At 41.2% G+C, this 72,089-nt stretch overlaps 2 protein-coding genes and 2 long non-coding RNA genes across 24 annotated transcripts; 1 reads left to right on the top strand and 3 right to left on the bottom strand.

The window, feature by feature from the left end:
* Positions 1 to 31,795: 31,795 nt before the first annotated feature.
* On the top strand, positions 31,796 to 33,576 carry LOC110777044 (U-box domain-containing protein 21). The gene has a single exon (XM_021981648.2). It carries the CDS (start codon positions 31,966 to 31,968, stop codon positions 33,334 to 33,336), a length of 1,371 nt encoding a protein of 456 aa, XP_021837340.1. The 5' UTR covers positions 31,796 to 31,965; the 3' UTR covers positions 33,337 to 33,576.
* A 780-nt stretch (positions 33,577 to 34,356) lies between these two features.
* On the bottom strand, positions 34,357 to 46,871 carry LOC110777043 (pentatricopeptide repeat-containing protein At1g66345, mitochondrial). Of its 21 annotated transcripts, none has more exons than XM_021981644.2 (7): positions 46,702 to 46,871; positions 44,910 to 45,034; positions 42,677 to 44,707; positions 40,861 to 40,986; positions 38,786 to 39,010; positions 36,659 to 36,751; positions 35,710 to 36,100 (listed from the first exon to the last, which is right to left on the bottom strand). In XM_021981644.2, the coding sequence occupies exon 3, from the start codon at positions 44,690 to 44,692 to the stop codon at positions 43,007 to 43,009; it is 1,686 nt and encodes a 561-aa protein (XP_021837336.1). In that variant the 5' UTR covers positions 44,693 to 44,707; positions 44,910 to 45,034; positions 46,702 to 46,871; the 3' UTR covers positions 35,710 to 36,100; positions 36,659 to 36,751; positions 38,786 to 39,010; positions 40,861 to 40,986; positions 42,677 to 43,006. The 21 variants fall into 21 exon arrangements, with proteins under 21 accessions (XP_056686786.1, XP_056686790.1, XP_056686783.1 ...); XM_056830815.1 differs by having other exon boundaries at positions 36,659 to 36,800; positions 38,786 to 38,882; positions 38,957 to 39,010; positions 42,677 to 45,034; positions 46,702 to 46,870; XM_056830817.1 differs by having other exon boundaries at positions 36,659 to 36,762; positions 38,786 to 38,882; positions 38,957 to 39,010; positions 42,677 to 45,034; positions 46,702 to 46,870.
* Positions 46,872 to 49,475: 2,604 nt separating this feature from the next.
* LOC110777045 (uncharacterized) lies at positions 49,476 to 52,507 on the bottom strand. Its single transcript, XR_002530315.2, has 2 exons — positions 51,870 to 52,507; positions 49,476 to 50,325 (listed from the first exon to the last, which is right to left on the bottom strand). It is a non-coding gene; the product is annotated as an uncharacterized lncRNA (long non-coding RNA).
* A 322-nt stretch (positions 52,508 to 52,829) lies between these two features.
* LOC130464344 (uncharacterized) lies at positions 52,830 to 56,937 on the bottom strand. The gene is made up of 3 exons (XR_008924722.1): positions 56,652 to 56,937; positions 56,160 to 56,262; positions 52,830 to 53,157 (listed from the first exon to the last, which is right to left on the bottom strand). It is a non-coding gene; the product is annotated as an uncharacterized lncRNA (long non-coding RNA).
* Between the last annotated feature and the right edge of the window lie 15,152 nt (positions 56,938 to 72,089).

The following is a 72,089-nucleotide window of genomic DNA, read 5'->3' as shown; positions in this document are numbered from 1 at the left end:
CCTATACCTGAAAAGGGGCCTAGGTAGTAGGTATTCCAAGTGGTATGAATAAGCACAATAGGCCCAAAAAGCCCACTATTGCCAAAAGGGGCCAGGGAATTGTAAGGAGAAATGACACATGTCCTCCTCCCATACCCTAGCCAATCATGTAAAGGGAATATTAGGTTGTTCCCACAAAAACCTAGTACTATAAATAGTCCCACTTCCCTAGAAAAAGGGGTCACAATCAATACATTCAAGGGCAATTGCTGCTCTGCCTTCTCTCTACTTTCTCTCTCTATAAAAATACAATCTTGTGAAATCTTTAGAAGTTACCGGAAAACCTCCAAGGTATCTCACCGGAAAAACCCCACAACATTTGGCGCCGTCTGTGGGGGGTAACATGGAAGATCAACGACAGGACAACGATACTGGGCGGCCTACGCGAGTAGAGCGGCCACCCCTCGAAAGAGAAATGCCGACTGAACATCATACGCCGGCCACGAGAATCACTGGAGATGCCGCGCGTATATTTGCGGCCGGGCACACCCCTCGTCACGCTGCCGAGGTAGAGGTGTTCAGCGAGGAGGACGACCAGGCCAATCGCACCCCTCCTGGAGGACACCTGGATCCTCGGGCGGATACAGTAATAGAGGAGAACCCTGATATGCCTGTCTCTGTGGGTGCTCTTCGGGCTATTTTGGCTGAGTTCCAAGCTGATATGGGAAAGACAGTTAATGCTGAGGTACAGAAGAGTATGCTGATCTGCACCACTGCTGTGGCTGCAAATCATGAGGGGCCGGCAAGCAATAGGCCAACACTTTCTTTGCGCCCCCCAAACGACTGGACCAGGCAGACAGGCGAGGACCTGAGGAGGCAGCCGCCAGCAAGTCAGCCGAATCAGGCAATGTCTTACCTACCACGCCGACTGCCACGGCGGCTGATTGAAGAAACGTCCCGAGGATGTGAGCAGCCACGCGCAGAGCAATTGCCTGACTCTGAGTCTGAACTTTCTGACACTGGGTTAACCCCCGTCATGCCGGATAGACCTCTCCCTCATCCAACTTATACGCATCTGAGCCAGGCGCGCCCATGGGTCACCCGTCCAACCCGTCAAAGTCGCGGACGCGAGTCTTCCCAGCGGGTACCCTACGCAAGGCGTCAAGATCCTGTGTATCACATTCAGGAGGGGGTGTCCAACATGGCCCTAGGACACACCACCCCTTTTGCAGACTCCATCATGAGAGCCCCGAGGGAACCCAAAGTCAAGCCGCCCAACATTGATGCTTACGATGGGACCACAGATCCAGACATGCACCTCTTGGTTTACCGGCATCACATGTATGTCCAAGGAACAACTGACTCAACCTGCTGTAAGTATTTTCCGGGCACACTCAAAGGAGTAGCATCTAAGTGGTTCGAGAGACTTCCAGCCGGAACTATTCGCTCTTTTTCGGAGCTCGAGCTATTGTTCTCTACTCGGTTCATGGCTCACAAGGAAGAAAAGAAGACGAGCATGCATCTGAGTAGGATTCAGCAAGGGAAAGACGAGTCTCTGAGGAGCTATGTGAAGAGATTCAATCTAGAGGCAGGGCAAATTCCGGATTTGCCAGATGGTGTTGCATTCGATAACTTCATTCGAGGACTTAAAAAGGGCTCTTTCAAGTTTGATCTGGTAAAGAAAAGCGTCCGAACAATGCCAGAAGTGCTGGATGAGGCCGAGGCCTTCATCCATGCAACAGAGATTTGCAGCGTCCCGAAAGATCCCAGAGGAAGTGATACCGCCGAGCCGGCGGCAAAAAAGGAGACATTCGAAAAGAAGAGCTGGCCTAACGGGACGTGGGCTATTGCAAAAGAGTCAGACAGGGCTCCCGGGGCGGCAGGCCAGAAACGGTCCATAACTTATGATCGGGAGCGATTTGAGTATAACACAGACATGTACACAATTCTGATGGACGTCGGGTCCAAATATGACATTGATCGTCCATTTCCCATGAAGTCGCCACCAGAAAGTAGGGACCCCAAACTGTACTGTCATTTTCACAGTGACATTGGGCATGACACTAAAGAATGTAAGAGCTTGAAAAGGGCATTGGACGGCCTAGCCGCCAAGGGATTCTTAAAGAGTTATATCAGCAGGAACACGGGAGGTTCTAGCAAACCCTTCTACAAGAAAAACAAATCCCCTCCCTCGGAGGAAGATGGGAATCGTACCGACCCAGAGTGCGTAGCAGTCATCTCCGGAGGATTGGCCGCCGGCGGGCCGACCATGAGGGGCCAGAAGGATTATGCCAAGCGATTGGGGCAAGTGATGCTGTCCGGCAAGGCAACAGTTGACCCGTTTCCAAAAGTTGAAATCGGCGAGGCCGACCGTGGGAAAATCTCCACCCCGCATGACGATCCTTTGGTAATTGAGTTAAAAGTTGCTAATCTGAGGGTTAGGCGTATTTTGGTTGATACAGGAAGTTCGTCGGACATAATTTGTCTAGAGTGCTTGAATCAGCTGCAACATGATTCCTCAAAGATTGAGAAAATCCACTATCCCATTATAGGCTTCGGAGGTAGTATCATCCACCCAGTCGGCATAATTGCCCTTCCTCTGAGGATGGGAAATAAAAAGGAATCTCGATAAATGGACGTCCGTTTTCTCATAGTGAAAGACCTGACGGCATATAACATCATCTTGGGGCGTCCCACCTTGAATAGGGCAAAGGCTGTCATTGTGACTCATCTGATGCTTCTTAAGTTCATTTGTGACGATGGGAGTGTCAGCACTATACATGGTGACCAGCAACAAGCTAGAGATTGCTACCTAACCACCTTGAGTCCAGAAGCATGGGGGACGGGTGAAGAGAAAGGGACATCGGGAAACAAACGAAAATGTGGCGACACACAACCCAAGATCGTCAAAGAAACATTAACTATCTCAGCAGGGCACATGGAAGAGAGACGCCCAGAGCCTGTTGGGGCTCATTTCAATGTGGTATTAAACACAGATAAACCTGACAGAGTAGTGCCCATCGGGATTTCTCCTGACGACCCGCTGGCGGCAGAGTTGGTCCACCTTTTGAGAGAATTTGAAGATATCTTGCTGTGGACGAAATGCCGGGTATTGATCCTGCTGTGGCCGTCCATAAGCTGAATGTGGACCCAAACTTCAAACCGGTTCGTCAGAAGAAAAGGAACCATGGGGAAGATAGAAATCAGGCGGCAGCCGCGTAAATACAAAAGTTGATGGAGGCAGGGTTCGTCAGGCCTAGTCAGTACTCCGACTGGGTTGCTAACGTGGTCCTCGTCAAAAAACCTAATGGTACCTGGAGAATGTGTGTTGACTACACCAACCTCAATAAGGCATGTCCCAAGGACAGTTTCCCATTGCCCAAGATTGACCGGCTCGTCGACTCTACAGCAGGGCATGCTATGATGAGCTTTATGGATGCATACTCAGGGTTTCATCAGATTCCGTTGTGGCCTGACGACCAGGAAAAAACGTCATTTGTTACTGAACAAGGCCTTTACTGATACAAAGTGATGCCGTTTGGGTTAAAGAATGCACCGGCCACCTTTCAGCGTCTTATTAACACTGTGTTCATTAAGCAGATCGGCAGAAATATTGGAGCTTATATTGATGATATGATCGTAAAAAGTAAGCTGAGGGCGGCGCACATAACTGATCTCAGGGAGACATTTGAGACTATTCGAGCTTACAACATGAGGTTGAACCCTAAGAAGTGTGTGTTCGGGGTGACGGCAGGCAAATTCTTAGGTTTCTTGATTGATGAAAGAGGAATTGAAGCCAACCCAGACAAAATCCAGGCAGTAATTGATATGAGCTCACCAAAGACAGTGAAGAAGGTTTTGTCCTCAGGAAAATGGAATCCACAGGACGAGCAAACGAACAGGGTAAGCTGACGCCCACTTGGGAGGGACCTTATGAGATCTATGATGAGGTTAGAGATGGAACCTACCGCATTCAAGACATGCAGGGCCGGCCTATTTTGCGCACTTGGAATGCCGACAATCTCAAGAAGTATTTCTTCTAAATATGTGCTAAGCTTTGTCTTAGGTACCACGATCCATTGCCCAAGGGGCGGCCTCTAATGGTCATAGTAGGGTAGTAATTACTTTTGTAACCGGCTAAATTTGCCTTGCAAAGTTATAAATAATACTACTCTATTTGTCTCGTAATATTTATTGCTCGCACAATGAATATAAAAATGTACACTCCAATGCATAACCAAAGCCTAATTGTATGACGGCCTGAGAAGTGGCCCAGATTAGCAAAAACTCTCAGCAAAACTAATTGTTTGAAGCCTAAGAAGAGGCCCAGATTAGCACCAAGTTGTAGGCTGATCACCTATCCAACTCCCTTCCCAGTATAGCAAGCCGCTGGCCAACCAGTACCGCATAGTAAGTGCCAGCGGCACAAATAAACTTAAATCATAAGTTATTTGTTCAAAAGCTCAGCGGCATGAACAACTTTGAAACATAGGTTGTTTGCTCAATAGCTCAGCGGCACAAATAACCTTAAATCATAGGTTGTTCGTTCAAAAGCTCAGCGGCATGAACAACTTTGAAACATAGGTTGTTTGCTCAAAAGCTCAGCGGCACGAATAACTTTGAAACAAAGGTTGTTTGCTCAAAAGTGCGGCGGCACGAACATTTGGCCGTCCAGTCCATTTAACGAGCATGTCTAGCGGCAATCATACCTATTGATTGACTTACGTCAATCAATATCGGTATAGACACGCTCGCCAAAGAAAACGACGACCACAGTGGTGCCTAGCGCATGCTCAGTTGCCTGCGGCACCAATAACTTTGAAACAAAGGTTGTTTGCGCAAAAGTTCGGCGGCACGAACGTTTGGCCGTCCAGCCCATTTGACGAGCATGTCTAGCGGCAATCATACCTATTGATTGACTTGCGTCAATCAATATCTTTATAGACACGCTCGCCAAAGAAAGAGACGACCACAGTAGTGCCTAGTGCATGCTCAGTTGCCTGCGGCACCAATAACTTTGAAACAAAGGTTGTTTGCTCAAAAGTTCGGCGGCACGCACGTTTGGCCGTGCAGTCCATTTAACGAGCATGTCTAGCGGCAATCATACCTATTGATTGACTTGCGTCAATCAACATCGTTATAGACACGCTCGCCAAAGAAAGAGACGACCACAGTAGTGCCTAGCGCATGCTCAGTTGCCTGCGGCACCAACGTGCTTAGTGTATACTCAGTTGCACCTTGGCTACCATACCTATTGATTAAGCCTATTGATTAAGGAATAATCAAATTACGAAGAGCAAATAAATGCGAGATAAAAGAAGCAACAAAAATAACCTATTTACTTATAAAACAACGCCCGTAGAAAGGCGTGTAAAAGTAGCCCAGAATTCAAAAACAAAAAAGAAAGAAATTGTTGTGTGCTCAACAGGCACAATGGTACAGACGCCAGCAGCGACAAAACTTAACAAAATAATTGTTTTTTGCCCTTAGGCATGGGAACACTTGAATAAAATTTTGAAGAACTTGGAAGGAAGCAAATCAGGGAGCAGCCGTATCGTCCTCATCATCAGAAGGTACAAACTCAGGGGGCGGCTGACCGAGACGCTCAGCAGCCAACACAGCGGCACTGTGTTCTAATCGCCGCTGGAACCACGCAAGATCATACTCTGGCATGTGGCTCTCCCAGGCGTGCTTAACAGCGTCCTTGGCCGCTTGCTCCCCCTGATCATAGGATTCCAGAAGACGCTCACGCAAGGTGCGAACTTGCGACCTGGCCGTCTCCAGCTCCCCCCGAAGATGCTCGGCTTCCTCAGCCGCCTCTTTGACCTGAGGGTACTCCCGCAACTGGTCCTTAAGCGTCTGTATTTCCGCCGCCGCTGTCTTGGCCTCCTCGACCATTGTCACCATGTCTTTGTCCTGCGCCAAGATCTTCTTAAGCAGCTCGGCCTTGTCAGACCTCAATGAAGCTACCTCCTTTGCTTGAAGGTCTATGGTCGTCTGCATCTGCAGGCGGACCTCTTCAATGGATTTGAACGCATAGTCGCCATGGTGGGTGGTCTCAGCCACCTGAGCTTTGAGCTCCTCAGCAGTGCGCGTCTTCCAACTCTTGCAGAATTCCATGCGGCAAAACAACTGCAAAAGGAGCTACATGTTAGTAAATGACTTGAAAAGAAAAAACAAGTACAAGAAAAGAAAAACAAGTACAAGCAAAGTGGGAAATAGACTCACGTCGAGTAGGGTGGCCTGGATTGCACCAAACTGGGCGTCAGTCTTGCGGCCAGGAAGAGAAGCAACATACTCTGCGGGGACGGCCTTAAATACCTTACGGCATATAGCCACCCTATCCTTTGACGAAAAGTGAGGAGTAGCGGGTACGTTCTCGTCCTCTGCAGCAGCTGCATCCTTCCCTTTGTCTTTAGCTATAGGAAAAACAACGGCCTTAGGATGACGCGGAGAGTAAGAAGAACTGCCAGAGGAGGCTCGATACGTCTGAGCGACGTTCGAATAATACTTACCGCCCGATGACCTAGCTCGGCGGGCCACCTCCGCAGGAATCTGGGAACGGACGTCGGCCGGAATTCCCGAAAGAGGGTCCTCCAACTCGTCAGGATGCCCACCAGACTTTGATTTGGACACGAAGTCCACAACCAGAGACGGCTTGTCCACGCCAATCTCATCGTCATCAAGGCGACCCCCCTCAGCAACCTTTGACTCGCCCTTCTTCACCAGACAGCGAGGTATATGTTTGGGCTTTTTGAAGGTACTCGGAGTCTCCGAGCCTGCTGGCACGGCCCTTTTCTTCAATTGGGACAGAGTCGTCCCCTTTTTCTTCCCTGACGCCTTAGCCGCGTCCTTAGCTTGCTAAAAAGAAAAAGAACGTAAAGGACAGTCAGATATTGGGCCTCGTGATGAATTACAAGTCATTCACTGAATAGTGGCTCGTCATCAAAAAGGACGCCCGTCTCAAAAATGACGAGGTGTACCTTATCAATCACAAGTCACTCACTGAATAGTGGCTCGTCATCAATCACAAGTCACTCACAAGATAGTGGCTCGTCATTCAAAAGGACGCCCATCTCAAAAATGACGAGGCGTACCTTATCAATCACAAGTCACTCACAAGATAGTGGCTCGTCATTCAAAAGGACGCCCGTCTCAAAAATGACGAGGCGTACCTTATCAATCACAAGTCACTCACAAGATAGTGGCTCGTCATTAAAAAGGACACCCGTCTCAAAAATGACGAGGCGTACCCTTTCAATCACAAGTCACTCACAAGATAGTGGCTCGTCATTCAAAAGGACGCCCGTCTCAAAAATGACGAGGCGTACCTTATCAATCACAAGTCACTCACAAGATAGTGGCTCGTCATTAAAAAGGACGCCGGTCCCGAAAACGACGAGGCGTACCTTATCAATCACAAGTCACTCACTGAATAGTGGCTCGTCATTAAAAAGGACGCCCGTCTCGAAAATGACGAGGCGTACCTTATCAAGTGCAAGTCACTCACAGAATAGTGGCTCGTCATTAAAAAGGACGCCCGTCTCAAAAATGACGAGGCGTACCCTATCAATCACGAGTCACTTGCAAAAAAAAATGGCTCGTCACCAAAGGGACGCCCGTGTTAAAAGGTGACGAGGCGCACCTTGGCAACCACAAGAAAAACACTAACTTAGGGGCCCGCCATTAAAAAGTGACGAGGCCTACCTTAGCAAACACGGGTCACATGCCAAGATAACGGCTCGTCACTAAAGAAGACGCCCACTGTAGACACTGGACGGGAAAAGCTTAACTTGCAAAGACAACAACCTAAGAGAATACTCACCTTCTCCTCCAACTCGGCCTTGGCCTTCTGCATCTTGGCCTCATAGATGTCGGCCATCCAATCGGTCATGTCGCCCTTCCCAATATCCGCCGCCGATAACTTGCTCATCCCTTCCTCTGTGAACAAAAGAAATCCAAAGTTAGAAAAAATGAATAGACCAACGCGGGACGGCACATAATTTGGCATACAACCTCGAGTCATAGAATATCCTAAGCCTACGGCCGCTAGAAAGGCCTCATTCCGAAACTGACTAATGTGCGGCAACCACTCGGCCGGCACATGGAAAGTCTTGTCAGCGGTTAAGTGGTAAGTGTTGGCCTTGAACAGGACCATTATTTGATCCCACTCCTCGGCAGTAAGGGGTGGGAGGGGCTCGTCACGGTCCATATAGTTGGCGTTGCAATTCCAGCGGCTCGTCCTCTCGTACATCTCCTGGTCGTCCGTGTAAAACACGACCCATCTTTTCCTCCACATATGCCATTTGCTGAGCTTGCCGACCACTGTCTGGTATGTACCACGGCTGCTCAGATTGAACCACCCTTTGGCGGCACTAGGGGAACGAGAGAGGGAGACCAGATGCAGAAAAGCGTTGAAAGACGGTTCCACGTCGTTCAGCGCACATTTGGCAATATAGCCAAAGATATCAGCCCACGAGTTGGGGGTCTGCTGGGCCACCCCAATCTTAAAACCATCTAACACTTCCACAACGAAGGGGTGTGGAGGGAATCTCATGCCGAGCTTGATAGATGCGGCATACACTGGGAATCCTCCCTTGGCAAGCAGGCTGACGGTCGAGTCCAGACCGGCCGGCACACGCATTTGGTACCCCTCCCCCACGCAGAGGTCGTCCCTCATCTGGGCCCCATGCTGACAGCCACCGCATCCAGCCTATGTTTGGGTGAATCTCCGACGGAAGCAGTTGGGCCTCCTCCCGTCCTCTGGGCCTAATAGGCTGGGGAGCAGCCTCTTGCTCCTCGGCGGCCGATGGCGATGGAGCGACGCTCGACTCCCCCACTGCCTGGCTCGCTGTACCCCCTGACGAGCTTGCCGTTTGCTCCTCCACCTCGACATATTCATCGATCTCTTGAAAGAGTTCGGCATATTCTTCGTCGGCTGCCGGGGCGGTGGAAGAATACCTCTCCCTAGGGGGTGTGAATGTTTCCTCCCGCAAGCGCAAGCACGTAGGATCTGTCGTTTGCTTGGTTCTAGCCATGCCTTCTGCATAGTGAACGAAGCACGGCTTAGGAGTGACCAACAATGAGGAAAAAGACGCGATTGGACGCCCGCCCCGACAAAAGACGAACGGCGGAAAATTCTCAATTAAAACCTTCAAACCCTTACCTAGTACTAGGAGGCCGGCCGCTAACAAAGGGAAAAAATGACGAGGGGATAACAAAAACAAGGAAGAAAGGCGAAAACTAACCTTGAAAGATCTGTGAAGTACTTGGTGAAGAACAGGTTGAGTTTGGTGAAGAACAGGTTGAGTTTGGTAAAGAACAGGTTGAGTCTCGCGGTGGCCGGAAATCGCCTGCTGGTGGTGGGAGTTCGCCGGAAATCGCCTGTGAATAGCTCTGTGAAAACGAAATGTAATAAATGAATTTTACCCCCCTCTATATATAGGGAGGGGCAAAATGGAGAAAGGTGACACGTGTCACCACCTCAACACCTGTCCCAAAGACGAAGATGCAAATCAAAGGTCAAGAAGCGATACCCGGAAAGTGCTTCCAAAAATGCCCTTCTTGAGGGGCAAATGTTGTGGGCAAAATTACCATGCCTTCGTGTACCAATGAGGATGCGACACATGGCACGTATTACGCCCCCTAAGCAGAAACCATACGAAGACTAGACCACAGCATGGGTATCAATCTACGTATCTACAATGTATATGTATTTGTATTTAAGAATGTATAAATGTATGTAATGTACCTATACCTGAAATGGGGCCTAGGTAGTAGGTATTCCAAGTGGTATGAATAAGCACAATAGGCCCAAAAAGCCCACTATTGCCAAAAGGGGCCAGGGAATTGTAAGGAGAAAGGACACATGTCCTCCTCCCATACCCTAGCCAATCATGTAAAGGGAATATTAGGTCGTTCCCACAAAAACCTAGTACTATAAATAGTCCCACTTCCCTAGAAAAAGGGGTCACAATCAATACATTCAAGAGAAATTGCTGCTCTGCCTTCTCTCTACTTTCTCTCTCTATAAAAATACAATCTTGTGAAATCCTTAGAAGTTACCGGAAAACCTCCAAGGTATCTCACCGGAAAAACCCCACAACATATTCCACGTGGAAAAAAATGGACGTATCTCCTTGTTTAAATATAGGGAAGTATAGTTTATACTTTGAAGTACTTTCCCAAGTGGTTTGCTCTAGAAGGGGGCATCCCCACACATGCTGCCGCCGTCTGGCAGGTTCGTGCGTGGTGTGGTGGGGCGGTCGTTGGAAATGGTTCCTTGATTCTTGTTTCCGTTTTGATTGCAAAATTAAACTTCTGATTTTCAGTTACAAAAGTTTTGAATTATGGAATTGATTTCTGATTTCGGTAAAAATGATGCTGCCTTCATGAACCGGTTTTTTTTGGTAGCTCATTTGAACACACCGAAAATATTCTCACTCTCCTTCTCCTCTCTGTTTTCCAAATCATATTATTCTGAGCATATTATGAGTTCCTAAGTTCGTTTTATTTGAGTGCACATTAAAACGAATTGCTGTGTAAAATCTTAGGGGACAACGCCTATTTTAATTGCACCGTTGTCGTGACGAATTTTGCTTCTAAGATAGTGTTGTCTAACACGTCACAACTTTTCACATAAATCAAATATTCGGCCCACATTTACACAACCTTTTCGGATTTTACAGTATCATTTCCTACAATTCTAGTTAATAAAATATTATAATATAGTCTTTCCCTTAAAAAAATATTATAATATAGAATTATACGAAGTATTAAATCTAAGCAATAAAGAGGGAGTAAGTTGTCTCCAGATATGCGTACGTAGGTGTAATTCACAATTTATTTTATAAGGTAAGATAAATGACTTTATTGAACTAATATTTCGCATAGGTAATTCCATTCAGCTTTATAAGGCAGTTCCTTTTGAAGAGAGGGGGTTATAAGAAAAATTCTCTCTCTAAAGAACTCATAGTGGGGTTTTATCCCATAACTATGGGTTATGAGGCCAAACCTTTCACATTTTCACAAAAGTTTGATAGCCAAGGTCTCGGGTTCAACCTTGAGAATGTAAAAACCTCATCTGGGAGGGATGCTGCTCATCGAGGTACCCATGTACATTCGCGCGGGAGATTAGTCCACTCGCCGAAGGCGGTGGAAACTCCTCGTAGTAGAACCCGACAAAACAAAAGTTTGATAAACCCTGTCAAACTTGTATATGGTCAAACTTTTCTCCGATATAGGCTCAATTTGGCTCCATCAAAGCTATTGTAATACACTTCATAGTTTCATATACCACAAACAATGTTCGACGAGGTAGAACCATCTCTATCTGGGTGACAACGACAAGTTAAAATTGGTAACTTGTAATATATAAACAATATTACTCCGTACTTTGTACGAAAGCGTTATTCGAGAACTCAAAATCGGTTGTACCATATGCATGAGCAGGATAAACCATACGAAGTATCACATTTCTGATTTTGGTTTGTTGTTGATAAAACTGTAACCCTTATTAATATGTTGGTAAGATTCCGTCTATATATCTTATCCAGAAAACTACACAAAAATTGAATCTCAATGACTCAAAACGCTCACTAGAAAATTGTAAAATCCAACTAGCTAATTAAGTATGGATATAAGGCACAACCAAGTACATCTATTACATTATGGTAAAATAAACACCATGAATGACATATGTCATTTCCTGATGTAAAATTTTCCGCCAAATCATTTCCTAAAATAACATATCTATTTTATTTTATTTTATTTTCTCTCATTTTGTACAAACTGTTTATAAATGAAGCGGAAAGACTCACTTCTAGCACCAAAGCAGAAGGTTCCGTTATAGAATATATTAATATTAGACAATTTTGGTAATATTTTAGTCAAATATTCATACAAATAATAGAAAATATAATTAATTAATATTTTGGTCAAATTAACATATTAATTAAACATATCGAAAATTTTGGTCAAATTATCATATTAAATATATAAAATATATTAGATGATTAAATTAGTACGATCAAGATTTATTAATTACGCGTTAGCTTTAAGGGATAAATATTTTATGAAAAAAATGGTCAAATAATAATTTTTGAATATCCGTACATATATGGGACCTAATCTAGTTACATCACTAAAGAGAAGTTAAGATAAATTGTGATTCAGGATAAGTTCTGAAGAATCTTGAGAGAATTAGGAATTCAGAGAGAGAGAATCGAAGAAAGTTTTGTTTATTAACTCAATTTCTTGAATCAGAAGCAAGCCCAATAGTAGCTTATATACAAAGCTTGTAACAACCTTCTAACAAACTTTAACTAATTTGTAACTAACTTGCTAGAAATAAAAATAAAGATAAATAAATATACTACTTCCTATACTCCCCCTTCAAGCTGGACTTTAGATACAAGTCCAAGCTTGGCAGACAATAGATGATGTCTAGAAGAAGCTAAGGGTTTAGTAAGAAGATCTGCAAGCTGCAAGGAACCAGGAACATGAGAGGTTTCAATGAAACCAGCCTCCACTTGCTCACGAACATAGTGCATGTCTCTTTTAAGATGTTTGGTCTTCTTATGGAACATGGGATTTTGAGCAAGATGTTCTGCAGAAGTATTGTCACAAAATAATTTAACAGGCAATGGAATGTGAACCTGAAGATCTTCAAGTAATCCTTGAATCCAAACAAGCTCACTAGCAGTAGCAGACATGCTTCTGTATTCTGCTTCAGCCGATGATTTACTAACAGTGCGTTGCTTTTTGGTTTTCCATGAGACTAAATTGTTGCCAAGAAATACAGCATAAGAGTTGAGAGACCTGCTGCTAAATTGGCAAGAACTCCAATCAGCATCACTGTATGCACAAAGTTGTGTATCAGAATCAGATGAATACCACAATCCCTTATCTAATGTGCCTTTTAAGTACTTTAGAACATGGAGAGCAGCTCTGAGATGAGGCACTTTAGGAGAGTGAACAAATTGACTGAGATGCTGAACACTGTAAGACAAGTCAGGCCTTGTGATTCCCAGATAAAGTAATCGACCCACAAGCCTTCTATAAATTTCTGGTTCATCAAGCAAATCACCATCATCAATGGATAGTTTTAATCCACAAGAAAGAGGGGCAGGTGCAGTGGAACAATTTTCCATACCAGCATCAATCAATATATCCTGAATGTATTTTCTCTGAGAGAGAAAGATACCTTTATCAGTTCTATGAACTTCAATACCAAGGAAGTAAGCTAGGTGACCAAGATCTTTGATTGTAAAAGCTACATCCAAAGAAAATTTCACTTCTTCTATTTGGGTTTTGGAAGTGCCAGTGATTAGTATATCATCAACATATACTAAGATTACAAGAAACTCTCCATTATGAGTTCTTGTAAACAAAGAATAATCCTGTTTGGACTGCAGAAAGTTCAAAGACTTAAGAAATTTGTTCAATTCTTTGTTCCATTGTCTAGAAGCTTGCCTTAAGCCATAGAGTGACCTTTTCAATTTGCAAACTTCACCAGGTTTAGCCTTATGATAGCCAGGTGGTGGTTTCATGTAAACCTCCTCATCAATATAGCCATGCAAGAAAGCATTATTAACATCCAGTTGATACAATTGCCATCCTCTGACAGCAGCAAGGGCAATAACAATTCTCACAGTAGCTAACTTATCTACAGGAGAAAAAGTTTGAGTAAAATCCCTACCTTCAACTTGCTGATAACCAATAGCAACCAACCTAGCTTTATGTCTGTCTATGGAGTAATCAGGATTAAGTTTTGTCCTGTAAACCCACTTGGATCCAATGGCCTTTTTATCTTTGGGTAACTGAGTTAGTTCCCAAGTATCATTGCATTCCAAAGCTTGAATCTCTTTGTCCATAGCAAGCAGCCAATTAGTATCATGTTTAGCTTGGTTGTAATGTTTAGGATCATTGGGAGATTGAAAAACAGAAAAAGCTAAGGAATCCAAGGTGTCAGAACAACTGAAAACCATATCAGTTATCCAACTATCATCATCATCAACATGAGCAGAACAATCATTCACAGTGAATGAAAGAGATTCAGTAGAAGAAGGAGATACATGTCTTTGAGGGATATATCCTCCAACAAAATCCTGAAGCACAGTAGATGGTTTAATGATTCTGGTACTTTGTCTAACAACATTGTGAGGAACAATTTGGTGATTGTCAGAAGTGGTAGGAATATGTAATTGAGTATCAATAATGGGTGAAAGAGACTGATTAGCAGAGTTAGGGACATGAGTAAAAATGGGAGTAGAATCATGAGGAGAATGATTACTGTGTAAATTATTGTGAGAAGCATTTTGTGGAGAAGTATTTGTAGATAGAATAGGAGAATGAGACAAGTTAGGTTGAGATGAAGATTGTGTTTCAGAAGAAAATTCAAAGAAATCATTTGGAGGAGAAGTAACAGGTTTAGTACCAAACTGTACTGTCTGAATGGGAGCAGGAATTATGGAATTAGGTGATTGAGAAGATTTGTATGGAAACACAGTTTCAAAAAATATCACATCTCTGGAGACAAACACAGTGTGAATGTCCATATCATACAGCTTGAATGCCTTGTAACCAGCAGGATAACCCAGAAACACACATCTCCTAGTTCTGGAATCAAATTTATCCCTCTTGAGCAGAGTGTTATGAGCAAAACACAAAGAACCAAACACCCTTAGGGTATCATAAACAGGAACACTCTGAAACATAACCTCAAATGGAGATTTCCACCCTAACACCTTTGCTGGAATTTTGTTTATCAGATGAGTAGCAGTAAGAATGCACTCTCCCCAGAACTTCTTTGGCAATCCAGCATGAAACCTCAAAGCTCTGGCAATTTCAAGAAGACTCCTGTGTTTTCTCTCAACCCTACCATTCTGTTGAGGAACATATGGAACACTCTTTTCATGTAATATGCCTTTGCTTGCAAATAGAGCTTGGCATGATTCTTTCACCACTCCAGTGCCATTATCAGATCTAATTCTTTTGATTTTCTTGTCAAATTGTGTGTCAACCATAGATATAAACTCTGCAACTACCTTTTCCACTTGCATTTTGTTATGGAGCAGAAAAGTCCATGTTACTCTACTATGATCATCTAAGACAGTCAGAAAATATGTTGCACCATCCAGATTTCTAACTCTATAGGGTCCCCATAGATCCAAATGAATCAATTCGAAACAAGCAGAAGCTTTACTGTCACTAATGTTGAAAGGAAATCTATGATGCTTAGAACTACAACAAACAACACAATTGTATTCTGTAACACCTTTACAATAAGCAGCAATAACAAACTTCATTTTTGACAAAGAAGGATGCCCTAATCTGGCATGCAAAAGATCTAGTTTATTTCTGTTATCAACTTTAGACTGAAACAAACTAGTGGCAGTTTTATTTGGCAAAACACTTGTGTGCATATCAGTAACAACATCCTCTACTACATTAGCTGCTGCATTACCACCATAAGCAACACCTTTAACATCTGTGATTTTGGTAAAATAGTATAAACCTTGTTTCCTTGTGCCAGCACCAAGCAATGCTGAATTAGAAGGGTCCTGGAAACAATACCCATCACCAGTAAATATAACCTGAACACCAGTTTGTTCAATCAATCTACCAACAGACAACAAATTGTGTTTGAAACCTTTGACCAATAACACTTTGCACAGCATCAGTTTATCAGTTAAAATAACATCACCTATAGTATCAACATTCATTTGAGAACCATCAGGCAAACCAACCTTAATCACCTTCTGAAGTGTTCTCTTGTTTATCAGAATACTCTCATCATATGTCATATGATCACAAGCACCAGAATCCACAATCCACAAGCAATCATTTAGCACATTGTTCACAGTAGAGTTAAAAGAATGAGAGATGATACCTGCATAATTTGCAAAAGAACTGGATGTTCCAGCCACATCCTCACCATGTGATTGCTTGGTTTTCATTGCTTTCATGACTTCTTGGCAAATTGCACTCAGAAATTCACTGTTCATAGCTCCAGAACCAGATAAGTTCTCATCAAGTGGACTGTCTCCAACATCAGAAGCAGAGTTCACATTAGCTGCCATTCTGCTTCCATCAGATTGATATTGTGACCCCTTAGAAGCCTTGATAGTATTATACCAATCAGGATATCCTATGAGCTTGAAACACTGATCCACAGTATGCCCTTTCCCTTTGCAATGAGTACAAACCTTGAACATTTTCTCTTTCTTGATTTCTTTCCAGTCTTTCTTACCAATGATGTACTTCTGTGATTGTCCACCTCTGTATGATTGAGCAACCATAGCACTGCTATTCATAGCATTGACTTCAGCATTGCCATTGTTGACTTCTTTCTGCTTTTCAATATGCTGAGTAATGGCAAACACCCTATTTATGCTTGGCAGAGGATCCATAGCCAACACATTTGTCACAGTGCCTTCAAATCCTCCATTTAATCCTAGCAAAAATTTCATCATCTTATCTTCTTCCTCAAACTCAGCCATCTTTTTCAAAATTTGACAACTACAGCTACTCAATGCTCCACACACACATGTAGGAAAAGCTCTCAAACTTTGCATCTCATCCCATAGTTTCTTCAGTTTACCATAATAGGTAACAATTGTCATGTTCTCCTGATTTAAGCTATCAATTTCCTTTTTCAGCTGATAGATCAGAGGACCATTAGACTGTCCAAATCTTTCATTCAATTCCTTCCACAATTCCACAGCATTATTAATATAACCAAAATCATCAGCTAATTCATTGCTCATAGAACTCAGAATCCAGCTTACTACCATAAAATCAGCACGTTTCCACTTATGATAGTCTTTGTGATTCACATCAGGTTTCAGTATTCCACCATTTACAAATCCTTCTTTGTTCTTAGCAACTAACGCTCTCATAACATTTCTCTTCCATCGCATAAAATTCATGCCATTAAAAACTACAGAAACCAGAGAAGCAGTTGGACTATCTGAATTTGCTATGAAATAAGGATCAAGATTACCTCCATTTTCACCATTGTTCAGATGAGAATCATTGTTAGTTTCAGATCCATCAGTCGCCATTGCATCAATCAACTCAAACAAACTCAATCAAAATCACATAATCGAGCAAGAAGTTTCGCAATCAGCAAGAAACTTCGCAGCAAATCAAGTGATATGAACTGCTGTGATGCACAAATTTCAGATCAAAAATCGAAAACCTAAATCTCAAAAACGAGATTTCAGCTCTGATACCATGAAGAATCTTGAGAGAATTAGGAATTCAGAGAGAGAGAATCGAAGAAAGTTGTGTTTATTAACTCAATTTCTTGAATCAGAAGCAAGCCCAATAGTAGCTTATATACAAAGCTTGTAACAACCTTCTAACAAACTTTAACTACTTTGTAACTAACTTGCTAGAAATAAAAATAAAGATAAAATAAATATACTACTTCCTATAACCTTAACTAGTTGGACATATAATATACGTTATACTATAGCCCTATATAATAATACGTAGTATACAAGATTTTAAGTGAAACGAGTCTTAATAGCTCTTTTACACAAACTCAACTCTAACACGACAAATAACAACATACATTCTCTTTCCAATTCATTTGTTCATACGGTGTATCATACACGGAGTATGTACGAGTCAAACTGTCTAGTCAATTAAAGTCGTTAACATGATGTTAGGTGTAATTTGTAATATTTTTTCTAATAGATTTATAAAATTCAATAACTTCAAGAGAAATATTTTCAATTTAGACGGGTAAAGTGGGTAAAGCTAGGGATGCATGCTCATATATACACACTTCATGATGTAGACGAGACTTTTGATATAGCAATCCAATTCCATGCACCACATATTGAATCATTGATATGATGAGGGATGCATGCTCATATATACACACTTCATGATGTAGACGAGACTTTTGATATAGCAATCCAATTCCATGCACCACATATTGAATCATTGATATGATGAGGGACAGAGGATAATTTTTTTATTGAATGAAATAGAGAGTGATACTCTAATTTTTGGGTGGAAAGAGTGATATAATTACATATTAGTGTACCAAAATCATAAAAGAAAGTGTAGTATACATGTAAGCATTAAATTGAGACACGTGAAAAAAAGTGTGACTACTAAATAAGGATGGTCTGACATATAATTAAGTACGAGTCAGGTTCGAAAGCGAAAACTATCTGAGCTCGGTACGACCCGATAGTGATGAAAATGGGTCGGATCGGGTCGGCCAAATTTAGAACTCCATATTCGACCCACCTATATTCAGACTCGGGGTTTTATAGAAACAAATTTAGACTCGGATTGTATTATCAGATTTGTATTGGATTATTTTGCATCCGGTTGGATATTAATTTGGAATCGGATTATTTTAGCACTTAAATAAAATAAAATATTAAGAGTTTTAACATATTATAATGTAATTTTAATGTTTTTTTGATGAGGTGGCAGTTGTTGTGGGGTTTTTCCGGTGAGATACTTTGGAGGTTTTTCGGTAACTTCTAAAGATTTCACAAGATTGTATTTTTATAGAGAGAGAAAGTAGAGAGAAGGCAGAGCAACAATTGCCCTTGAATGTATTGATTGTGACCCCTTTTTCTAGGGAAGTGGGACTATTTATAATACTAGGTTTTTGTGGGAATGACCTAATATTCCCTTTATATGATTGGCTAGGGTATGGGAGGAGGACATGTGTCCTTTCTCCTTACAATTCTCTGGCCCCCTTTGGCAATAGTGGGCTGCTTGGGCCTATTGTGCTTATTCATGCTACTTGGGATACCTACTACTTAGGCCCCTTTTCAGGTATAGGTACACTACATACATTTATACACTCTTAAATACAAATACATATACATTGTAGATACGTAGACTGGTACCCATGCTGTGGAGTAGTCTTCGTATGGTTTCTGCTTAGGGGCGTAATACGTGCCACGTATCGCATCCTCATTGGTACACGAAGGCGTGGTAATTTTGCCCACAACATTTGCCCCTCAAGAAGGGCATTTCTGGAAACACTTTCCGGATATCGCTTCTTGACCTTTGATTTGCATCTTCGTCTCTGGGACAGGTGTTGAGGTGGTGACATGTGTCACCTTTCTCCATTTTGCCCCTCCCTATATATAGAGGGGGGTAAAATTCATTTATTACATTTCATTTTCACAGAGCTGTACACAGGCGATTTTCGGCGAACTCCCACCACCAGGAGGGGATTTTCGGGGAACCGCAAAACTCAACCTGTTCTTCACCAAACTCAACCTGTTCTTCACCAAATTCAACTTGTTCTTCCCCAAGTTCAACTTGTTCTTCACCAAGTACTTCACAGATCTGTCAAGGTTAGTTTTCGCCTTTCTTTCTTGTTTTTGTTATCCCCTTGTCATTTTTCCTTTTGTTAGAGGCCGACCTCCTAGTACTAGGTAAGGGTTTGAAGGTTTTAATTGAGATTTTTCCGCCGTTCGTCTTTTGTCGGGGCGGGCGTCCAATCGCGTCTTTTTCCTCATTGTTGGTCACTCCTAAGCCGTGCTTCGTTCACTATGCAGAAGGCATGGCTAGAACCAAGCAAACGGCAGATCCTACGTGCTTGCGCTTGCGGGAGGAAACATTCACACCCCCTAGGGAGAGGTATTCTTCCACCGCCCCGGCAGCCGACGAAGAATATGCCGAACTCTTTCAAGAGATCGACGAATATGTCGAAGTGGGGGAGCAAGCGGCAAGCTCGTCAGGGGGTACAGCGAGCCAGGCAGTGGGGGAGTCAAGCGTCGCTCCATTGTCATCGGTCGCCGAGGAGCAAGAGGCTGCTCCCCAGCCTATTAGGCCCAGAGGACGGGAGGAGGCCCAATTGCTTCCGTCGGAGATTCACCCAGACATAGGCTGGATGCGGTGGCTAGACAGGCACGGGGCCAAGATGAGGGATGACCTCTGCGTGGGGGAAGGGTACCAGATGCGCGTGCCGGCCGGTCTGGACTCGACCGTCAGCCTGCTTGCCGAGGGAGAATTCTCCGTGTATGCCGCATCCATCAAGTTCGGCATGAGATTCCCTCCACACCCCTTCGTTGTGGAAGTGTTAGATGGTTTTAACATTAGGGTGGCCCAGCTGACCCCCAACTCGTGGGCTGATATCTTTGGCTATATTGCCAAATGTGCGCTGAACGACGTGGAGCCGTCTTTCAACGCTTTTCTGCATCTGGTCTCCCTCTCTCGTTCCCCCAGTGCCGCCAAAGGGTGGTTTAATCTGAGCAGCCGTGGTACCTACCAGACAGTGGTCGGCAAGCTCAGCAAATGGCATATGTGGAGGAAAAGGTGGGTCATGTTTTACACGGACGACCATGAGATGTATGAGAGGATGAGCCGCTGGAACTGCAACGCCAACTATATGGACCGTGACGAGCCCCTTCCACCCCTTACTGCCGAGGAGTGGGATCAGATAATGATCCTGTTCAAGGCCAACACTTACCACTTAACAGTGGACAAGACTTTCCATGTGCCGGCCGAGTGGTTGCCGCACATTAGCCAGTTTCGGAACGAGGCCTTTCTAGCGGCCGTAGGCTTAGGATATTCTATGACTCGAGGTTGTATGCCAATTTATGTGCCGTTCCGCGTTGGTCTATTCATTTTTTTCTAACTTTGGATTTCTTTTGTTCACAGAGGAAGGGATGAGCAAGTTATCGGCGGCGGATATCGGGAAGGGCGACATGACCGATTGGATGGCCGACATCTATGAGGCCAAGATGCAGAAGGCCAAGGCCGAGTTGGAGGAGAAGGTGAGTATTCTCTTAGGTTGTTGTCTTTGCAAGTTAAGCTTTTCCCGTCCAGTGTCTACAGTGGGCGTCTTTTTAGTGACGAGTCGTTATCCTGACATGTGACCCGTGTTTGCTAAGGTAGGCCTCGTCACTTTTTAATGACGGGCCCCTAAGTTAGTGTTTTTCCTGCGGTTCCCAAGGTGCGCCTCGTCACTTTTTAAGACGGGCATCCCTTTGGTGACGAACCATTTTTTTTATTTTTTTTATTTTTTTTTATTTTTTTACAAGTGACTCGTGATTGATAGGGTACGCCTCGTCATTTTTGAGACGAGCGTCCTTTTAAATGACGAGCCACTATTCAGTGAGTGACTTGTGATTGATAAGGTACGCCTCGTCATTTTTGAGACGGGCGTCCTTTTAAATGACGAGCCACTATTCAGTGAGTGACTTGTGATTGATAAGGTACGCCTCGTCATTTTTGAGACGGGCGTCCTTTTAAAAGACGAGCCACTATTCAGTGAGTGACTTGTGATTGATAAGGTACGCCTCGTCATTTTTGAGACGGGCGTCCTTTTAAATGACGAGCCACTATCTTGTGAGTGACTTGTGATTGATGACGAGGCCCAATATCTGACTGTCCTTTACGTTCTTTTTAGCAAGCTAAGGACGCGGCTAAGGCGTCAGGGAAGAAGAAGGGGACAACTCTGTCCCAGCTGAAGAAGAGAGCCGTGCCAGCTGGCTCGGAGACTCCGAGTACCTTCAAAAAGCCCAAACCTTTACCCCGCCGTCTTGTGAAGAAGGACGAGTCGAAGGTTGCTGAGGGGGGTTGCCCCGATGACGAAGAGATTGGCGTGGACAAGCCGTCTCTGGTTGTGGACTTGGTGTCCAAATCGAAGTCTGGTGGGCATCCTGACGAGCTGGAGGACCCTCTTTCTGGAATTCCGGCCGACGTCCGTTCCCAGATACCTGCGGAGGTGGCCCGCCGAGCTAGGTCATCGGGCGGTAAGTATTATTCAAACGTCGTTCAGACGTATCGAGCCTCCTCTGGCAGTTCTTCTTACTCTCCGCGTCATCCTAAGGCCGTTGTTTTTCCTATAGCCAAAGACAAAGGGAAGGATGCAGCTGCTGCAGAGGACGAGAACGTACCCGCTACTCCCCACTATTCGTCAAAGGATAGGGTGGCTATATGCCGTAAGGTTTTTAAGGCCGTCCCCGCAGAGTATGTTGCTTCTCTTCCTGGCCGCAAGACTGACGCCCAGTTTGGTGCGATCCAGGCCACTCTTCTCGACGTGAGTCTATTTCCAACTTGCTTGTACTTTTTTTCCTTTTCTTGTACTTGTTTTTTCTTTTCAAGTCATTTACTAACATGTAGCTCATTTTGCAGTTGTTCTGCCGCATGGAATTCTGCAAGAGTTGGAAGACCCGCACTGCTGAGGAGCTCAAAGCTCAGGTGGCTGAGTCCACCCACCATGGCGACTATGCGTTCAAATCCATTGAAGAGGTCCGCCTGCAGATGCAGACGACCATAGACCTTCAAGCAAAGGAGGTAGCTTCATTGAGGTCTGACAAGGCCGAGTTGCTTAAGAAGATCTTGGCGAAGGACAAAGACATGGGGACAATGGTCGAGGAGGCCAAGACAGCGGCGGCGGAAATACGGACGCTTCAGGACCAGTTGCGGGAGTATCCTCAGGTCAAAGAGGCGGCTGAGGAAGCCGAGCATCTTCGGGGGGAGCTGGAGACGGCCAGGTCGCAAGTTCGCACCTTGCGTGAGCGTCTTCTGGAATCCTATGATCAGGGGGAGCAGGCGGCCAAGGACGCTGTTAAGCCCGCCAGGGAGAGCCACATGCCAGAGTATGATCTTGCGTGGTTCCAGCGGCGATTGGAACACAGTGCCGCTGTGTTAGCTGCTGAGCGTCTCGGTCAGCCGCCCCCTGAGTTTGTACCCTCTGATGATGAGGACGATGCGGCTGCTCCCTGATTTGCTTCCTTCCAAGTTCTTCAAAATTTTATTCAAGTGTTCCCATGCCTAAGGGCAAAAAACAATTATTTTGTTCAGTTTCGGCGCTGCTGGCGTCTGTACCATTGTGCCTGCTGAGCACACAACAATTTCTTTCTTTTTGCTTTTGAATTCTGGGCTACTTTTACACGCCTTTCTACGGGCGTTGTTTTATAAGTAAATAAGTTATTTTTGTTGCTTCTTTTATCTCGCATTTATTTGCTCTTCGTAATTTGATTATTCCTTAATCAATAGGCTTAATCAATAGGTATGGTAGCCAAGGTGCAACTGAGTATACACTAAGCACGTTGGTGCCGCAGGCAACTGAGCATGCGCTAGGCACTACTGTGGTCGTCTCTTTCTTTGGCGAGCGTGTCTATACCGATGTTGATTGACGCAAGTCAATCAATAGGTATGATTGCCGCTAAAAATGCTCGTCAAATGGACTGGACGGCCAAATGTTCGTGCCGCCGCACTTTTGAGCAAACAACCTTTGTCTCAAAGTTATTGGTGCCGCAGGCAACTGAGCATGCGCTAGGTACTACTGTGGTCGTCTCTTTCTTTGGCGAGCGTGTTTATACCGACATTGATTGACGCAAGTCAATCAATAGGTATGATTGCCGCTAGACAGGCTCGTCAAATGGACTGGACGGCCAAATGTTCGTGCCGCCGCACTTTTGAGCAAACAACCTTGTTTCAAAGTTATTCGTGCCGCTGAGCTTTTGAGCAAACAACCTTTGTCTCAAAGTTATTGGTGCCGCAGGCAACTGAGCATGCGCTAGGTACTACTGTGGTCGTCTCTTTCTTTGGCGAGCGTGTTTATACCGACATTGATTGACGCAAGTCAATCAATAGGTATGATTGCCGCTAGACATGCTCGTCAAATGGACTGGACGGCCAAATGTTCGTGCCGCCGCACTTTTGAGCAAACAACCTTGTTTCAAAGTTATTCGTGCCGCTGAGCTTTTGAGCAAACAACCTTTGTCTCAAAGTTATTGGTGCCGCAGGCAACTGAGCATGCGCTAGGTACTACTGTGGTCGTCTCTTTCTTTGGCGAGCGTGTTTATACCGACATTGATTGACACAAGTCAATCAATAGGTATGATTGCCGCTAGACATGCTCGTCAAATGGACTGGACGGCCAAATGTTCGTGTCGCCGCACTTTTGAGCAAACAACCTTTGTCTCAAAGTTATTCGTGCCGCTGAGCTTTTGAGCAAACAACCTATGTTTCAAAGTTGTTCATGCCGCTAAGCTTTTGAACGAACAACCTATGATTTAAGGTTATTTGTGCCGCTGAGCTTTTGAGCAAACAACCTATGTTTCAAAGTTGTTCATGCCACTGAGCTTTTGAACAAATAACTTATGATTTAAGTTTATTTGTGCCGCTGGCACTTACTATGCCGTACTGGTTGGCCAGCGGCTTGTTATACTGGGAAGGGAGTTGGATAGGTGATCAGCCTACAACTTGGTGCTAATCTGGGCCACTTCTTAGGCTTCAAACAATTAGTCTTGCTGAGAGTTTTTGCTAATCTGGGCCACTTCTCAGGCCGTCATACAATTAGGCTTTGGTTATGCATTGGAGTGTACATTTTTATATTCATTGTGCGAGCAATAAATATTACGAGACAAATAGAGTAGTATTATTTATAACTTTACAAGGGAAATTTAGCCGGTTACAAAAGTAATTACTACCCTACTATGACCATTAGAGGCTGCCCCTTGGGCAATGGATCGTGGTACGTAAGACAAAGCTTAACACATATTTAGAAGAAATACTTCTTGAGATTGTCGGCATTCCAAGTGCGCAAAATAGGTCGGCCCTGCATGTCTTGGATTCGGTAGGTTCCATCTCTAACCTCATCATAGATCTCATAAGGTCCCTCCCAAGTGGGCGTCAGCTTACCCTGTTCATTTGCTCGTCCTGTGGACTCCATTTTCCTGAGGACAAAATCTCCTGCTTTGAGCACTCTATTAGAGACTCTCTTGTTGTATTCTCTTGCCATTCTTATCTTGTACAGCTGTTGTCTGAGCGCTGCATTTCCTCTAACCTCGGGCAGGAAGTCCAAGGCTGCTTTCATTGTCTCCCAGTTAGCATTTTCGTCATACAGCATGACTCTCAACGTTGGTTCACACATTTCTATGGGTAGGACAGCCTCGGCGCCATAGGCTAGCAAGAAGGGTGTTTCACCTGTTGAATTCTTAGCCGTGGTGCGGATGGACCATAAGACATTTGGCAGCTCATCAGCCCATAGACCTTTGGCTTCGTCAAGCTTCTTTTTCATTCCTTTGGAGATAATTTTGTTGAACGCCTCAACCTGACCATTGGCTTGGGGACGTCCGACTGATGCAAAACAAGTGTGTATGCCGTGATCTGCCAGCCACTCTTTCAGCTTAGGCGTCTCAAACTGGGGCCCATTATCGAAGACGATAGCCTGTGGAATCCCAAAGCGAGTCATGATGTTCTTCCAAATGAATGCTCTCACATCAGTAGTTTTTATATTTTTGAGCGCTTCTGCCTCCACCCATTTGGTGAAGTAATCTACAGCAACGATGACATAACGCCTTCCTCCTGGTGCGGCCGTAAATGGGCCTAGAAGATCCATCCCCCATTTAGCAAATGGAATTGGGCTTGTAATGGGCGTCAGAACTCGTGCCGGTCGGTGTATTAGGTGAGAAAAACGCTGGCATTTGTCACACTTCTTGACCAGTGAAATTGCGTCCTCCTTAAGAGTCGGCCAGTAATAGCCGGTTCGAAATGCCTTTTCAGCCAAAGCCCTTCCACCAATATGCGAGCTGCACAACCCCTAATGAAGGTCTTCTAGAATTTCCTGCCCCTTCTCAGGTGTTACACATCTTAACAAAGGACGGGAGTAGGCCTTTTTATAGAGGGGTGCCGTTCCACATTTCAAACCAAGAGCATTTCTTCTGAAGTTTTGCCGCTTCCCTTGAGTCTTCGGGCAAGACTCCATTCATTTTGAAGTTTACTATGTCATCCATCCATGTGGACGTCCTGTCAAGAGTTTCCACCTCCATTTGCTCAACACTTTTGTGCTCTTTTACCTCCCAAAACACGTGCCGAGGGGTATCACAAGACGCGGAACTTGCCAATTTTGACAGGGCATCGGCTTTGTTATTTTCCGAGCGAGGGACTTGCCTTACTTCAAAACTTTTCAGTGGCTCTACTTCCTGATGGACGGCCTGCATGTATTTGACCATAGTCGGATCCCTAGCTTCGTAGGTCCCATTAACTTGGCTCACAATCAGTTGGGAGTCAGATAGTGCTACAATCTCCTCGGCGCCTGCCGCCTTACACATTTTAATGCCACAAAGCAGGGCTTCATATTCGGCTTCATTATTTGACGCCTGGAAGTTAAATCGCATAGCATACTCAAAAGTATCTCCTTCTGGGGAGTGACAGATTATCCCAGCTCCACATCTATTCTGTGTGGATGAGCCATCTACATACACTGTCCACACCGTGTTTGTATTCTTGGCAAAGTCAGGCCTCGTCATTTCAACAATAAAATCGGCACATGCCTGCCCCTTGACAGCTTTCCTCGGCTCATAGGTGATATCAAAGGCGTTCAGCTCTATTGCCCAATTCAGCATTCGTCCTGACGCCTCCAGCTTTGTGAAGGGAAGTTTGAGCGGTTGATCTGTGTAGACCACTATTTTGTGAGCTAAGAAATAAGGACGGAGTTTTTTGCTGGCCATGAACAGAGCTAAGCCAAACTTTTCCACTGTAGGGTATCTAACTTCAGCATTTTGGAGAACATGACTGACAAAGTATACCGGCATCTGTATTCCCTCCCTCTCTGTCAGTAGAACGGCACTCAACGAGTGCTCGGACACGGCAAGATACATGTACAAAGTCTCTCCTAACAAGGGACTAACAAGACGAGGCAAGGTATGCAAGTGCTCCTTTAATCTGACCAATGCCGCCTCGGCCTCGTCCGACCATTCAAACTTGGCCTTCTTTCTGACAGACCTAAAAAAGTAGTGGCACTTGTCTCCAGCCCTGGAAAGGAATCTGCCCAGGGCGGCCAAGCAACCTGTGAGCCGCTGGACCTCCTTCACTGTCTTTGGTGAGCTCATATCAATTACTGCCTGGATTTTGTCTGGGTTGGCTTCGATTCCTCTTTCATCAATCAAGAAACCTAAGAATTTGCCTGCCGTCACCCTGAACACACACTTCTTAGGATTCAACCTCATGTTGTAAGCTCGAATAGTCTCAAATGTCTCCCTGAGATCAGTTATGTGCGCCGCCCTCAGCTTACTTTTTACGATCATATCATCAATATAAGCTTCAATATTTCTGCCGAGCTGCTTAATGAACATAGTGTTAATAAGACGCTGAAAGGTGGCCGGTGCATTCTTTAACCCAAACGGCATCACTTTGTAGCAGTAAAGGCCTTGTTCAGTAACAAATGACGTTTTTTCCTGGTCGTCAGGCCACAACGGAATCAGATGAAACCCTGAGTATGCATCCATAAAGCTCATCATAGCATGCCCTGCTGTAGAGTCGACGAGCCGGTCAATCTTGGGCAATGGGAAACTGTCCTTTGGACATGCCTTATTGAGGTTGGTGTAGTCAACACACATTCTCCAGGTACCATTAGGTTTTTTGACGAGGACCACGTTAGCAACCCAGTCGGGGTACTGACTAGGCCTGACGAACCCTGCCTCCATCAACTTTTGTATTTCCGCGGCTGCCGCCTGATTTCTATCTTCCCCATGGTTCCTTTTCTTCTGACGAACCGGTTTGAAGTTTGGGTCCACATTCAGCTTATGGACGGCCACAGCAGGGTCAATACCCGGCATTTCGTCCACTGTGAAAGCAAAGATATCTTCAAATTCTCTCAAAAGGTGGACCAACTCTGTCGCCAGCGGGTCGTCAGGAGAAATCCCGATGGGCACTACTCTGTCAGGTTTATCTGTGTTTAATACCACATTGAAATGGGCCCCAACAGGCTCTGGGCGTCTCTCTTCCATGTGCCCTGCTGAGATAGTTAATGTTTCTTTGACGATCTTGGGTTGTGTGTCGCCACATTTTCGTTTGTTTCCCGATGTCCCTTTCTCTTCACCCGTCCCCCATGCTTCTGGACTCAAGGTGGTTAGGTAGCAATCTCTAGCTTGTTGCTGGTCACCATGTATAGTGCTGACACTCCCATCGTCGCAAATGAACTTAAGAAGCATCAGATGAGTCACAATGACAGCCTTTGCCCTATTCAAGGTGGGACGCCCCAAGATGATGTTATATGCCGTCAGGTCTTTCACTATGAGAAAACGGACGTCCATTTGTCGAGACTCCTTTTTATTTCCCATCCTCGGAGGAAGGGCAATTATGCCGACTGGGTGGATGATACTACCTCCGAAGCCTATAATGGGATAGTGAATTTTCTCAATCTTTGAGGAATCATGTTGCAGCCGATTCAAGCACTCTAGACTAATTATGTCCGACGAACTTCCTGTATCAACCAAAATACGCCTAACCCTCAGGTTAGCAACTTTTAACTCAATTACCAAAGGATCATCATGCGGGGTGGAGATTTTCCCACGGTCGGCCTCGCCGATTTCAACTTTTGGAAACGGGTCAATTGTGGCCTTGCCGGACAACATCACTTGCCCCAATCGCTTGGCATAATCCTTCTGGCCCCTCATGGTCGGCCCGCCGGCGGCCAATCCTCCGGAGATGACTGCTACGCACTCTGGGTCGGTACGATTCCCATCTTCCTCCGAGGGAGGGGATTTGTTTTTCTTGTAGAAGGGTTTGCTAGAACCTCCCGTGTTCCTGCTGATATAACTCTTTAAGAATCCCTTGGTGGCTAGGCCGTCCAATGCCCTTTTCAAGCTCTTACATTCATTGGTGTCATGCCCAATGTCACTGTGAAAGTGACAGTACAGTTTGGGGTCCCTACTTTCTGGTGGCGACTTTATGGGAAATGGATGATCAATGTCATATTTGGACCCGACGTCCATCAGAATTGTGTACATGTCTGCGTTATACTCAAATCGCTCCCGATCATAAGTTCTGGACCGTTTCTGACCTGCCGCTCCGGGGGCCCTGTCTGACTCTTTTGCAATAGCCCACGTCCCGTTAGGCCGGTTCTTCTTTTCGAATTTCTCCTTTTTTGCCGTCGGCTCGGCGGTATCACTTCCTCTGGGATCTTTCGGGACGCTGCAAATCTCTGTTGCATGAATGAAGGCCTCGGCCTCATCCAGCACTTCTGGCATTGTTCGGACGCTTTTCTTTACCAGATCAAACTTGAAAGAGCCCTTTTTAAGCCCTCGAATGAAATTATCGAATGCAACACCATCTGGCAAATTCGGAATTTGCCCTGCCTCTAGATTGAATCTCTTCACATAGCTCCTCAGAGACTCGTCTTTCCCTTGCTGAATCCTACTCAGATGCATGCTCGTCTTCTTTTCTTCCTTGTGAGCCATGAACCGAGTAGAGAACAATAGCTCGAGCTCCAAAAAAGAGCGAGTAGTTCCGGTTGGAAGTCTCTCGAACCACTTAGATGCTACTCCTTTGAGTGTGCCCAGAAAATACTTACACCAGGTTGAGTCAGTTGTTCCTTGGACATACATGTGATGCCGGTAAACCAAGAGGTGCATGTCTGGATCTGTGGTCCCATCGTAAGCATCAATGTTGGGCGGCTTGACTTTGGGTTCCCTCGGGGCTCTCATGATGGAGTCTGCAAAAGGGGTGGTGTGCCCTAGGGCCATGTTGGACACCCCCTCCTGAATGTGATACACAGGATCTTGACGCCTTGAGTAGGGTACCCGCTGGGAAGACTCGCGTCCGCGAGTTTGACGGGTTGGACGGGTGACCCCTGGGCGCGCCTGGCTCAGATGCGTATAAGTTGGATGAGGGAGAGGTCTATCCGGCATGACGGGGGTTGACCCAGTGTCAGAAAGTTCAGACTCAGAGTCAGGCAACTGCTCTGCGCGTGGCTGCTCACGTCCTCGGGACGTCTCTCCAATCAGCCGCCGTGGCAGTCGACGTGGTAGGTAAGACAATGCCTGATTGGGCTGACTTGCTGGCGGCTGCCTCCTCAGGTCCTCGCCTGTCTGCCTGGTCCAGACGTTTGGGGGCGCAAAGAAAGTGTTGGCCTATTGCTTGCCGGCCCCTCATGATTTGCAGCCACAGCAGTGGTGTAGATCAGCATACTCTTCTGTACCTCAGCATTAACTGTCTTTCCCATATCAGCTTGGAACTCAGCCAAAATAGCCCGAAGAGCACCCACAGAGACAGGCATATCAGGGTTCTCCTCTATTACTGTATCCGCCCGAGGATCCAGGTGTCCTCCAGGAGGGGTGCGATTGGCCTGGTCGTCCTCCTCGCTGAGCACCTCTACCTCGGCAGCGTGACGAGGGGTGTGCCCGGCCGCAAATATACGCGCGGCATCTCCAGTGATTCTCGTGGCCGGCGTGTGATGTTCAGTCGGCATTTCTCTTTCGAGGGGTGGCTGCTCTACTCGCGTAGGCCGCCCAGTATCGTTGTCCTGTCGTTGATCTTCCATGTTACCGTACCTCCCCACAGACGGCGCCAAATGTTGTGGGGTTTTTCCGGTGAGATACTTTGGAGGTTTTCCGGTAACTTCTAAAGATTTCACAAGATTGTATTTTTATAGAGAGAGAAAGTAGAGAGAAGGCAGAGCAGCAATTGCCCTTGAATGTATTGATTGTGACTCCTTTTTCTAGGGAAGTGGGACTATTTATAGTACTAGGTTTTTGTGGGAATGACCTAATATTCCCTTTACATGATTGGCTAGGGTATGGGAGGAGGACATGTGTCCTTTCTCCTTACAATTCTCTGGCCCCTTTTGGCAATAGTGGGCTGCTTGGGCCTATTGTGCTTATTCATGCTACTTGGGATACCTAATACTTAGGCCCCTTTTCAGGTATAGGTACACTACATACATTTATACACTCTTAAATACAAATACATATACATTGTAGATACGTAGACTGGTACCCATGCTGTGGAGTAGTCTTCGTATGGTTTCTGCTTAGGGGCGTAATACGTGCCACGTGTCGCATCCTCATTGGTACACGAAGGCGTGGTAATTTTGCCCACAACAGCAGTTGTAATCGAATTTTGGTTGGATTATTTTTATCGATTTTTTCACAAACTCCACCTCCTACAATGTTTGGATGGGATTTAATTTCACTTTTTCAGATTCGGATCATATTTTTTTTGTTGGATGTGGTCGGACTCGGATCGAATTCGGGCAGGCACGACCCCATTGCAAGTCCGACACGACACTTAAGGCACAAAGATGTGCCATGGGCCGTTCGTTGTAATCATTTTAGAAATTTGGTACATGACCGCACATTGGCATACTTATTTTCACAAATAACAAAAAAAAAGGTTAAAATTTAAAGCGGGGTCGTTGGGTGGGTCTGATCGTGCATGGGCCTAGCTCGTTTACGAAAGAGATGCACGAACCTCGTAAGACATGAAACAACTTTTCCTTAATTTATTTTACACATAGCACGTTAAGGCACTAAACATAAGACGTAACACAGGACCTACATGACCCGACACATACCCAAATTTAACAGAACGGGTGGTGTGTTTTCAATTTAGACAGGTAAAAGCGGGTAAAGGAGTGCATGCTCATACACTTCTTCATGATAGTAGACGAGACTTTTGACATATGATGCACGATCATGCACCGACCCTCCCGTTGCTGCAATTGACGTTGATCCATTCTCATTCAATAATAATATACTCGTAAACTTAAGTTAATCAAATATTTGACCTTTTTTTCCTAATTTAAAACTAAATCAACGGCTCCTTTTGCCTTTTCTCTCTCTTACCATTTCAAACCTTCAACGGTCAAACTTCAAAATCTCCTCCTTTGTTTGAACTTATTACAACGGTTTGTAGTACACTTCACAAACGTAATGTTGGGTCTTTGGTCTTTATTTTATTTTTCTTATATTATATATTTATTAAATTAAGGTTTTTATTTTTATATTTATTTTTGAATTTTTATACCGCGTTACCTAAACAATAGCTAAACCGGCCTACTCACATATAAATACTCCTCCTAACCACAACAAGCTTCATTCATTCAAAACTTCTCTCTTATCTCATCATTTTCCACCAAAAACATACCAATAATCATAACATCAACAAACTTATATACACTTGAATATATTTGATCATATACTGCTAGATTCATTACATAAAATTTACTCCTAGAACAGACAAACAAACAACAAGATCATGATTTCTTCATGGAGAAGGAAGAGAACGAGCCGAGGGGCGGCGGGGGGCGAGGGTGGCAACGGCGGCAAACGAAAACCGACGGAATTGATCGTTCCAAACCATTTCCGGTGTCCGATATCGCTAGACATGATGAAAGATCCGGTGACTTTATCGACGGGAATATCGTACGACCGCGAAAGCATAGAGAAATGGATTGAGGCAGGTAACATAACATGCCCTATGACTAACCAAGTCTTAAGGACACTTGAGCCTATCCCAAACCATACCATTCGTCGTATGATCCAAGATTGGTGCGTCGAGAATCGATCACAAGGCGTCGAACGTATCCCCACGCCACGGATACCGATTAGCTCGGACGAGGTCGGGTTTATATTGGATCGGATCTCGATGGCGCGGACCCCACAAGAAGGTAGGGACCTAGTAGGGAAACTTAGCAAAGCTTTGAAGGAGAGTGATAGGAACAAGAGGTGCATTGTTGGGAATGGGGCTAGTGTTAAGGTATTGTCCCTTGCATTCCAATCTTTCGCCAATAGCGAGGGCGAAACCGTCATTTCTCTATTGGAGGATATTATGAGTGTTCTTACTTCTCTAACCCCCTTATTAGACTCACACTCACAAACTGAGGGCGAAATCGTCATTTCACTAAAGGCACCCAGGTCGCTAGAGCGTTTAGTGTGGTTCCTAAAGGGTGGGTCCGGTTTATCCGGGATTCGTAACTCGGTTATGATCCTTAAAGAACTCGTTTCGACCCGTACCGATCATTCGAAAGTGGTTGAATCATTGGCTACAATGGAAGGAGCTATGGAAGGGTTAGTTAAGCTAGTGAAAGACCCAATTTGTCCAGCTTCAACCAAAGCCTCTTTAGTCGTTATATATCATATGATCATCTCAACACATAACTTCTCTTCCAAGAATATAATCATAGAGAGGTTTATAGACATGGGTTTGGTGTCATTAGTCCTAGACACTCTAGTAGATGCTGAGAAGAGCGTTTGTGAGAAGGCACTCGGCGTCCTCGACGGGCTTATTCGAACCGATAAGGGCCGAGAGGCAGCGTACGGGCAAGCGCTAGCGATACCGGTGGTGGTTAAGAAGATACTTAGAGTCTCGGACTTAGCGACCGAGTTCTCGGTTTCGATTCTTTGTAGGTTGTGTGAGAATGAGAAAAGGGAGGATGGTGGTGTTATTGTTGAAGCTCTTCAAGTTGGTGCGTTTCAGAAATTGTTGTTGATTTTACAAGTAGGGTGGAATGTTAATGACAGGGTTAAGGAGAAGGTTACTAAAATGTTGAAGCTCTTAAATCTTTTTAGGAGTAAGGTTGAGTGCATTGAATCCATGGATTTTAAGGATCTTAAGAGACCGTTTTAATTGATCAGTAGCGGGAGTCTTTTGCACTGAGTATGTACAAACTTTAGTTACTTAGATGATATACGTACTACACTTGATAGCACATTTTTTTGTAGTTGATAGGGTTGTTTATTACATTAATTAGTGATTTTAGCATGCATTAGCAAAAAGCCAATGTACAAATTATACAAATGAAAGATACGATATACCATTCTTTTGTCAATCAATTATCTGAGTAAACATGTTTTCAATCTCGAATAATTCAGGTAATGTATTAAACGGTATCAAATGACAACAAGTCACATTGATCAAAATTTGCATACATAATCTCGAGTTAAGGTTAATAGGTCTACGAAATTAACATAAACCATATAAGAAGTACTAAACACCGGTGTGCAAGAGTTCGTAATAGTCTAACGATAGATGGTGATTTGTCAGTTGTCGATCGTAATAGGTTCCAGTACACCTAATTGTTGTTGCGGGGGATTAAACATGGGTCATTTTTACTAAGTTTAGCCTCAATCACCACTAAATCAACATATAATTGATTCGATGGTGATTTATCAATTGTATAATATCTGAGTGTTTTTTATTTTGAAATCCTTTCACCAATCAAAGATAAGTCGATCACACCGTTATATACCCATAATGAAAACTAAATCCAGCAAAAATTCGATGATTGAGGAGGAAATGTTGGTCCCTAGCCATTAAATTTTGAAGGACAAAAAAAATAAGATCATGGTCAAAAACATGCGTAAGACCTAAAACAGGACACAAAGAATAAATGGGAAGGATAGTTAAGTAGGTACGTCTAGAATATGGCAATTAAATACAATGTGTAAGCCACTAAAATTGACCAACTTTAATTTTCTTTTTTTCCAGGTTGGCAAACTAATTATACTCTTAACTAATTTTAAATTACATTGATTTATTTAAAACTAATTTTATTACGAAGTATATAAGTTTAAATTTGTGTTTAATTTGAACCGGTGACGTAAATCATGAACAATAATTCTGTATACTATACCTTAGTATTCCTATGAAGTCATTTTTATATTTATTAAATCACGGTCGACTGACTTGTATTGTTTGTTTCACGGAGACCAAATTTCCAAAATTGAAAGGAGACAATGGATCGCTTAGACCTGATCATCTATAATTTGATTAGAAAAGTACGGGTTTGGGCAATCTCAATTATTTTAAGATCCCCTCCTAGCGAGGTACAACATGGTGCACAATGGACTACTGTCGATTTGATGGCTGAAGAAATGTCGTTTTTTGACGTAACTTAGCAAGTAGCAAGAAACTGGATTCTGTAAAGTGTAAAGGCAGCAGTTAACTAACCACTTGGTCCACTAACCAGTATAATTCTTCGCTGTCGCCTAAACTCCTGATTGACTGAAACAGTGAAACGCCAACAGAAGGGCCACATTCTAAAGATGGGTGTGGGACAGGTCGGGCTTCGGGCTATGGTCTAACTGGACCAATCCCATGTAAGACCATATTGTATCTAGTCGGGTTGGGCCGAAAAGTTCAAAACATGGCCCATGCCCATAGGGTTTCGGGCCGCCCTATCGGATCTAAGACTAATTTTACTAAATTTAACATGCTTTGTCGTGACGGGTCAAGTTGTGTTGTGCCTTGTCGTGTTTTTTTCCAAAAAATTAGGGCATAGGCCCGGCCCACAGCCCATGACTTTGTGCCCGTGCCGGACTATGCTTTTTTCGTGCTCGGAACCCGGCCCCGCTAGCAGCCATCTTTAGGCCACATCAGCTCTAAATGTCGCCAGGAACTCAAGAAGGCGTAGCAGCTGGGTAAAAACAAGTGGAAAATAAGGTGCATGTGTCAGTAACATTTAGCATCAGATGTAGGAACTAATAAAGAGTACTTACAGAGTTACAGTAAGAGAGTCGAGCTAGTCTAGGGCAGATGAACATTGATCAAAATGTAAGGTGAAAAGCTCAATGAAAATATATTGACATCAATGCCAACTTCTTTCTACTTGACAAGAAATTAACTCACATTAATCTGGAATACAGGTTTATTTTGCCAAAATCTCTATTTTTTTACGAAAATGTCTAGGACTCTAGTGAAAGAGTTTCATAAAAGCTTCTCCCTCTTTGCATCAATATTCCTTAAAAGAGTACGACTATGTTCTGTTCGACTTATATTTTGACTTGTTTTCAGACAAAAGAAGTTCAGATAAATTAAGTTTTACAAGTTTTTTTTCAGAAATTTCCACATACAAATGAAGTTTATTTCTGATAAAATAAGTTCAGATAATACAAGTTCAGACAATAAGTTAAATAGAACAGAGCCGTTAAAAGTTGGCAAAGGTGTCGAAAGAAGAGTTATCCTCTCCTTGTGGAATATTGTACTTGCAGTTTCTGAAACTGAAGATTGATCAAAGATTTAAGGATTCTGAGAGTAATAGTCTCATTTTCTGCAATCCATTAAAAAAATGCAACAAAAAAAGTTGCAATAAAGGATGGGAACAATGCTAGAATATTTGAAGAGAGAACAACTAAAATGATTCTTAAAAGAAAAATATGACAAAAAGAAAAAGTAAAAGAAAAAAGAAAAATATTTACAACACAAAAAATGAAAAACATGTTTTTTTTTTCCCTTCTTCTTTTGCTATAAACAACTAATCTAAAACTACATGTGCAGGGTGTGCTAATTTCTCGAGTCTATTCCTCCAAAAAAAAAAAATCTCTGTATCTCTAGACTATTGTGCAATTCCTTCTATAAATGCAACATAGCTCTTTGATGGCTAATCGGCTACCTGCATCGGAAGTGATAAACTGTTGGAGCATGTACATGGGATTGGAATTAATTTAAGAGGATATCCTACAAAAACACAACATATTTATCGAATCTGCATCAGAAGTGATAAACTGTTGCAGCTTCATTTTCTGTAAGTTCTAGTCTTACAGGGGTATGTTAACTTGTCTGATATACGCAAAAGAAGATTTCTATGGTGGTTGATAGATTAGAAAGCAAATGCAAATGCAAATGCAAAAAAGAAGAAAGCAAATGCAAAAGCAAATGCAAAAGCAGAATACAGATGAAACTAGCACCTCAGATAGTCAGATATGATGAATGTTGATCATTAGTCAACGTGGACGGTGGACAAGAAAAATAATTCAAGATTTTACATAATTATTACCAATTTGAAAAAAAAATGAATACAAGGGTTAGGAAAAGTTTCAGCTAACAAAAAACAGGTGAACAGCTACTTTGTTCAGCCAAAAAGTAACTCATGCTTAGGTCAAAAACTAACAAGGGCACACAGATATGGAAAATTAGGGTGAAGAACAAAGATTTAAAATACTTCACCAACCTGAAAGCCCACTATTGCTGACCGTTATGATGTGTGATCTGGGTTGGCTGCAACAAATCTTTATATCAGGCTGCAACAAATCTTCATTTCAGGCTGCAACAAATCTTCATATCAGCTGGATTACTGCTAGTGAAGTCTTGATCTTAAAACCCGGAAAAGGGTATTAGGTAAATGAACATACAAGCAAACAAGAATTATATAGATATAATTATCATGAATCTTGCCATTCACTGCAGCATGGTATTTCAGGATATTTAATATAGGGATTATGCTTGGAATAGTTTAATGCACATGTAAAATCACACATTTCTCTTTGTTAGCAAAGATTAAATCCAGGAGCTAAAACTAAAAACAGAGGAATAAGGATGGATATCAAAATCATACAAGTGTACTACTATACAATTTATCATGAATCTAGCCATCCATCGCAACAAACGATTTCAGTTTGTATAATATGAAAAAAGTGCTTCAAAAGGCCTAATATCCATCAGAACTCACAGCAATATCATTCTTCCTTTTCACATAACGAAAGCCACGAATTTGAAACTCATCATCTAAGATTCATAACAATTACAACAAAATCAACGTCTTATTTTCAAGAGGATGAGGTTGACTGCATGAACCGACAGCTTCTTTTGAAATCCCCATTTTCGCAACCTCCACCTTCCTTACTGAATTACTGGTGCACCCTCCCGGCCCAAACCAACGTAGATCCTCCCTTCTCTTTTCCTCAATATCTACGACCCTTAACTTTCCTCCAAATATTTACGTTCCAAACTTTATGCTACACACTCACCCGACCTACCTGCTGTCATCCGTACATATGCAAGGAGGATACAAAAAGTACGAGACCCTGGGAATACTACTGCTGCAGATACATTAGCACTACACTTGGTGGCAATGAACCTTGTTTTATTCATTTATAAACTGCCCCATGAGGAGGCTTTCTGGTATACTACCGTGCTAGAGTACCGCCGGCAATTACCATTGCTGCAGACATTAAAGCAGAAGTTAGGTTACTTAACCCGTTAAACCTAGACCAAACCATGGAGGTGGCTGCAAGGGTCGAGGAAAGGAACCGGAGCGCGGTGGTTGGGTGGGCACGGGTCAGACTCTCCCCGGATCCTTCTTTATTTACGGGCCCAGGACCAACTCGGTTGGATCCTTTGTAGGTGGATCAGGAACAGAAATACAGAGTACGATGGGAGTGGGCCAAACTTCATCCAATCCAAGCCCATCTAGCTACAACAACAGATCTGGGCCGGTTTCTTCTGTGTGTTCACAATCATCATCAGTGAATCACACCCAAACACCTTCAGCATATTCCAGATTCCAGACCGACAGGAGGGTTTAGAAGGCTCGCCGAGAAAGAGTTGCAGGAGAAAAAAGAGAGAGGATTGTGCTTTAAATGCGACGGTAAATGGGAAATCGGCCACCATTGCCGGAGCAAGGAGTTGAGTGGTGATTTTGATCGATGAAAACGAAGCCCCTTTATGGGAGAAAAACAGAAGAGGTTTATGAAGAGAGGTGGTGGAGGAGTTTAGGTCGGTATTTGAAATGCCGATGGGGCTGCCACCTTTGAGGGGCAGGGAACATGCCATCATCCTCAAAGAGGGCAGTAATCCAGTCAGGGTTAGACCATATCGGGCAGTTCCAAAAAGATGAGATTGAGAAACTGATTAAAGAAATGCTTATGGCAGGCATTATCAAACCATCTACAAGTCCTTTTTCCAGTCTCGTACTATTGGTCAAGAAAAAAGACAGATTGTGGAGATTTTGTGTAGATTACCGCGCCCTCAACCGAGAGACCATTCCCGACAAATATCCCATTACGGCAACGTTCTAGGCACTCATGATGAGATATTCTCACCTTACCTTCGTAAATTTGTTTTAGTTTCTTTTATGATATTTTGGTGTATAGTAATACGGAGGAGGAACATCTGGCACTGGTTTTAGGGAAGCTGGCGGAACATCAATCATATGCTAATATCAAAAAATGCGAGTTTGGTCGAAACAAGGTGAAGAGGGAAACCATCAAATAAAAATTAAGTAGTGAACCATATTGTATAATGCAGGGGTCAAACAACATAAAAAGAGTAACCACAACTTGCAAAAAGATCGATATACCTCCACAGACTTCGTTATCATGGTCAAATTACTCGAATTGGTCCCCTCCAAGCGACGTACAACATGGTGCACAATGGACTGCTGTCGATTTTGATGGCTGAAGAAATGTAGTTGTTTTTACATTGCCCACTAGCAAGCAACTGGATTCAGTAAAGGCAGCAGTTAACTAACCACTTGGTCCACTAACCAGTATAATTCTTCGCTGTCGTCGTAACTCCTGATTGACTGAAACATCAACAGAAGGGGCACATCAGTTCTATATGTCGCCAAGAAGGCGTAGCAGCTGGGTAAAACTGTAAAAGCAAGTAAGAAATAAGGTTCATGTGTCCGTAACATTAACATCGGATGTAGGAACTACTTAAGAGTACTTAGGCTCCTTTCATGGAAAACAATTTTCCCCCTTTCAATCATTTTACGTTGTTTGGTTTGACAATTTTCCATAACTCCTCCAAAGGTGGAAAAACCTTTTTCCATTTGAAAGGGAGGGAAACCACTTTTCCACCTTTCCTCCTTACCTCCTTCTCCCTTCTTCCCCTCAATCTTCACCATCTTCTTCCATTTTCCTTTAAAGGAACCAAACAAAGGAAAACTAGTTCGGAATTGTGTTTTCACTTAAAAAATATTTTCCATGGAAAATCATTTTGCATTGAAATCGTTTTACACCAAACCAACGGATTAGGTTTCGTTGGTTTGGTGTAAAACAGTTTCAGTGCAAAATGATTTTTCATGAAAAACACTTTCCAAGAAAAAACACAAATCTAAACTAGTTTACCTTTATTTGGTTCCTTAAAGGAAAATTGGAGAAGATGATGAAGATTAAGGGGAAGATGGAAGAGGGAAGTAAGGAGGAAAAGTGGAAAAATGGAAAAATGGTTTTCCTCCCTTTCAAATAAAAAAGTGTTTTCCACCTTCAAGGGAATTATAGAACATTGTTTTTCATCTTTTGCCAAACCAAACAAGGTAAAATGATTGAAAGTTGGAATATCATTTCCCATGAAAACGTTGTACCCCCTACCAAGCGGAGCCTTACAGTAAGAGAATCGAGTTAGTCTAGAACAAAGTTAGCAAAGGTATCTGGAGAAGAGTTATGCTCCACTCGCTGAATATTCTACTTGCAGTTTCTGAAACTGAAGATTGATTAACGATTCTAGGATGAGTAATACTCTAATTTTTCTACAATTCATTAAGTCTATACATGAAATAAACGTAACAATAAAGTTTAATGGGAACAATGCGGGAATATTTGAAGAGAAAACAACTAAAATGATTCATTACCTTTCACACCGTTACCCCAAAACTAAAGTGATTCTTAAGAGAAAAATATGACAAAAAAAAGAAAAAAGATACTCTAATGACAATATTTTCAACAAAAAAAATGAAAAACATGTTTTTTTTCATCTTTTACTATAGACAACCAATCTAAAACTACATGTGAAGGGTGTGATAATTTCTCGAGTCTATTTGTCAAAAAAAAAAGAACCACTACATCTCTAGACTACATGAAAATGTGCAATTCCGTCTATAAATGCAGCATAGTTCTTTAGTGGCTAATCGGCTACCTGCATCGGACGTGGTAAACTGTTGGAGCATGTACATGTGAGTATGTGACTGGAATTGATTTAAGAGGATATTCAACAAAAACACAACATATTATCGAATCTGTCCTATACAGCTAAATTCTCTGTACGTTCTAATTTTACAGGGATACTTTATAAAAGCTTTTGAGAGTATGTTTACTTGTCTGATATATGCAAAAGAAGAATTCTATAAACATGATCCAAGGAGAAAGCAAACGCAAAAGCAGAAAAGAGATGAAACTAGCGCCTCAGATATGATGAATGTTGATCATGAGTCAACACGGACGGTGGACAAGAAAAATAATTAAAGATTTTATATAATTAAAACGAAATTTTAAAAGATGAATATAAGGGTTAGGAAAAGTTTCAGCTAACAAAAGCAGGTAAACAGCTACTTTCTTCAGCCAAAAGTAACTCATGCTTAAGGTCAAAAACTAACAAGGGCACACAAATATGGAAAATAAGGGTGAAGAACAAAGATTTAAATACTTTACCAACCTGAAAGCCCACAATTGCTGACTGTTATGATGTGTGATCTGGGTTGGCAGCAACAAATCTTTATATCAGGCTGCAACAAATCTTCATATCAGCTGGAGCCTGCATTACTGCTAGTGAAGTCTTGATCTTAAAACCCGGAAAAGTGTATTAGGTAAATGAACATATACAAGAAAACAAGAATTATACAGATATAATTATCATGAATCTTGCCATTCACTGCAGCATGGTATTTCAGGATATTTGATATAGGAATTATGCTTGGAATAGTTTAATGCACATGTAAAATCACACATTTCTCTTCGTTAGCTAAGATTAAATCCAGGGGCTAAAGCTAAAAACAGGGGAATAAGAATAGATATCAAAATCATACAAGTATAATATTTATCATGAATCTAGCCATCCATTGCAACAAGCGATTTCAGTTTATATGTGAAAAAAAGGAGCTTGAAATGGCCTAATACAAATGAGAACCTTTTTTTTTTTGAGGGAATATAGATGAGAACTCACAGCAATATCATTCTGCCTTTTCACATAGGAAAAGCCATGAATTTGAAACTCTTCATGATGGTTTCATAACAATAACAACAAAATGAATGCCTTATTTTTCAAGAGGATTGGGTTGACTGCATGAACCAAGAATCTATCTCCTGTGGTCATTCACAAATCACAAAGATCCATTAACTTCTGATTAGTGCAACATGATCTTGCAAAGGCAAACCCGCTTTCTTCACGTCGTTCCCTATATCCAATCTTTGGCCTCCCACGGCTTTTTATGAAATTCCCATTATCGCAAACCTCCACCTTCCTTACTGAACTACTGGTGCACCCTCCGTTCAACATACACATGGCCAAACCAATGTAGCCGATCCTCCCGTCTCTTTTCCTCACTATCTACGACTCTTAACTTTCTTCCAAATATCTACATTTCTAATTTTATCCCTCAGCGTATTCCACACAACCATATCAAGGAATTTGACATTAGTAAAAGAAGCTGAAGGAAATTTAAGATATCTAATCAAATCATCAGAAGGTATCTGGAGCATGAAAGGAGATGATTGAAATTAGTTAAAACTACAGCACCATGAAATGTGTTTATACATACAACTATGCAATTGTAGTTCTAGTTCTGGAAAGCACCTAAATAAAGGTTTGCATTGAGCACATGCTTAAAAACTAAAGATAATTTTGAAAGAGTGCATAAACCTTCAAGAACATAAAATAGTTGGTGATACATCCTTGAAAATCATGGGAAAACAGAATATAGTACGATGAGGCAATATTCCACTTAGGAACAGATGGGGAAAGGAAATTGTATCATTCATGAAACCATTATCTAGATTTACAGAAACTCTAGCAGCTCCTCACACGCGTACAAAGCTCACTCATTCAAGTTGTCAACCAAGCACTTCATCAAAACAAAGCAATCGTTTTCAAAAACTTGTATGTGTGTACAGTTGTTCATAACTAGAAAAAATGAAGTGCTAAACTGGTGACCTGGACTTCAATTCAGCATCAATAACTGGTATGACTGCCAGTTAGGAGTTGCATAAGAACTCTCACTTTCATATCCCCACGACCCCACATTCCATCATTTAAGTAAATACCTCATATCAAGTAGTAACTAATAAGTGACCTACAGCAAAAGATTATTGCCACCACCCGTTACATTACAAGACAGAAAGGAATTTAGGTAAACTTTGTGAAAAGATGTAAAAGGTAAGAATTCGTCATATTAACTTGCAACATGTAAAAGAAAATAGTTCATGATATGATGATGACAGATAACGAGATTGTCACAAATATGCAACTGCAATACCTTTAGCAGACTTCATTATCTGGGCCGAATGAGCAGTTCATTTATCATAAACAGTAACTATGATCTTCGTAGCTCAGTATAAGGATACAACATATCCCATTATCCTCATTTCGTCTCTGAAGCGAAACACGCAAATCTTTCGTTTGTCAAATTTTGATATTTTCAAGTGGGAAATAAAAGCATCTGATGAGGTTGTCAGCATTTCAGCTGCCAATATGCAGAAACAAAAAGAGGAAGAGGAAGAGGAAGATAGTCATGGGTTGATGATTGATGATTCTCCATTAGCATCCTCCATAAAGGCACAATAGAAGATACTCAACGCAGCTGTTTTCAAGAATCAAGATCTTCAGAAAAGAAATCAGGGGGCATTGGCTGATTGAGCTTCACGCCTCTCTGAATCATCTCATTGTAAAGATGATGGGCCCTTTCTTTATTGCCATTTTCAAGGTGGGCAGATATGAGTGGTTTATAGATGCACACGGTTAGGCTTAACGAACGCCTTTTCATGATGGCTAGATACTTATCTGCTTCTTCCAGTTTCCTACACTTGCATAGAGTCCTGATCAGTGAAGTTAAAATTGGTAATCCGGGGGATATTGACCTAAATTCCATTTCATAATATAATTTTAGAGCCTCTTGAATGTTTTTCTCTCTTCCATAGCCATCAATCAGATGAAGAAATGTTGTTTCATCAGGCAAATACCCTTTCTCCATCAAAACAGTTAACATATCATTGGACTGCTTCATATTTCCTGATTCACATAGCTTTCCTACCATCTCATTAAAAGCTGAAGTGCTTGGGAGTAAACCTTTTTCTGTCATTTCTTCACAAAGTCGAAAACTGTCCACTGAGGCCCCTATTCTAGCACAAGCGACAATGAGAGAGTTATAAGTATCATCATATGGCTTTAGACCCATATTTACCATTTCATCCATCAAGTTAAGTGCCTCTTCAACCATCCCCTTCTCACAATAGCCTTCAATAAACAGAGTATAAACAAACGAGTTGGGAAGAAAACCACTACTCAGCATTTGCTCATAAACTTCTCGTGCCAAGTTTAGTTCTCCACTTCTAAGTCTAGCATAAACAACCAATGAATAAGACACATCATCAAGTAACAGCTTATTCTGTAACATCCTTTTCAGCAAAACAAGTCCTTTCTCAATTCTTCCCTCCCCTAACATCCTGAATACCAAAGAAGTGTTCACAGTCACCATGGGAGAGCATCCTTTTCCATGAACTCTACCAATTATGTTCATATATTTCTGCAGCTCACCTGCCTTACACAGGGCATTGATCATTATTTTGACTGTTGCATCATTTGGGTTTATTCTCTTCTGAATCATATGGCCATAGACCTCCCATATCAAATTGCTGTCATCGGGTGATTTTTGTATGACATGAAGCAAAGTGTTGAAGGTCACGAGACTTAAAGAGAATCCACGCTCATCCAAGTAACAACAAACATCAAAGGCAGCACTATACATCCTTAACTTACTATAAGATTGCACCATCAAATCAAACACAAATGAGCACGAATTGGTTACCTTGTAAGTATTCAGTAACATATCTACAACAGGAAATCTCAAAGAACAGTTAACCTCATTTTCACCATTCCTCATCAAAATGGATTCTAACAAACTGCGAGCATCATTTACTAGACGTGCACGCGCTAAAATTTGAATGATGATGCAGTAATGCTTAAGTCCATGGCCAAGCTTATTGTTATGCGCAGCCCAATGAAAAAAACTCAGAGCTCGTTTTGCCTCAATGGGTTCTTTGAATTCAAGAAGTACTCTTTCAATAATAAGATCATCCAAATTAACTGATCCATATTTTCTGCTCAAAGTATCCCAGTTCAAGCCTTTACGGAGGGAATCACAGACGGAGCTTGCAACAGTATGTTTTGGGTCATCAGCCACTAACCGATGGCTGAGAAGGCGTTTGGTGGGTTTTCCTATAGAAAGAAAGAGATTTGTGACAGCAGGAATACTGTGGCGGAGAATGGAAACCATCTCTACCAGTAGTGACTTTCAACAATCCATCAAGATGCAGCCACAGGAAAACAACAAGGCAATAACTATTAGTCTAAATCTTCCAAAAATATCCACATTTCAATAGATTTTGTTCTAGAATTTGCATTTAGATCAACCACAGCAATGCGTACAATTGGTAACTCACAAAGTAAGGAGGAACTTGCAACAGTGAAAACTAGCGGAAAAGTTTTTCTACCCTCAAGGCGCAGTAACCTGCATCATCTTCAGTGCCAGGATGCAGGATAAGGGACTGATACTGCTTCAATTAGCAAATTCCTCTCTATCCATCATGGAAATATCTTGACTTGATGCTGATGGATTCTAGAGCATGAAATAAATACATGCATCATTCAGAGAAAGATGGCTCGAGAAATTGACAACTAAAAGCAACGTAAAATATACTATAAAAATTGAAACAACTATATGTATAATTGATCCTCAAAGATTCACAAGTTTTAATAGCATTCTAGTATGAAACTTTGACAGAGGCAGAGGAGCTCAACTATTGACGTTTCTTCACCTCTTTTCAACTCCTCTACGCTACACTCGGGAGCAGGATATATCACCTAACCATGTTGCAAACAGAATACTTATGTCTTACCCAAAGTAAACCCGCAACAGGAAGTACTACATAAAACAATTATTTGTTATTCTTCGTCCCTAAGGGCACGCTTGGATTGGGTGCAATGCATTATGGGGGTAATAAAAGTCAAACCACCATAATAAAATGACAATAAAGGTGAATTGAGGTGGTTGCAAGGAGGGTGGTGTGGTGGTATTGTGATGAGAAGTTGTGGTAGTGGTGGTGTTGTGAGGAGAAGGGAGGAAGGGGGGAAGTTATTACCCCAAATGAGGGTAATAATCACCCTAGTGGGATGGTGGGTAACTATACCCCCATGATGAGGGTATTTGTTCCCCTTTTCCTTTTATTTTCTTCTTGCCAACACTAGCTTGTTCCCTTTGCCACCACTTCATCCCTTCATCATCACCTTCAATTACCTTAGTTTGACTTTTATTCCCCTTTAATACATTACCCCCAATCCAAGCATGCCCTAAATAGAGATGGCATTTCTAATTAGTCTATCCCAAAATAAGAAGCCACCTTACATTTAGACTTCAACATATCACCCTTTAACAATACCTTTAACTAAGAGTTCTAACGAAAAACCACATTGGAACGGTAGAGATGAACAAATGTTAACAGTGAACGATAGTTGTAGCATTTCAGATTTCAACTACATTTCTAAAAAGGACCTCATATTAAAAGGACTTATTATTCACGGACAGAGAGAGTACATTTGTTACCATGTAGTCGTTCTCATCCTGATCATCCTTTCCATATGACATCAATCGTCAAATGATTTACTTTACAATAACCTTATTTTCTACGGACCGATACAACATGGAGTCAGGCCAATATCTCCAAACCATCATCAAACCATGAAAAATAAATTGAAACTTCATGAAAAACAATAGTAAAGCACAAAACTTCATCATCTTAGTCTTTAGGTACTCATTTATAAACAACTCAAATAAGCCTCCCTCCCCAAAAGTTTGCATAACAAAATTAAACTGCAAAGTCTGTCTACTGTCATTATATCAAGAAACATTTATACTTCAAAGAACCTCGATTTTCATCAAGTTCATCCATAAATTCACATGAATTGACTAATACATCTACTTTAATCAGTACAAAAAAAATTTAAAAAAAAACCCCAAATTATAAGTCTGAACTCAAGCAATTAATCTCTCCAAATACTGAGACCCACAATGTCAAACAGAAGGGAAATTAACCTCAAATATGCACAATTTAATCAGTAGTAACAAAAGATTTCACCCAAATGAAGATTACCAAGAAATAACAATCTATGAAAGCATTAGCAGCATATCAAAGTTGATAAATTTCGTACATCAAACTAGTTGTTTTAGATGCATAACAAGTTGAAAAGCATAACAACATTGTATGGGTTGTAAAAGAAGAGAAATACCTTAGAAAATGGGTGATGAATTCAGTGATTTGAGTGTTGTTCATCAATTGAAGGCCAATAAACATGTAGCCCGAAAAGGGTGAAACCGTTATAACCCAGAAAGCCAGAAACTTGATAATTTCCTTCCGTTTTTTGGAGTTTGGTTCAGCAGGAGTGGGGCGGGGTTTGTCCGGGCTAAGACCAATAAACTGAGCACCCACGAGGCCACGATAGTGGACAAGGAGCGGTAAGACACTAAGACATACTCCCTCCGTCCCGGAATACTCGATCCGGTTTGACCGGCACAGAGTTTAAGAGACTTAAATTGACTTATTTATTAATAGGTACTCCCTCCGAACCTAAATGTTATTCCCGTTTGTCATTTTACGCGGTTATTAAGGAAAAAGAAATATTATAAGATTAACTATTATTAATGTAGTTTTATGGGGAATTGTTGCTTTTTGATTCCATTTTCACAAGAAAACAAAATAGTTGAACCAATAGAATTTAAGGAATAAAAATGCCAATTCATTAATCCATCCAAACTTAAACCAACCAATGAGACTACAAGGTTTTTTTATTGATAAACCAATAGAATTACAAAGTTGAAATTACAAGGAATAGATTAAAAAAGAAATAAAAGAAATGGGAAGATTATTTTGGGACACTAAAAAAGGAAACGGGAATAACATTTAGATTCGGAGGGAGTAGTAAATAGTGGGTATTATTTTAATGTAGTTAGTGGAAGGTGGGTTAAGAGGTGGGGTCGGGGCAGAGTAGGGTTAAATTTTTAATTATATTTTGTATGGAGTAGGGGTATGTGGGTTAATAGGGGTGGAGTGAGAAATAATATAATATTGTTAGAATATTTCCATTTTTAGAAACAGGTCAAGTATTAAGGGACGGCCCGATAAGAAAAACAGGTCAAGTATTCCGGGACGGAGGGAGTAAGACCTAAAACTAAATATGGTACGGCCACAACACGACCCTAACACGAAAAAAGTATGGCACGGCAAAAGTATGGCACGGCACAGGCACGGCAAAAACCTGGCATTAGCAAAGTTGGCACGGGCACAAGGTGGTGGGTCGTGGCTAGGCTCGGGTCACATCTATACTATTATTAAAACTTTAAGGCAAAGAATGTCATCTTGCCACATGTCGCTTTCTATATAACGACGATATGACGCATCGTCATCTTTGACATGGCAACTCGATCATAGAAGTTTATTGATCATGAAAAAATATTAGTTATAGATTTTGAACCAATGACCTCTCATTTGTTTTTTTTTTTGGTGTTACTATAATACTATCTGGTTCACCCTTATGGCTAATTCGGATTCGGGGCGAGTTTTGGGTGAAAGTGACATCTCATTTGTTAGTTACATATTTTAACAACTATGCCACAACTCATTCTGTTATTTCTTATACGTTCAAAATTATATTAAATCAATATGATTAGAAAAGTGATCTGAATCATCAAGGCCTGTCCTAATATTTTGGTGGTCTATGGGCGAAAAAGTAATTTGGGCCCATACTTTATAGGTTTAGGGACAAAAATTATACTCATAGATTGATGTGATGTACTTTTTGTAATTGAAAAAAGTTATGTAAATCATAGACTTCTCACTTATGAAAAGTTAATATTACTCTATTCCAATTAAACTCGCAAAAAAAAAAAAAAAAAAAAAAAAAAAACTATTAAAAAAATGTTAAGGCTCTGTTCTGTTCTACTTATCTATTACTATATACTAAAAGAGACACCAGTAATGACACGTGTCATTTCCTGGTGCGATTTTTTCCCGCCAATTTTTTTTTTTTCTGAAGTTAATAATCTGTAGAATATTAAAGCATAACTAGATTTTTGGCCCGTTCAATGAACGAGTTGATCAAATTTAAAATATACGAATATGTTTATGTTTTGTTTTTAGGAAAAATACATTTATACATTGGAATAATGGTCATAATTATTTTATACCAAAATAGGAAAGTAAGACGGTAAGACAATTAATAAAACAGATATTTCATGAAATACCCCCGAGTTTTGAAGTAATTCCCCAAATGCCCATCAAGTTCCAATAATTCACCAAATACCCCTGACAATTGACTTAATGCCCCAAATACCCTTACTGATAACGGTCCGTTAGTCCGCCGTTAGCCTAGTTTCATAATTCACCAAATGCCCCTTTTTAAAAAAATTATTTCACCAAATACCCCTATTATTAAACTTATTTCACCAAATGCCCCAACCTTAAAAATAGTTATTCTGATGTTCCAACGTAGTTTTTTCGTTTGAAAATTAGTCGTTGCTTATTGTTTGCTTATGCCTTCTTGATCCACTAAAGTCGTGATAATATCTAAAGGCTAATTTTGAACAAACGTTGTAGTACGAAGAGAAAATAATAATATTGATTGTGTGTTCCACTCAATACAAAGCTACACAATTTATAGGTATCAAAATAACAAACTAAGCCTTATACTCCCTCCGTATTTATTTAAGGGATACACTTGGTCGGGCACGGGTATTAAGAAGAAAAATTGAATGAAATAAAGTAATAAAACAAGTGGGGTTGAGTAGATATTTTAATAATAAAACAAGTGGGGACCATGTCATTTTAGGGGATGGGGGGTGGGGGTGGGTGTAGATAGATTATTTAATTAGATGGTGGGGTTGATAAGTTACTAAAAGTGGCAAGTGTATCTCTTAAATAAATACGGCCGGAAAAGGCAAGTGTATCCCTTAAATAAATACAGAGGGAGTAATAAGGAAGAAAGATACTTATGAAATGAATCCAAGCAACAAAGAAAATCAATGTTCTGATTAACGAGTGGGATATCTTGAAATGACAATTTGTACATTAAACTCAAGGCATAATCCAAAGAGAAGCTAGTAGGAAACTTATTCCTGATTTACAGCTACGATGCCAATTATGAGCTTTGGATCTATTGATGTCACAAGGAAATTTGACAAGCATCGACTCATCGTACACAAATTCAACTCCACTGCTTCAACCTAGGGACGGGAAACACTCGAGGAGAATCTCAGAACCTGTTTCGAGCTCCTGTTCTAATATGGTCAGTGGAGGAACCAATCTCACTATTTTCCTTTTCCAGCAGTTAATATTAACAATTTAACATTCCTGAATTTCGATAAGCATCAACTAGCGGGCCAACTTGTACATCCAACTCTATACCAATAATAAGACCCTGCCCTCGGACTTCTTTCACATGTTGTTTGCCTCCCAATTGCTTTGCTAAGAGTTCTCTGAAGTCTTAACTTTTCTTTGCTAAAAGTACTTGCTTGCTCTCCTGAGTCCTAAGTTCTGCCTGTCCATCCCAAACCATGACATAAATAGGATTAGCCTTTCTTCATTTCAAAATCAAAGTAAGATGCCTTGTATTGACATTACAGTATCAACCTTTTCTTCATTTGCTTCAAGTCTTATTGCATCTTACTATTTCCCCTATTTTCAGTACTTTCTCCTTCGTCTAAGCTTCCCCTGTATTGTCCATTGTCCTTCATACTGCTGCCCCCTGTTTTCTTGCTCAACTACTCCCTTGCACCATCTCAGATTGTTGCAAGGATCACACTTGTAGTACAACCTTTGTGGATTGAGTGTTGTATCGGAGCTTCAGATGACAAATTTCCTATCACAATAGCAAAATTGGTTAGGTACTCTAATATATGTGGACTCATTGTGTGTGGATGATGATTTGGAAACAAAACTCATGACACAAATCTAGTGCAATTAGCAAAGCAAAGAAAAACAATATCTAAATTACAAGAAACATTCAGAAAGTGGGTTTTTATAGCCAAGCAAGATCAACAGCTACTTTTCAAACGAAAAACTATTCGTTGGAACATCAAAATAACTATTTTTAAATTTGGGGCATTTGGTGAAATAAGTTTAATAATAGGGGTATTTGGTGAATTATGAAACTAGGCTAACGGCGGACTAACGGACCGTTAAAAGTAAGGGTATTTGGGACATTAAGTCAATTGTCAGGGGTATTTGGTGAATTATTGGAGCTTGATGGGCATTTGGTGAATTACTTCAAAACTCGGGGGTATTTCATGAAATATCCGTTAATAAAAAGAAGTATCACGATTCGAGTACATTCAAGAGTATTATCGATAGTCATTTACAATCTCAGTCAAGAATTATCGGTAGTCATTTACACTCTCATTGTCGATTGCTTACCACGCAATGAAACATGTGATAATCTATATAAGGGGATCGTGCTCATACTTTCCCTAATATTTTTACTTCTTAGGGAACTCTATATATTTGGAGTATTTATTTTATTTAAAAATTAAAATTTAATATTTAACCACCTTAAAATCGTAGACTAAATTACCAATTAATGGCCTAAGATATGCCACAATATTGTATAATACCGTAAGATGATAATTCATTCTCCTATTTAAGCCGAGTAAGCACTTGAGTACATCCTTGATGACAATCATTACTCCGCAGTTTAGCTGCAGCCTGCAGGTGAGTAGTACTGTAGTAGTGTACCATGTAAGCACAAACATTGTAGGCTTTTCATCTAATATGGATTGAATGCAAGTGACCTTGAACTACTTGCTTAAATTTTTACCATCACAAGTCACAAAAACACTCATCCCATTGTTGCTGAAGGGAAATTTTCACAGTATTTGCTGAAAATCAATTCTCTCATTCTTTTCTGGTTATGCCACCACCTTCTTCAGTTCTAATTCATTAATTCTCGTTGACCATTGTGGTTTGTTGGTTAGTTACTCCGTAATTCTTTCATATTCTAACATTAATCTGGCTCATTGAGCTTGAAGCAACACTACTCTTTCAATAGACATGGCTGAGGTCATCTTCCATCTTCTTAAACCATATAGCATAAGCTGCAACTTAACTTTATAGCATACAAAATAGACATTGCTTTTCATAATTAAAAAGATAGAACAGAGACTGAAGGCTCTTCAAAAGCAATAAGATTGGACGTTTTTGAGCAATTTGATAGGATCATAGATAATATACTCAATACTCATTATCAAATAAACCCCAAACAATACGTATATACTTAAGTAAACCCAGTTAAGGAAAGTGTATAGAAGTAGGAAGATTTCAATTAATTATAATAGAAAATGGACAAAATAAATCCAATCTCAAATTCTCGGTTATATCAAGAAGAAAAACAATCAAAATTAAGCTCACCGATGGTGTAGTAGTTGAAGAAGAAATCACTTATGTGCAGACCCATAGTGCATCCTCTTTCGATCAATCGTCTTGGGGAAAAAAAATATGGATAAATATTGTTGTAATGGAGGAAAGGGGAAAAAAATCTCCGTCGACCCGCGAAGATTTGATGCGGATATATATATGATAATTAATGGAAACCATAAACCCTCACAACTCATGTTGTTTCATCTTCATCCTATTATTCAGTTTGAACGGTTTCAAACAACTCAGACAATCGATCGTTTTTATCAATAATTGAATTAATGGTTCCGATTATATTGAAACAGTCCCATTAAAATTGGAAAGAGGAAGGTGAGAATTAAATTGATGTAATTTTTTTTTTCAGGGAGTTGATTAATTGGTTGATTGGATGGAACATTGAATATGAACCAAGTAATGACTTAGTTGGTAAATACAAATAAATGTTAATAAATGGGTTGAATGAGAAGAGGAAGAGGAAATGTGTATGAGAACTCAATTAGTGTAGAGTGTAGAAAATCATCATGTAGAAGGGGTGAAGACTGAAGAGGAAGATGAAACGTTGAAGGAGAAGCAGTGAAAGAGAGAAAAGAGGAAAGTGTGACACATGGACGATGACACGTGGATTCATAAGGAAAGAGATGTGAGGTTTGTGGTTTGTGTTTTTAAATACTAGGTATAAATTAGGTATAGATGGGCTGGCATTTTCTTTTTCCTTGGTGAATACGTGGACATGCCATTTATTGCTGTAATATATACGTTAATTTCTGGTCGAGATTTTGCTATTATGTTTTTCCCCTTACATAACTAATCTATTACTAAAAAAATTGGCTTCCTGCTGGAATATATAACGTATATATTTGACCATTAATGATAATTTCAGCAATCTTAGCAATTTTGGTCATAATTTCAGCAATCTTAGCAATTTTGGAGAATATAATAAAGCATTATCTTACTTTCCTTAAAATGGTCTAATTAGATTGCTGAAATCCCTGTACGACCTTACATAAATAGATTGCTTAACATAAATACACTTTCTAATATTTTGTTACATAAATTTGGTCAGAATTTCTTAGTCAGAATTTCAGAGAATCCAGCAATCTTTGGGTAATATATAAAGCAAGATTTCATTGGAAAAAAACAAAGATGATAATAATAATAACTGATTATTGAAATTATACATTTTAAAAATTATATACATAAAAAAAACACGGAGATTGCTGAAATCAAGGGCTGGAAAATATGACACCTAAATCACTTTCAGCTGCATTCTTCAAATCAACGCCTATAAAAAAAATATTTGACATCTTTATATTAGTGAATAAAATCTTTGAAAATATTCTATGCAATATAAAAACACGTGCAAATGAACCATTAAAAACCCACGAGTTCACTTGATCATATTAAAGACATAAACATACGATAGCTTTCAAACATAACAATCAACAATGACACAAGCTATCGCAATGATCAAGGACATAAATCCTACTGCGAAAAATTTGACACTACAAGTTAGAGTTGTTCGTTTATGGACAATGGCGTCATTCAAAAATCCAGAGGATGTTTACTCTATTGACGTGGTGTTGTTAGATGCAAAGGTAATCATTTTTATCTTATTTCAATTTTATCGACAACTTTATTATCGTCTTCACATTACTAATTATTTATTTATTTTGTCATTTCTCATTTCATGTTAGGGTGATAAAATACAAGCAACTATCAAGAAATCTTTGTTGAGAACATTTCAGCCTCTACTCAATGAGGGCGAACTATATACTATATCAAACTATCGTGTTGGAAAGAGTAGTGGGGAATAGTGAAATACAAGCCTACTGGTCACCCATACAAAATAAATTTTGTGTTTTTGACCCGAGTTAATGTCTTACATGCGGCAACTCCTACATATGGTTTTGATTTGGTGCATTTTGATGCAATTATTTCAAATGGCCTAGATAGCACCTGTTTAGTGGGTATGATAAAGTTATTTTCTTATAGAATATATGATATGAGTTGTAGTATACAGATAGTTTGCTAACATAACATTATATTTTCATGCAACAGATGTGATTGGATATCTTTCCGGAGTAACAAGTAGTGACGATGACATGAGGAATGGAATTTATACAAAGCAACTCACTATTCAGTTAGAGGATCTACAGTAAGTTAACTAAATGTTTTTCTATATAAAGATTTTGAATAATGTATTATTAATATGTTCACGGGGAATTTCAGAAAAAATGTGATCAGTTGCACTTTGTGGAATCATTATGCTGATGAATTGAAAACTTACTTGGCTGAGCACCCAAATTGTCAAGTTATACGCATAGTCCAATTTGCAAAAATCAAGACTTGGCAAGGTATGGAATAAATTGATTGGCGGTTATGAATAAGTGGATAGTTATATAATATATCTATCTTATACATATAAAGGTACTAATGTATTATCAAGTTCACTGTTTGCAACAAGACTCCATATCAATTCAAATGTGGAGGAAATCAACACTTTTAAAAATAGGTATGTAAATGAGAAGGTCTATATACTTCATATTGTAGGTATACACGGAAATGTATTACAAGAGATATATATTTCATGTTTAAATTCATAAAGTTAAAAGAATGATAACTGTTGTTTAAAACTATCGTTTGTCTTTTGTAGCTTTGGGAATGGAGGAAAGACTTCATCAGAAATGGTGACTCAACTAAGTAGTCATACCTCTCAGAAAAATGAAACTGAATTCCTAAAAAAATCTGAGCGAAAGCAGGTTGATGAGATACGTGAGACACAAGAGGCACGTGATTAATCTTATTACTTTTCTTATATAATAATGTTCTGTGTAATGTATTTAACCTAATACAATATATTTTATCTTAAAGGTATGTTATTGTGTGACACTAGCTGTGATCGACTCTATAGAAAATGAAAATGGGTGGTTCTACCTCGCATGTAAGAAAGATTAGAAAAATGTTCAAGAAATGAATGATGATGTGGGGGTGACAAAGTTTTGGTGTGATAAGTGAAATACGAATGTTGAGCCTGTTCCAAGATTCAAAGTCCAAATTCGGGTTGTTGATGATTCTGGAAGTGCATCATTTGTTCTGTTTGATCGTGAAGTGGTGCATATCTTAGGTAAATCTGCTTTATCCATAAGGGAATCTCAGGCACAGGTAATACATAAATCTACAATTTAATATTATCTTATTATGGTTTACGTATTGCAAAGTTTGTATGTGAATAACCATGTTAGTTAATACTTCATTTTTATTGGTGATGGCATGAAGGAGTTTCAGATTCACTTCCAAAAGATTTAAATGAACTCTTGGAAAGGAAATATTTGTTCAGGATTAAGATAACAGATTATAACCTTAAGCAAAACTGTCCAATATTCACAGTCACGAGAATCTCTGATGATGAAAACCTCATAAAGTCATTCGAAGATGCTAATACTAATGATAAGGTAGTTTTAAGTTTTATCGTAATCTATAATAGTATTTTTTTATCCTTTAATGACATGTCTATTTTTTATATATATAGTTTATCGAGCATGAGGAGATTGATGTTACTTCAAATACTGTGAATGCTATTCGGGCTGTTGGAGAGGTATATACTAATAGATTATTAACTTTTAAAATTATATGAGTTAAATTATAAAGAACATTATCGTTATATATTATGATGTTCCAAGGCTAAGTACTAATACTTATTTCAATATATTGTAGAACTCTATCACCATACAGAGTGAGGACACGGACGATAATTGTTCCAATAGGTGTATCACTCCAAAACAAAAAAGAAATTTCAAAGATCTTGATGACGATGGGCATCTTACATCAACTGAGCATTCTTCAAATAAGTACCAGCGAAAGAATATAGTTAAACAAGAAAAAGACACCGCAAATAACTAGAGTCATTGTGGTTGCTCTATAGTTTGTTTTAGATAGGGAGTTTATGTTGTTCCATTTATTATGCATTGCAAGAATAGTATGTGAGGTAGATTAAGTGCCTTTTAAGAACTACATCCTTTAGAGATGAAAAAATACCAGTTACCATTTTTGTTCCAATAATTTATTTTTATTCTAAGTAAGCTTGATTTAAATCATTTTCGGAGCTATATTTAATTTTATTTCTATGATTTTAATAGTAGCTTCTGCACACTTTTATGTCATATGGGTATTGAACGACATTTGGAACAGGGTATTTCATGTTTATTTCATGCTATGCTATCTTCAACAAGCTATATTAGGAGAATCCAAATGGTAGAAGTAACGTTATAAGATCAATGTACTAACCTTTATACGAATGGAACTTGTTGGAATATTTTTTTTATATTTAGCGTTGGCATCACATTGTTCCCTTTTGGTTTCTCACCCTGATCATCAAGATCAATGTCATCTGCAGAAAATATCAAATGGTTAAACAAGGGATCACACTCTCAAACATTATAGAAGAAGCTCAAAACTGGAAGAAATGAAAGCGACAATAACGAGCATTAGATGACTATTTTGCCTTTTTTACGTACATCCTGTATGTCAATATAATAGTAGTTATGTTTAATTCAACATTTTCAATCATTTTGGTTCTCGAGAAGAATATCGATTACTTACAATGACAACTAAAGATGACAAATTAAACAACATTAAGAACAATGGCATACTTATTGTTCTTCCTGAGGAAAGCATGCATTTTGCTATTTCATGCACATACAAAAAAGACACTTTACAAATAGGGGGCATGAACGCTCTAGAGCTCTATAAGGCATTAAATAACGTGCATTAATCAACCTGCCTCTATTACTACATTCTCATTGATGGAGAGGGCAAAGGCACACGGCTATGCAGTTATGGTATGCAGTTAAGCTAACCAAGAGATCCCCACCTTTCTTTAACTAACCTGAAAAGATCAAGATTCCATTAGTTCTAAATGTTAGAAAAATGACAGACATTCTACAAAAAGGAAACAAAGGTATTAATAGATACACAAGTCTGGAACAGTAAAATTCGAACACTATAAATTTAGAATAAATGTGGATCATAAACTGCATTGGAACCATCAACACACCACAAGATGACACATACACCGTAAGATTAGCATGATATTCTTAGTTTAGGAAATAAGCTATTCTCATGGGACTACGCTTATATAAGTTGTCAGCTATTCCCATGATTCCCATAGTTATGGACAAGCGTATGATGCCAGAGGCAGACGTTGCAATTTTTTCCCGTGCCACTGACATAATGATTATTACAGACGAAAAAAATGTAACTGTTAGGAATAAAATAGCAAAATGCATAGTATATATTCAAAAATATGAACAGAAAATAAAAATTCTGTACAAATTAAATGCATATCAGTAAACATTAGATTTAGAAGGTCTGTAGAAATATATTATTGTAGACACCTAAATCGTGTCTCACCTCTGGGATGATGACGATACCATTATCCTTACTAGGCGGTTGGAACAACTCCTTGCGGAAATCCCAATTGCTAAGAACATCTCAAAAATACAAGATCCAAAATCCAATCCCCGAGGCCGTTCCCCTACCGGAACTCGGTACAAAATACAATTTTCAAAAACCAATTTCAAAATCCAAGTACAATCTCATCTAGTAGACCATTCCATTGGTTTTACTAATGCTTTTCCACTCAAAATCATATAAGGCAAGTCAAATTCGAGCGCCGATCCACAAAACCGAGCAAGCCGGGCCTCGTCTCGTAAAACCGAAATTCAAAACCAGAAACGGCTTGTTTTTAGACGCAAAATCAAGTATTAACCTCCAAGCAAACACTACACGCCAAACGTCGTACTATTCGTACGAAGGTACGATATCTTTTCGTCCTTTTTGGCGGCATTCACGCCACGTCACCAGCGTCTAGCGCTGCCAGCTGTGTGCTGCACTGGCGATGACTGGCGTTTAGCAGCCATTTTTCCTATAAATACCCCATAATTCCAAGCATTAGGGAGGGAGATTTCAATATACAACGCCGTAATACAAAAATTACGTCTCAAATCCAAATCAAAAAATCCTTCAAAAACACATATATAAAAACTTCAAGTTCTAAGCAATTGGGAGCTCTAAAAGGAATTCTTGCCTAAACCTAAATAGGTAATTCCGAATCCCACCATATTAAACCATGTTTCTTTGATTTTCCTATTTCAAAAATGATTAGCAAGTTGACATTTTTACTACTAAAAATGTCACTTGCAACAATCATACATCTTTTCAAAATCCAAACTTTTCAAAATACAAAAATGCAAACTTTCAAGATTCAAGGATGTTCAAAGTTGTTTGCAATCACTTCTTTGAACTAGAATCACTTTCAAGTATGGAGTAATCAAAGATGACACCTTTCTAACTTCTAAAGGTTTAGTCTTTTGAGATTTAAGACTCCATTTTTCAATATACAAGTTCAAGTTTTCAAATTTCAAGATCCCACAATGTTTAGGGTTGCTCATGACTACTTCCCTAAACTAGGATCCTTTCAAAGTAAGAGCACATCAAAGATCTAACCTTTTCAACATTAAAAGGCTCGATCTTTGAGATTCAAGTCTCTTAAGCTTCAATATTTCAAGTACAAGTTCAATATTTCAAGTTCAAATTCAAGTACTTCAAGTTCAATATTTCAAGATTCAAACTTTCAAGTACAAGTTCTATATGCAAAATCTAGGATGCTTTGGGATGAGAAACTTCTCCCAAGTTGAGATTTTTGGCTTTGAATTCGTGTCGGACGCACTTATTTTTAAGGAACCGCTTGGCGTTCGAATCTCATGTGCCCAAGTACAAATTTCAATAATGCAATTTCAATTATGCACCTTTCAATATTGCAATTTCAATTACGCACCTTTCAATTCCGCAATTTCAATATCGCACTTTCACTTCCGCAGTTTCAATATCGCACTTTCAATTCCGCAATTTCAATATCGCACTTTCAATTCCGCATCTTTACTTGCCTAGTCCTTCTAGGCAATGTGGACCTACTCCCTAGTCCATCTCTAGGGGGTCTTGTATTTACTAATTCCGCACTTATTTACTATTGTGATGTTGCTTTATTTGCTTTATTGTTTTCATAACCATACATGCTAAATACAACAAAATGCAAGGTTACATCACGCTTAACAAAGATAATTTCTTGGACAAAACGATCTTAGGTTCCCTTAAATTAACTTTAAAGCAAAGTGACCACCATACAAAGTAGAGATTCTATTTTCTCTAAATCTAAACCCACATAGTCTAAACTAGGGTATTTTCGAAAATGTTATGTCACGTACTTGAATAATTTCTAAAGCTCGCGGAATAAGCATCTCGTTCCCGTGCCCGGATCTCACCCATCCGTTTCGAAGATTCAAGTCTTATCCCAATAGAGTCATTTACGGTTTTTCCAAATAAGACCTTAAATAATGTTTGGTGGCGACTCCTTCGAGGTACAAAAATACGACGGTTTCTAAAAACCGCCCCCTTGTAGGGAATGGCATGCAACGCACAAAAAAAAATACCCCTACAATTCTGGCGACTCCACTGGGGACTTTTCTAATTTCAAATTCGAAAATGCGAGCAGATTTCAAGCAACAAGCCACTGATCTGCTTAAGTACTGGATGCCAGCACTGGCGCCAGGCGCAGCCTCCTGCGCCCAACGCCACTGCCTGCATCCAGGACAGTGGCTCACAGTGGCTTGTCGCCCACTTTTGCTCAACTTTTCGTCTTGGGAGTTAGTCTATTTTTGAATCTTGAAGGACGCTCCCAAACCTCGAGAACGAATGTCGAAAAACGGGCTTTACAAATACAAATTCAAGTACGATTTCAATTTTCAATTTCTAGGCATTTCATGCGTTTTTCGAAAACCGTATTTATGCAAAATGAATTTCTACCTTTCCCAAACGGATGTCTTCTACATTCGGGCTAGCCCCAGGGGCAACGAAATGGTGACTCTTCATACGGTTCCCGACCAAAGTGTGTGACCATTTCAGCGCCTACCCAAACTTGGCATTTACTTGACATTCCCGATGTCAAGTATGGAGGTCGTCTGCCGACACACACGTCCCTTAGGCGGATGTGCAAGTTGTCGCCGGATCCGTCTCTTAGTCGAGAACCTTTTGACACCCAAAGCCGACCACTTGCATCATACAAAACTTAGACCGACCTTAGGTTGAGAACTTTGCATGTCGCATTCATATTCATGATTAGTACGTGTGACAATGTGCTATTTGTGCATTGTGTGGGCGTCTTTGCACGCGTGAATGACTAACCTCGAGTTCTAGCTTGCCAAAACCAATTAGCCTCCAACTAGGGAACCAAACCCCTAGGAGCATCATTCAAACCTCATGCATCTAAATCGCCGATTTAAGGTCTTTTAGGAGTGTCACTCCATTCGATTCAAAACCCTCAAACACGCCTCACGCAAATGCCAAATTCAAAATTCAATCCAACGGCGTCATAATGCCGGATTTTCGAGTCCAAATTCCAAGTTCCAAATTCAAAATGCAATCCAACGGCGTTATAATGCCGGATTTTCCACTCCAAATTTCAAACTTCAAATACAAAATCCAATCCAACGGCGTCATAATGCCGGATTTTCCATTTCAAACCTCAAGTTCCAAATTCAAAGTTCAATCCAACGGTGTCATAATGCCGGATTTTCTAGTCCAAATTTCGAGGTTCAAGTCCAATCCAAATTTTCTAGTCCAAACCTCAATTTTCAAGTCCAACGGCGCCATAATGCCGAATTTTCTAATTCAAATTTCGAGTTTCAAGTTTCAAGTCAAAACTCAAATCCAACGGCATCATAATGCCGGATTTTCTAGTCAAAACTTCTATTTCCAAGTTCAAAACTCAAATCCAACGACGTCATAATGCCGGATTTTCTAATCAAAACTTCCATTTCCAAGTTCAAAACTCAAATTCAACGGCGTCATAATGCCGGATTTTCTAGTCAAAATTTCAAAATCCAAGTTCAAAACTCAAATCCAACGGCGTCATGCCGGATTTTCTATTTCAAACATACAAGTCTTCAAACCTCAAACTCAAGTTTCCAATTCCAATTTCGAAATCTCAAAGCCTCAAATGTCCAAACTCATATCGGCGTAATGCCAACTTTTCAACTCCAACTTTCAAACCTCAAATCCCATGTCAATCTTTCGAGTTTCAAGTCCTATGCTCAAAGTTTCAAGTTCCAAATTCATGCCGTCGTAATGCCGACTTTTCCATTCCATATTTCAAACCTCAAGTTCGAAGTTCAAAAATTCCAAAACCTTCAAATCTCAAGTCCTATGTTCGAAGCTTCCAATTCCAAATCCATGATGGCATAATGCCGAGCTTTCCTCATTCAATCTCATTTTCAAACACTTCAAAATTCCAAGTCCACGGCGGCATAATGCCGGACTTTCAAATTCCCAAATTCAATGCCTCACATCCATGGCGGCGTAATGCCGGATTTTCCATATTCAAAGCCTCACATTCTATATACAAAAGTGCGTCTTTTTCCATTTCAAAGTTCAAAGTTCAAACTTCGAATCAAATTCAAACTTCAAACTCATTTTCGAGCTACAAATCCTTGCTTTCCATCACTCTCAAATTCAAAATTCCAAACATTCCCGATGGGTTGAAAATCCCTTGAAATAATACAAGTCCAATTGTCAAATGGGTTGAAATTCCCTTGAAATAATACAAATTCAAAACCCACTTTTCCAATGGGTTGAAAATCCCCTGAAAATAATACAAGTCCAATTTTCCAATGGGTTGAAAATCCCCTGAAATAGTACAAGTTCAAACTTCGCATCCTATTCTTGGGTTGAAATCCCCCTAAAATAGTTCAATGGGTTGAAACTCCCCTAAAATATTCCAAGTCCTATCAATGGGTTGAAATCCCCCTAAAATATCTGAATGGGTTGAAACTCCCCTAAAATACTTCGAAATCCAATGGGTTGAAAGTCCCCTAAAATATTGACGGATTGATATTCCCTTAAAACAATACAAATTCAATCTCCTAGTACAAGTCCAATTTCGAAATTTCCAAAATGGGTTGAAATCCCCCTAAAATAGTTCAAGCTCCAATAGGTTGAAATGTTCTTTTTTCGATATTCCAAGTTCTAGTACAAAGAGTCAACTTCCACAAAAGAATGAAGGATCCTCTCAAACACTTCCAACAGGTTGCAAATCCCGAATACAAGTACAAAAATCCAAAATCTCGAATCTTCGGAGTGGCACTTAGAGTCAAGTCTAGGTCACATTCATTGCATGCATATCATATCATGTGTCGGGAAGTCCAAGTTATAAATCATGTGGTGTGTCCTAAATATGAGTCCAAGGATCCTGTGGGTTCGCCGAAGAGGAGAGAGGTTGAAAAGAACTCCATCAACCCTAGCCTCCCTCATAGCCGGCATCGAACGAGCAGCCAGTTCATCTCCTACAAATCAAACTTCTAGTCCCTTTCAAGAATCAGTCCAAACGGCTGCCCCCGATCAACTCACTCAACTCCTGGCAGCTTTCACCAGCCTCAGCGCCAATGTGGAGAACATAAGCAACCGACTGGGTATTGTGGAACAGGGCGCGCCCACTGATGACTTAACCAAGAAGATCGAGAGTCTGGTCAGTAAGGTCACTAATCAAGAGAACTATTTTGACACCTCAATGGAGGACAACCTCAAGGGGAGGGCGAATCTTCCCGACAAGTTCTCCGCCAATGATATTCCAAAGTTCAAGTCCACCGACAATCCTAAATACCACCTCAAGAACTTCAGAGCTACAATGGCCATCAAGGGGGTTGAACTCGAGCTATACCCTGTGGTTTTCCCTATGTCTCTGGAACCCGTCTGCCAGAAATGGTACTATTCACTCAAAGAACATCAAACATGTACATGGGAAGCAGTTGCTCGAGCATTCATGGAGCAGTATCAGCCCAACATTCAACTTCAAACTACTCTAAGGGAGCTAGAGGTTCTCAGGCAAGGGCCTCGGGAAGGCTTCACTAATTACCTCAGCCGGTGGAGAGAAATGGCATCCCAAATGGTGACTGGACCCTCCGAGAGAGAATTGGTCAAGATCTTTATTGCTGGTCTTCTTCCGAAATACAATACTCACATGAAGTACCTAGGCTTGGAAAGCTTCAAGAGAACCTACAACATCGGGGTCGACATAGGGGATGACCTGATGAAAGCACCACCAGCCCCGGCTCCACAAGCTGAAAAGTGGAAGGGTAAGAGACTTGAAGCAACACACAAAGTTCACGAGGTCAACGCCCTAGAGGCTCCTCAAGGTCCAAAGTCAAACAATTTCAAGAACAATGCTAACCAGCGCAACTATCAAGGCAGACCACAAAGGGTCTTTACAAACCTCGGAATGTCTTACAGCGAGGCATTCGATCGGCCGGTCGAAAAGCAAGTCATAACACCAATCGGTCCAACACCCAATCCTCCAGTCGACAAAAGATCCAAGAGCTAGGATCCGGCAGCCCATTGCAAGTACCATCAAAGGAAGGGTCATGATATCGAAGACTGCTACAAGCTTAAACATTTGATCTAGAACATGGTCGACAACAAGACCTTACCCTACCTCCCGGAGCCAAATAAACTCCCTCGGTCCAAGCCATCTCCTATGACTGTGAAGATGAAGGAGAGGAATTTCCATGCAATTTAATCTCTACAATATACAAGCCAGGTTACGAACTGATGGTTCCAAGCTTCTTCCATCTCCTTCCAAGTGCTCAAAACTAGGTGATCCCCGAACCTAGGGTAACCACCGACATTCGAGAAAAGAGCTGTTCCCTCGCCACCTTGAAGGATTTGGGGTTCTCCGAGTACGATCTCATGCTGAGTGCTCAACAGACTGTCAAACTCCAGGGTGTCACATACAAAGTCCTGGGAGTCCTCGAACTGGTTTTCTCCTTCGACACCTATTACAACAGTGCTAAATTCCTAGTTATCGATATGCCTGCCAACTTCTATCTACTATTCGGAGAGCCTTGGTTCGAGGAAATATTGGATGGACATGCCTGCCTCACCCTCAAAGGTTCAAGCTTCCGAGACACTTCCATCAAACAAAAGCCGGCTGTACGCTAGGAAAAGGATGAGTGCATTCAAGAATACTACCACAGATGGGCAATCTCCGCTCGTACAATCAAGCCCGAGCTGCCAGAGGGAAAAATGGTGAGAATGTTCCTCTTAGGGCTCTACACTTCAAGCAAAGGCAGCTTCGCCGCATTTCCTTACAGCACGTGGGACCAAATCTGGGATCAAGCCTTGAAGATCTGTGCATGTAGCCCCATCTACGATGATTATGACGATGACGTGGATATCTGGGAATACCCCGAGAACTATCTTTACGATTAGTGTCTTTGTCCAAGTCCAGAGTCTGTCTTTCAATTTCCGAGCCTAGCAATGAGTCTAAGAGTCTAGAACTAGAGTCGTGCATCAATCAAGAGCCTCTAAAGGCCGAGCTTCAAGTCAAAACAGTCGATGTAATGATTGCTGATTTCAATAACACTTCAATTTCTACTTACTCCTCGAGTTCTAATTCAAAACACAATCCTAATCCAAACAACTTTGCTTCACAAGAAACTGACCTTGAAATTCTAAAAGCTATCGAAAATCATGAAAGCAGGACGCCCATAATTGAGGAAACAGAAAAAATCAACCTTTCTAACAACAGTGATTCAAAACTAGTTCAGATTGGTTTAACTCTTTCTCATGCAGAGCGGGACGATCTTATCAAGCTACTTTCAGAGTACATAGACGTCTTCGCATGGTCCTATCATGATATGCCAGGGGTTGATCCAAGCATCGGTCAACATACAATTCCCCTCATTCCAGGTTCAAAGCCCATCAAGCAGAAACTCCGTCGCATGAAACCAGACGTTTCCCTCAAAATTCAAGAAGAGGTCTCCAAGCAACTAGAGGCTGAGTTTATTCGAGAAGTAAGGTATCCAGAATGGATCGTAAATGTCGTCCCAGTTCCAAAGAAAGACGGCAAAGTACGAATGTGTGTGGACGACAAAGATCTTAACAGGGCCATCCCTAAAGACGGTTTTCCATTGCCTCACATCGACATCTTGGTCGACAACACCGCAAATCATGCCTTACTCTCTTTTATGGACGGATATGCAGGCTACAATCAGATTCCCATGGTAGAGGAGGACATGGAGAAGACAATCTTCATCACTCAGTGGGGTACATATTGTTATACAGTTATGCCGTTCGGATTAAAGAACGCGGGAGAAACCTACCAAAGAACAACAACATCCATCATGAGCGATATGATTTACAGGGAAATTGAGGTATATGTCGACGACATGATTGTCAAATCCAAAGAGCGACACGAGCATACCTCAGTACTTCGAAAGTTTTTCAACAGGATCAGGCAATACAACATGAGGCTCAATCCTCAAAAGTGTGCATTCGGGGTAACGTCAGGCAAGTTACTCGGATATGTTATCATCTCTCGGGGCATAGAGGCTGATCCTTCGAAAATCAAAGCAATTCTCGAGATGCAACCACCAACGAATGAAAAGGAAATTCGGGGTTTTCTCGGCAGATTACAATATATCAGCAGGTTCATTTCAAGACTTACAATGATCTGTGAACCGGTATTTCGAAAGCTCCGAAAAAGCGAGCCCAAAGTGTGGGATGACGACTGTCAGCATGCATTCGACACTATCAAGAACTACCTTTCCAACCCGCCAGTACTAAAGCCAGCCTTGCCAGGGATTCCCCTCAGGCTCTACCTCACAACAACAGATTCAGCAGTAGGGGCTATGCTTGCCCAGGAAGTTGAAGGCAAGGAGAACGCCGTATACTACATAAGCAAAAAAACTGATCGAGTACGAGACCAAATACACTCAGCTCGAGAAACTCAGCATCGCGTTGGTTTGGGCCACAAAGAAACTACGGCACTACATGCTCTCCCATACAGTATATGTGATCAGCAAAGCGGATCCTCTCAAATATCTATTCAAAAAACCAGCTCTCAACGGACGGTTGTCCAGGTGGTTGGTCATGCTAGCAGAATTCGACCTCAAGTACATCACGCAGAAATCTATAAAGGGTTCAGCAATCTCAGACTTCCTTGCCGACTGTCCTGTCGAGGTAGAAGAGGAAGATTACGACTTACCCGACGAGCAAATCTTAATGACCAGTGATGACAGTTGGTCGATGCATTTTGATGGTGCTTCAAATCAGAACGGATGTGGTGTTGGAGTAATTCTACTAGTCCCAGACGGCACCCACATTCCTATATCAGCAAAACTGCGATTCAACGTCACAAACAATGCGGCAGAATATGAAGCATGCATCATGGGCCTGGAAGCCGCCTTAGCATTAGGTGTCCAGAAACTTCGAGTATACGGGGATTCCTCCCTAATCATCAATCAAATTTCCGGCAAATGGAAAGTAAGGAGCGAGAGCTTGCTCCATACCAGTCCTATCTTGAGCAGCTGTCTGAGCAAATACAAGAGCTTCGCTATACATATCTCGCCGATGCACTAGAAAAGCTGGCCTCAATGATCAACATTCCAAACGGCGTGGCCGAAATGCCGCTTACAATTGAAAGACGTCAAGAAGCAACATATGTCCATGATATTGACGGCGTCGAGCAAGACATAGATGAACCTTGGTTTACAGACATTCAAAGGTATCTACAAAATTCAGAGTATCCCCCGCACTTTTCAAGCAAGAATCAAAGGGCTCTACGACTACAATCAACCAATTTCGTCATAGAAGGCGGGGTTCTATACAAAAGGTCCCTTGGCGGTCCTAACCTCCGATGTGTTGACAAGCATGAAGCTCAAAGAGTCATGGACAACATACATGCTGGAGTCTGTGGCACCCACATGAATGGGAAGATGCTAGCCCTCAAGATCATCAGGGCTCGATACTACTGGACTACCCTCGAACGAGATTACTACTTCTTTGTCAAGAAATGTCCTACCTGCCAAAAGTGTGCGAATCTGAAGCACATTCCTCCATCATTGCTATACTCTCAATCATCACCATGTCCATTCTCAGCCTGGGGTATCGACGTCATTGGTAAAGTCACTCCAACAGGCACCGGGGGTCATGAGTTCATACTATTTTCTATCGACTACACCAAATGGGTCGAGGCCAGATCATTCAAAGTGTTGGGTTCCAAGCAAGTGGCCCAGTTCATACAAGAAAACATCATATGCAGATACGACGTTCCTCACGAATTCATCAGTGACCAGGGAACCCATTTTCAAGGAGAGTGTGAAGATCTATTCACCGAGTACAAGATTCAACATCATCGCTCTTCGCCTTATCGCCCACAAACCAATGGGGCAGTCGAAGCAGCCAACAAGAATATCAAGACCATCATCATGAAAATGACTACCAATTACAAGGACTAGCCCCAGAAGCTGCATTTCGCATTGTGGGGGTATCGAACTTCAATTCGCACTTCAACTGGTGCAACCCCATTCTCGTTGGTCTATGGAATAGAGGCAGTACAACCTATCGAGCTGGAGATACCTTCTCCAAGGATAGTCCTCGAAAGCAAAATCCCAGAAGTTGCATGGGTGCAAGCAAGATATGATGAGCTAGTCATGCTCGATGAGCGTCGGTTTCAAGCCGCTCACCATGTACAAGTCTATCAGCGCTGAGTGGCCAGACATTTCAACAAAAGGGTCAGAACCCAAAACATCAAGGAAGGCGAGCTTTCCCTAAAAGCCCTTCGAAAAAGTACCATGGACACAAGGGGAAAATTCAAACCCAACTGGGCAGGCCCATACGTTGTCAAGAAGATCCTCTCCGGGGGAGTGTAAGGGGGTCGAAAAAGCACGAGGCTAATGCGTGACCTCGTCCCTCGTGGGCATGACGTTGTCAGATCAAGTGTAATTAGATTTCCTTTGAGTTTACACCTAATCGACTAGTAATATAGGAGTCGCCAATGAGAAAAACTGACAAAACCCGATTATCTTGACATAAAGGGAGTGAAATTATGTTTGACCACGACGGCCATGGGTTCCCTTGTGATCCCTGGTGTGGGGATCGCTCAACGTACACCCGCAGGGCAAAGATTGAGAGTTCGGGGGACTGCGACTACCGAGAGGAGTGCTCATCGATAATACTCCAGAGGCAGGTTATCCTTACTAGCTCAGCATAAATAATTGAAGGGGACATGCGTTAAACTATTAAACTATTCTGAATTGATTTTAGCAATATGCAATACATAATACTAAATCGATTGTGATTATCTTATTTAGATTGATTTAAGGTACCTAGCATGATAATTCAATTGTCCAAGGTATTATCTTATTAGGCGTGATAGATCAATCAAGTTAATAGTTTGACAGTTTTATAAAAGGGCGATAAAAGCGATTAAATCATATGATGGACACATTACAACGCACCCTTGAGAGGTGCGTTGTGGTTCTCAGAAAACTAACCACTTTGGCTTTGCTATTTTTCCTTTTCTTTAACGAATCTCGGGTTTCCAAGCAATGTTCCAGTATTCAGGCTTAATTCATCAGCTACAAGGGCAGGATGCGTTCTGTTCGACTTTGGGTCGATTGCGACAGAATGCTAGATTAATTTCGCAGCGTGAGGCTTAGGCTTAAGGCTAGAGTCAATACTCAGATTATGGAATTGTGTGTTGTTTCACGTCGGTTTTTAGGCTGTATTTATAGGAAAAGAGTGTGTGGAAAGATAGATTTTAAGATACGAATCCAAAAAGAATCCGGAAATAAAACGGCCCCAGGTATTTTCAGTGCCCAGGGCTGGGCGCCGAAGACTTCGGCGCCCAGATCCAGGCGTTGAAAATAGGATCTGGGCCGAGTTCTTTGTCAGATCTGGACTCTTAAAACACGGAGCTTTTGAGACTTATCCAAGTCTTTTAGTGCGTATTAACTTAGGACGGAATGCGTCTGGACCCGTTACGAACTCTAGGTTCGTTAGGAATTTAATTAATACGTAACTCTTATTTTCGAATTATAGCATGAATAGAATTCCTTTTGCCAATTCTATCTCTTTTAGGGTTTATGTTGGAGTGCAACACCTAATTCTGACAGGTTTCTATCTTTTATGACTTTGCCACTTTTAACAACTACTTCTTACGACAGTTACTATTCTTAGCAGGTTTCTATAAATAGAAGTTTTGGCTGAAATGAAAGGGTGATCAAAAGGTCTTGTGCGCACAAGGTGTACAATAAATTTATTGTACACCAAGATAACTTTTATGCAGTTTTTCGTAACTTTAACCTATTTTTCTGTAACTTTTATATTGTAAAATTAAAAAGTTGAGAGATAAACATTTTAAAGGGTTAAGTGATTAATTTATACATTATTAGTGATTTTGAAGAAATAATTTTTTATTCAAATGAAAAATTTATCATTAAAAAATAGATAACTTTTACATATATAAATGTAACTTTAAAGCATTTTAAGTCAACTTTTACTTCGGTGTACAATATTTATTGTACACCCATTGTAAATAAGAATTTGTGAAGGGTGATTGAGCTTCGTTATTTTATAGGAGATGCGTTGCCAAGTGGAGATTTACGTTCTCATCATCGAACCTTCCCTTTCGGGAATGGGGACAAAAGTAGGTGTCTACAGTTAGCCCCCACTTTGACTGAGTCTTGGAATAAGACGATGGTCAAAGTATTAGACGGAGTGTGTCATACAAGCCATGGTGTATGTGACCTGTTTTGCGAGGTTCTCACGAGCCCCTGAGTGATAACATTTGACTTAAGGGTCATCACTTGAAGTGTTAACACATTCCTCACGTGTCATTGGAATTTGTTAAGCATAGAAACTCCCTCACTTTGTCATTGGAAGTATCTAAAGATGTATAGAAACTCCCTCACTTTGTCATTGGAAGTATCTAAAGATGTATAGAAACTCCCTCACTTTGTCATTGGAAGTATCTAAAGATGTTTTCGAAATCAAAGCTATAAAGTGTAATCAGGCCTGGCCAAGCCCAATCACGAGGTAAAATGTTTTTTTAAAAATTCTCATTTTCAGGGTTAGCTAAACGAGAAAACCCCCTTGTTTTTATAGGACGTAAAACGAAGGAAAATCCAGCACATCGCTCTTTTTTGCAAAAGTGTAAAACCAATTTTTGATTTTTTTTGAAAGGGGTCCTTTGATTTTTGGAAAAGGGAAACCATCCTTTGATTTTTGGAAAAGGGAAACCATCCTTTGATTTTTGGAAAAGGGAAACCATCCTTTGAATTTTGGAAAAGGGAAACCAGGAAAGGTTATCGCTGCAGCGACTAAGGACCTGCGCGGTTAGTGACGCAGACCCCGCCCGCTGAAGGTGGGTGAGCCTATCCGCTAAGGGTGGACGCCCCGTCCGATAGAAGTGGACGAATCTTCTTTGATATTTTGAAAATAAGGACCTACGCGGTTTGTGACGTAGACCCCGCCCACTGAAAGTGGGCGAACCTGAATTCATCTTTTCGATTTGGGACTCGCATGGTTCTGGCGCGATCTTGCCTGATCGAGGTGGACCAGTCCCTATTTCATTTATCCTTTGGATTTCTTTTGAGAATTTCTTTTTATTCATTCTTGTAAGAGCGAGTTCTTCCGAGAGATGCTCGGATTTAGTTGTAACCTGAATGTGGGTTGGCAACGTGTCTAAACGGACCATCGTTTCGTGGTCGTCTGCCTTTCATGGTTTTGAGCTAGTCTTTACGGCTCAATTTTGCAACTACCTGGGTCCTTGATTAGGGGACTATGTATAAGTATCAACGGCGACCTTTGTCTTGAGGTCGTAATCCGGTTTTATCTTTTGAGATTATCCAAACACGGGACTTCGTACAACGTAGTCTGGGAATATTGTTTTAACTTTGCATACTCTCTTTTGAAATATATATTTTCTTTCGAGCCCCCAAGCACTCATGCTTGACGGTCATTTCTTGTCAAAGAGGTTCCTTGGGGATACGCATTTTGTAATGTCCTTGATCGTGTTTGGGATCATGCTCGTAAGTGCGAGCGATCTTTGTAGTGGTGTGCTACTCTTAACAAAGCCGTGAGGTGCGACTTTCATAAAGAAAACGGCAATTTTCGAGTCGAATGGATACGGCAGGGCCCTATGGAAGTCAGGGCTTCTTTTAGGCCTGGGCTCATTTCCGGCGCCCAGGCCTGGGCGTTAGAAATAATTCACGCCCAGGTGGGGCGTTGAAAATATTGTTTGGGCTGGTCTTTTGATGACACAGTTGGCCTCTTGTTCGTTCATTTTTTTTTCACTTGGGAATTCTACGTATTCTCTTCTCTTTTGTTTTTCTTTATTTTTGGAACGTAGAATTTTATTGGAGATCACAGTGAGTTGAGTGATCGTGATGATTTCTCGAGAAGCCATAGCCGAGTGGTGGGCTACGGTGTTTGTCGCTTTGAGGCGATTATTCAAAGGAACTGTCGCTCTTAAGGCGTACAGTTATTGCAATAGTTGGGCGAGTCTGTATGGCCCAAGGAACATACCTTGAGGCGTAAGACTTTGATCGCTCTTGTTGTTATTTTGAACGTATATTTTTTTCTTTTGAATGCGTTCGTGAATGTTCGATACTTAGAATGATGATATGTATGTGCGAACGAGCGTTCATAGAATGGCCGTTGCGTGCGGTCCATTAATCAGTTCGCTTGAATCATTTTTTTTTGAGCGATGACTGATGTTGAATAGTTTGCTTAGAAGCTTGATAGGGTTCAGGTCCATTCATGTAGCGGGCTCAAGCATCGTGCCCTTTTCGATCGTTCAAACATTTGCTTTGAGATTTTTTTTATATTCTTCTACGGTCGTTTCGTAGCTTGGAGCCCCCAAGTATGCATGTTGGGATGCTTCCTTTTGGCGTACGATTTTTGTAGGTTCTTTCGAGAAATATGCCTTGGGGTTCTGCTCGTGTAGGTGCGAGGTATCCCTCCCGTGGTAGGCAATATTTTTCTACCTTCAATCCTTAATGTAGAAGTCGTGTTGCTTGCATTTTGAATTTGGGCGATAAGTAGTCTTTGCCTCTTTTACACATGCTCTTGGTCGTGCCCGCATTAGTGCAATATGCCTTACTCTTTTTTTTTTAGACTTGTACCGTGGGATGGTTGAACTTATGGTGCGAAGTAGGCTTGTGTGGCCTAACAGCGTGTCTTAGAACATTCCTCCAGGTGTTGGGATATCATTATTATTTTTTCATTGGAGTACTTCATCACGCCTCGTTCAGGTGCTCGAACAAGTGTGGCATCTTCTGCGTGGGTGTGCACGGCTTATTACTTCGTTCGATGCGAGGATTC

This window comes from Spinacia oleracea, chromosome 6, assembly GCF_020520425.1.
Source record: "Spinacia oleracea cultivar Varoflay chromosome 6, BTI_SOV_V1, whole genome shotgun sequence".
NCBI lineage: Eukaryota > Viridiplantae > Streptophyta > Magnoliopsida > Caryophyllales > Amaranthaceae > Spinacia > Spinacia oleracea.
This window is presented reverse-complemented; position numbering and strand designations above follow the sequence as displayed.

Coding starts and splice junctions, on each gene's coding strand:
- LOC110777044 (XM_021981648.2), top strand. CDS start 31,966: ATGATTTCTTCATGGAGAAGGAAGAGAACGAGCCGAGGGGCGGCGGGG.
- LOC110777043 (XM_021981644.2), bottom strand. CDS start 44,692: ATGGTTTCCATTCTCCGCCACAGTATTCCTGCTGTCACAAATCTCTTT.